General features: G+C 34.5%; 4 protein-coding genes across 4 annotated transcripts in view; 1 reads left to right on the forward strand and 3 right to left on the reverse strand.

Annotated features, from left to right (window-relative positions):
• Positions 1-22,223: 22,223 nt before the first annotated feature.
• On the reverse strand, positions 22,224-23,207 carry LOC25479505 (carboxylesterase 1). The gene has a single exon (XM_013588110.2). The coding sequence runs from the start codon at positions 23,205-23,207 to the stop codon at positions 22,224-22,226; it is 984 nt and encodes a 327-aa protein (XP_013443564.2).
• A 17,993-nt stretch (positions 23,208-41,200) lies between these two features.
• On the reverse strand, positions 41,201-41,689 carry LOC25479502 (S-protein homolog 5). The gene has a single exon (XM_013588107.1). The coding sequence runs from the start codon at positions 41,687-41,689 to the stop codon at positions 41,201-41,203; it is 489 nt and encodes a 162-aa protein (XP_013443561.1).
• Positions 41,690-62,791: 21,102 nt separating this feature from the next.
• Positions 62,792-65,777, forward strand: LOC25479500 (receptor-like serine/threonine-protein kinase At4g25390). Its single transcript, XM_013588105.3, has one exon. It carries the CDS (start codon positions 63,378-63,380, stop codon positions 65,439-65,441), a length of 2,064 nt encoding a protein of 687 aa, XP_013443559.1. The 5' UTR covers positions 62,792-63,377; the 3' UTR covers positions 65,442-65,777.
• A 3,560-nt stretch (positions 65,778-69,337) lies between these two features.
• Positions 69,338-72,089, reverse strand: part of LOC25479499 (transcription factor bHLH118) — a 3,458-nt gene continuing 706 nt past the window's right edge. The window contains exons 2-3 of the mRNA XM_024774814.2: positions 71,285-71,614; positions 69,338-69,624 (exon numbers count right to left, since the gene is read on the reverse strand). Of these exons, the coding sequence (XP_024630582.1) occupies positions 69,544-69,624; positions 71,285-71,614 (411 nt within the window). The 3' untranslated portion in view covers positions 69,338-69,543. The remainder of the gene's footprint in view (positions 69,625-71,284; positions 71,615-72,089) is intronic.

The raw sequence follows: 72,089 nt of genomic DNA on the forward strand, positions 1-72,089 counted from the left end.
ATCATTATTTTGTAGCTTGGCAAAGGGGCCATAGAATGTATTTAGGCAATTTTTGTAATATGGACTATGGACACTATGACGCACCGACACGCACACACTCACCTTAGATGTATGCATAGGATTGTATGGTTAAATAAGCGTTTAGGTTTTAAACACTTAGAGAAAATCCATCCTTTTTCCAAAAAAAAAACAATTGAACTTCACTTCAAAAATTTTCATAATAAATATGAAGTCAACACTTCATTTTTTTTCTTTCTTTTTTCTTAAGAAAAATTCAATTCATCTTAACCATTTAGACTTTCTTTCTAATCACTAATCAAACCTCACTTTTTTTGCTAAATCTAACGCTCATGAAGCCTCCCAATCTCCTTCTTCAAAACTTTTTTTCAAAACTTAAAATCAAACAATTAAAATAAAAAACAAGTTTTTTTAGCAAGAACTACGAACGGTTTTGATCCCTTAAAAGGGTACGTAGGCAATGAGTCAAAACCCATCCAAGCCGAAATGAAATCAAATTCTACTTCTTCTCACCCCCATTCTTAACTAAATAAACCTCCCATTTTCAAAAGTAAGTAAAAATAAGCGTAGAAATCAACTTAGGAAAACGGCTCCTATAGAGGACTATAGTTACTCCGGGTGCCTAACACCTTCCCGTAGTAAAACCGACCCCCGAATTCGGAAACTCAAGGGTTTTTCTCCTTTTACCCTTCCCAAGAAAAAAGAGAGATATCAACGGTCGAAAGGTACAAGTCCAATTAATGGCTTGGCACACAAAAACCATGATAACAATGATTAAGATGTTTTGTTGATAGAGTCCATGCATTAGCATACATTGAGCTTTGTCCTCACCACGATTTGAGCTTTGTCCTCACCACGATTGGAGCTTTGTCCTCCCCACGATGCTTAAAGTATATTAATACTATGATGACGATTGGTACCACATGCATATAAGAGGTCTAAGTTGCATTGTCGCATTTGTCGAGTCTAAAGATGTTATGTTATTGATGATGATTGAATGCTGTGATTACTTGATAATTGTTATCAAAGATGCAATGATGATTAAGACTGTTTATGATGTTAATTATGATTTCGAATTATATTGATTAATATTATTGTGTTATGAAATCTCACCCCTTCTGCTTGAAAATGTTGCTCTTCGTATGAGTAACTTGCAGGTGATCGTGCTTAGTGTGCAGTTTGCTATCGTGAGTGGCCTTGCCTCACTGAGTCGTCTAGGTCGCTCTGATACGTAACGGGATGGGGTGTTATGATATGCATGCTTCATTCTCTTACGTGAACAATTATGTTATTTTATGATATTGAATTAACTCATTTCAAATATTTTGATGGGGCCTACGTGCCAAAATGATTTATGGTTTTCGAATTAAATTCCGCTGCAACGTTTGAAATATTTGTTAAAGTTAAATCGTTATTTAACTGTTTTGCGATTATGTTTGAATGTGATATCCCGTTATTTGATGTTTACTCGGATAAATGTTTAGAAATTTTTATATTGGGAAAACGGGGTGTTACAAAAAACATCCAAAAGCGATTGTTACTGATGGAGATAAATCAATGAGGAAAGCTATTAGAGTTGTATTTCCAAATTCAAGGCATCGCCTTTGTTCATGGCATCTACATCAAAATGCTTGTGTGCATGTAAAAGACCCCAAATTCTTAGAATAGTTCAACAAACTCATATATTCTAATTACACACCTGAACAATTTGAGTCTGAGTGGAAGAGGGTTGTTGACAGTTATGGTGTACCAAAGAATAAGTGGGTGATTAAAACATATAAATTGAAGTGAATGTGGGCAAGTTCATACATGCGAGACCATTTTGTGTGTGGAGTTAGAACAACATCGATATGTGAAGGTGTGAATTCATTTATCAGGAAGTATGTTCAAAACAAAAATAGCCTTGTTGATTTTCTGCATAATTTTGAAAGAGCTGTCAAAGACTACAGACATAATGAATTATTGGCTGATTTCAAACCATTTTATTATAAACCTATGTTGACAACTTCCTTGCCTGGATTTGAGCGTGAAGCTTCAGAAATATTCACTTTTAAAAAGTTCCTATAAGTCAAAAAGGCGATAAAGGATGTTGCTGCAGAATCTGTCACTCACCATGCTGAGGTTGGAAATAGTGTAATTTTTAGGGTTAACGTTTACCGCAAAGATGCAGTTTTTTGGGTTCATTTTGACAAGGAGCATAATAAATTTATATGTGATTGTAGACGATTTGAACGCGAAAGACTTCCATGTTCCCACATTATTTCTGTCATGAAGTATGAGAACATGGATGCTTTCCTAGAAAGTCTAATTTGCAAAAGATGGTCCAAAACAGCAAAGAAGGATCACATCTCATCATTTGCCTCCAAAGAAGGTCATAATAAGGAAAAAATGATCATGTTTCGTCGATGGGCACTTATCGCTGCATTCAATAGGCTTTGTGAGGCGTCTTGTAACAATGGCATTGATTACGAGGAAGCTTTGGAAGGGATTAATAGTTTGTGTGACAAGATAAATGTACGTCGTGAGGGAAATGTCAATGGCAAGAATAAGGTCAATAAATTTGTTGTTGGAGATCCAGATAATGCTAAACCCAAAGGAGCCCCTAAAATGAAAAAATCATACATAAATAGGAGACACGTGAAAGAAAGACGTTGTTCTCGTTGTAAAAGGCATGGTCACACAATCCGAAGGTGTCCAATACTTGCTGGAATTGATGTCACATTTGTAGATGAGGAGGAGGAGGAGAAGGATAAAGAAAAAGATGAGAAGGAGAAAGAGGATTATAAGTGTAACGCCCTAGTCGTTGTTTTATTTATTTTTGATTTATTTAGAGTCTTTTATATGATTTTAAATAATATTTGTGGAGTATGTGGTGTGTATTATTTTATTATATAGTTTATTTTAATATTAATTAGAATAAGTGGGAAATAATTATTATTTTGGAGGTTGGGGAGTTAATTAGGAATTAATAGAATTAAGGGGAGTTTAATGAAATAAAGGGGAGTGAATATTTTGGGAGTTAGAAAAGAAATAGTCAGAAAGCAGTGTACGTGCAAAATAGAGCTTTTGGGAGAAAAGGGAGAGAAGAGCAAGTGGAGCCAAGTGAACCTAAATTGCTGTGCATTTTTCCTTCTGAATTAAGGTAAGGGTGAGGTTTGCTTCAGTAGTATAGTTATTGAATTCTGATTTTGGGTTTAACAAGTTTTGGTAGGAATTGGGGATTTTAGGTTTATGATGAATTATTGAGTTTTGAGTGTAGAGATTGCTATTTTGATGTTAGAAATAGGTTCTGGTTGTATACAGCGCTTAGTTTCATATTGTAAACTAATTTGGGGAGTGAAAGTGAGAAAATTGGATTTTTGGGGAAAAACCTGCATTCTGCCCGTGCTGACATTCATCGCTCGCCCCGACGAATAGCTAGTCTCGCCTCGCAAGTGAACAACTTCATGGCTCGCCTCGCGAGCAGAACCACTCGCCACGACGAGCAAGTGCCTGAGAGATCATAATTTTTGAATTGTTGTTATAAGCTGTAATTTGGATAGTTTTGAGTGCCTAAATGATTTTACAGAGGACTGGGACAATTTTTAGATTAAAAAGATGAATAGAGAGCTTAAAAGTGAAGATTTAGTGAGAAAAATGTCAAAACTCCCGAGAGCACCTTTTTCTTGTTCACCTTGAGTTCGCCACGGCGAGTAACCCGTTTTCTTGTGTTCACCATAGCAAGTAGAAGTACTCGCGAGGCGAGTTGCCCAATATTTGTCTTGTTTGTTCTGTTTTGATGAATGTTGAATGAACTTGAATGTATGAGCATGATATGATTAATTGTGTATTTTTCTGGGATTGTTGGATTACTTATGATGATCTGTTGATGACTGTGATGTATGTTTACATTAATTAATGGGAACTTCTACGGTACACTCACAAAGTGAGGTGTACCGGTACTCCTGCTTCATAATTTTATAAATTAACGATAACTTTTTATGTAATAAATAGCTATTTATCAAAATTTATATTTTATAGAACATCATCTCATAAGAAAAAACATCATTTCATTGTTTATAAGAATTATAGTATTTTTTTTTACATATTATCATAAAAAAATAATGAATTTTGTCGATTATGAGTAATAAAAATTCAAAAAAATAATAATTTTATTTTGTTGACATTTTTGATGAATAAGATTTAGTTATTATAATTATAAATGATAAAAAATAACATTTTTCTTCAAAAAACAACTTATTTAAGTATTAATTTAAATGATGGGTGTACCGGTACACTCAAATATATTGGGTATACCATAGAATTTGCCTTAGTTAAATCATACATGTTGTTTAAATTGCGGAGTTGTAAGTCATATATATATATATATATATATATATATATATATATATATATATATATATATATATATATGCATTGTAAGTTGTATGTAGATATACACAAGTGGAGTCCGTTGCATAAGCATATAAAGCGGAAGGGCTCTTGCCCTGGAACGCCTTGTCGTTCAAAGCGGGAGGACTCATGTCCTGGAACACTTATTGTTCAAAGCGGTGAGGGCTTATGCCCTGATGAATGCTTTAACCATTCAATATCTGGTGAGGGCTTCTGCCCTGTAAATTGATACCACATGCATGTGCATTGTCGAGGAGTCTTAGTGGTGTTGTCGAGTAGTTGCATGAGTCGTGTTATTGGTTGTGATTACCATCATTGTTGATGTTGTTGTTTATGAAGTATATGTTCATATTGAATAACTATTATTATATTAGGGTGTTAGATTCAATTGATGAATTTTATATCTATATTTATTGTTGTGAATCTCACCCCTTCTGCTTGAAAATGTTGTCCTTCCTATGGGTAACTTGCAGGTGATCCTGAGTAGTAGGTGGTGGCTCAATGTCTAGGGCTCTGATATGTACGGGATGGGATTTATTTGCTTATTTTCATTCCTATGTATCAATTTTGGAACATGCTGATGTAGCCCTTGTATTTGATTATGGATTTATTTTGATGAGGTTTTTATGCCAAGAATGTTTAGTGGAGAATCAAACATTTGATGTTGTTGTTTTTAATGAAAATATTCCGCTGCAAAGTTTTGATGAAACTGTTAAAGTTGTTGTTTATTAAATAGTTTATATTCTATTTAAGAAATTTTGAAAAGTAGTGTGATATGCCCGTTTAGGATATACTCTGATGTATTTATTTAATATTTAATTGCTTTGGGATAACGGGGTGTTACAAGAAGGAATATGAGGAGGACGATTCCATGTTGTGATGAATTTGCTGTTGATGTTGATACTTTATTTCTTTTATGTCCAGGTGTCTATAAGCCACGACATGAATGATGAAACCCATTCTATGTAGTACCAAATGGTAGACATGATGTTGATAATATCTTTGGTATTAAACGTAAGAGAGATGGTGACAAAGCCGATTTTTCAACACAAGACTCTGCGGCGAATACCAGAACAACAAATATAGACATTAGAAAGACTGATGCTTCTGTGACTCCAAATATTACAGTTAACATTGAAAACGTAATTACTTATTTGTATTACATTGCTAAATATCGTTTTGATTTGAAATTTTATAATATGTTATCTTAATTAATTTAATTATTATGTTTTGATTGTTGTAGAATGGTATGCCACATGGATTTGCAAGATGGAACCATGGTGTCGGGTATGTTGGTAACTCTTTTCCTGTGTACGGTGGGATTGCAAATGTGGGTGGATTATCTTCTTCACATATCCCTCCGGCAGACATCCTTCCATCACATTATAACAACATTCCTTTGTATCCTGGAACAAATAGTGTATGTTATACCAATTTTTTAAAATTTATTGATTGTGTTTATTTTGTTGTATTTTTATTTTCTTCTAACTGTTTCATTTATGTACGACAGTTTATGAGCGTGTTGAAGGACATGGAGAGTTTAGCAAAACATCAAAATAGATATCAAAATTAAGAAACATTCTCATATGTTGTTATTGTTTGTAAGTGCTCGTTTGGAATTTGTGCTTTCTGAGTTTGAATTAATGATTGTGTTGTAAGTGCTTATTTAATATTTCCTAGTTTGTTATTCGACAGGTCGAAGTAAAATTGGAGTGGTTCTTTACTTTCGCATGAATTGATAGTTGATTTGCATTAGGGAGTTAAATTGGTAATTGGCAAACCAACTATGGTGGCGTTCTAGCATATCTTTATCAAATTGTGATTTAGCATGATTCAGATTTCTTGCTTTAAAGTTTAGATTGGATTGCATTTAGTTTTTTGTAAGTTAGAAGCTGAAAACTTGTCAACTAACAAGTGATGTGTTAGTGATGACGATAAAGCTGTGTACTTTGCAGTGGTTTAGACTTAGTTTACATTTTGGATTTGTCATGTTTTCAATACTAAAACATTCTTACTGACAAGTGCTTCAGGCTTAAAGAAGTTTCGTTGATTCATATTTTTTGCATCTGCTTACTTAATATATGTTTTTTTACTAATCATATATGTTTTTTTGTTACATTTTTCTTCTATACTAGTATTTAGACCCGTGCGATGCACGGGAAGTTAAATATGACATTGATTAATAAATAAGGTAATCGTAAATGAAACAATAATAGTTGTACGTGAGCATGAATTAACGTGTCCAAAATAAAACCAATAAAAACTTGAAGTAATTTAGAATTCTCGTTATCACATCGGATAGACAAATAAAAATAACCAAATGCAACTACTAATATAAGTTTGTCTTGAGTAATAATATACAAATTTGTGGATAGTAAAGACGTGTCAATTCTCAACAATTGAATCGGTAAAACTCATTTTCTTACACACGCGTGTGCGTCCACACACACACACACACAGATATATATATATATATATATATATATATATATATATATATATATATATATATAGATCGAAAGAAAGGCATTATTTTAAATAAAAGTGCTTTGAAAAACATAGCTAGATGCGCGCAACAATAAACAAATAGAAAATATATACGAATATGTATATGTGTAAATTATCTATCTTAAATTCTGAAAGACTTCTTTATAGACAACATTATTAGTTTTGTTGGAGACACGTCCTTCGTCATCGCAAATCAGCATCTTCAGCCCATCATCACGTGAAGTAACGCGTGAAAGAGCAACATATAACTGTCCGTGTGAAAATATGGGTTTTGGAAGATATATTCCAACATTTTTAAGAGATTGTCCTTGACTCTTATTGATAGTCATCGTAAATGAGACCATAATAGGAAACTGTTTACGTTGAAATTTGAGAGGAAGTTTTGTATCAGATGGAGATGGATACAAACTCAATCTTGGGATATATACATTTTGTCGAATACTGTTTCGTGATATTATCTTTGCCTCAAGTACGAATTTCCTCATTTGCGTAATTATAAGGCGCGTACCATTGCATAATCTTAACGGTTGATCAATATTTCTCAATAACATAATTGGAACTCCAACCTTGAGATTTAACTCATGGTTTGGCAAACCTGAAGATTTGACGGTGTTCAAAAATTCTAGAGTGAGAATCTGATCAAGACCATTAATATTTTCATCATGTGTAGACGGACTATCAGCACTTAAGTATGTTTTTTCTCACCAGGAATCATCTATAAAATGTAATTGTTCAGTGAATTATCATTGGTAGGTGCTAAAATTGCCCTATCTTGAAAAAATGAAATATCACTCATATTCTCCAAAAGTGATGGATATGTGCTATTAACAATTGAAGAAATTGGGTCACCTGAGTTCTTGATCAACATGCCATCTGGTATTTCAATTTCAGCTTCCCCATCATTGTTGTCTTCAATATTTCCATCTCCAACATTTAAAATCCAGTCAGAGAACTCTTTGAGTTCATTGACATCAGAACATGAAGATCCAATTTGAAGCCTCATGTTTTTGGTCAATTTTAAGACTCGACAATGTTTCCAAAGGCGCGATGAATTAATGCTAGCATCGACAACATCACAAAAGTAGTTGACCCACTATCATCCATAACATGAATGTGCACCATAAACCTAAAATGAAAAGTGAATATACATGAAAGATTCAATAACCTTATAAGGAATCACTAACCAAAAAAATCAGTGACCAAAAGAATAAAAGTGGTGATGATGCAACTTGTCGTTTATATAAAATTGTCGTTTATATAATCATGCACATAGTAAGTTATTACAAACAAAAACAAATTGAAATTAGATTTGCTAATTATATAAGTAACCGAATAGAAAGAATAATTGAGTTTAGCTTAAAAAAATGAGTGAAACATAAGAAAATTTAATATGGAAAACGTTAACTTTTTGTAGCTTCGACTAATGTATCACATTTTTCACAAAAGTATTTTGTACAAACAGGTTCAACCTTCTTGAAACATTTATCACATGAAACGTAGCACCACTTCTTATTGGTGTCAATGTCAATAATTTTAGCCAAGATAGCACATGCACCCACCTGCATAGTTATTAAATTTATTTAAAGAATAATAATTAGAAAATTAAAACACAAAGATATGGATTAAGAATTATTTAACAACATAGTATAATAGTATAAGTCAAAGAAAATTAGCATAAAGTTGTAGACCTGTTTACCTTGTGTAATATCTGAAATTGTCATGTTTTTTATTTGGAGTAGATCATTTGACAAAGAAAGTGAAGATTGTGTTGTCATCTGGGTGACCCCTTGGGTCAAAGATGCATTGCCAGTTTCCATTCTATCGTAAAATATAAGAAAATCATACTTAACAAAAAAAAATTTCAATAATTATCAATATATAATATATGTGCAATAACGATAGGTTAGTGCATACCCTTTCTTGTAGGTGCAACATTCTTCAATGTTGGGATTTATAAGCAACTTGGTTTAATCAAAAAAATACGACGTACGATTAATTTGAAGTAAGATGATTTAATCGAAGGATGAAGGATGAAGTATGACTTATAAATACTATTTGATGTTACTTATATAGAGAGTTGAGAGATGATTAGTTTGGCATAAAGTGGCACATATGTAGACAGAGTTAGTTACCAAAGACAAACGTTAGATGAGGTTTTTTCTTTTCTTTGGTGGCACAAATTTAATGAGAATTTTTTTTAGCAAAAGTTTGTTTAGAAAAACATAGTTAACAAAAACTAAAAAAAATATGGGGATCGGTGTTTATATTGCCAAATAAATAGAGAAAATAGCACTACCAAAAAAATAGAAAACAAACTATGATGTCCATAAAAAAAAAGATTATGAAAGGAAAAAAAATAAACTAAGATTATGGAAGAAAAAAAAAAAACGTATTTAGTGGTTTATGACACAAATTTAGCAAATGTTTGTTCAATTGCTTAAATATATGTTAAATAATAATAATAATGAGATGTCAATAATAAATTTAGCAAAAGTTTGTTCAATTGCTTAAATATATATTAAATAATAATAATAATAATGAGATGTCAATATTAAAATGACAAAATTAACCTCAAATTTTGGCTCCAAAAAACTGTTTAAGACAACTTAAGACCTTTTATAAATAAGATAGAGAGTTGAGAGATGATTAGTTTGGCATAAAGTGGCACATATGTAGACAGAGTTAGTTACCAAAGACAAACGTTAGATGAGGTTTTTTCTTTTCTTTGGTGGCACAAATTTAATGAGAATTTTTTTTAGCAAAAGTTTGTTTAGAAAGACATAGTTAACAAAAACTAAAAAAAATATGGGGATCGGTGTTTATATTGCCAAATAAATAGAGAAAATAGCACTACCAAAAAAATAGAAAACAAACTATGATGTCCATAAAAAAAAAAAGATTATGAAAGGAAAAAAAATAAACTAAGATTATGGAAGGAAAAAAAAACGTATTTAGTAGTTTATGACACAAATTTAGCAAATGTTTGTTCAATTGCTTAAATATATGTTAAATAATAATAATAATGAGATGTCAATATTAAATTTAGCAAAAGTTTGTTCAATTGCTTAAATATATATTAAATAATAATAATAATAATGAGATGTCAATATTAAAATGACAAAATTAACCTCAAATTTTGGCTCCAAAAAACTGTTTAAGACAACTTAAGACCTTTTATAAATAAGATAGAGAGTTGAGAGATGATTAGTTTGGCATAAAGTGGCACATATGTAGACAGAGTTAGTTACCAGAGATAAACGTTAGATGAGGTTTTCTCTTTTCTTTGGTGGCACAAATTTAATGAGAATTTTTTTTAGCAAAAGTTTATTTAGAAAAACATAGTTAACAAAAACTAAAAAAAATATGGGGATGGGTGTTTATATTGCCAAATAAATAGAGAAAATAGCACTACCAAAAAAATAGAAAATAAACTATGATGTCCATAAAAAAAAAGATTATGAAAGGAAAAAAAATAAACTAAGATTATGGAAGAAAAAAAAACGTATTTAGTAGTTTATGACACAAATTTAGCAAATGTTTGTTCAATTGCTTAAATATATGTTAAATAATAATAATAATAATAATAATGAGATGTCAATATTAAATTTAGCAAAAGTTTGTTCAATTGCTTAAATATATATTAAATAATAATAATAATAATGAGATGTCAATATTAAAATAACAAAATTAACCTCAAATTTTGGCTCCAAAAAACTGTTTAAGACAACTTAAGACCTTTTATAAATAAGATATGTTAAATAATAATAATAATAATAATAATAATGAGATGTCAATATTAAATTTAGCAAAAGTTTGTTCAATTGCTTAAATATATATTAAATAATAATAATAATAATGAGATGTCAATATTAAAATGACAAAATTAACCTCAAATTTTGGCTCCAAAAAGCTGTTCAAGACAACTTAAGATCTTTTATAAATAAGATAAGATATGTTAAATAATAATAATAATAATAATAATAATAATAATAATGAGATGTCAATATTAAATTTAGCAAAAGTTTGTTCAATTGCTTAAATATATATTAAATAATAATAATAATAATGAGATGTCAATATTAAAATGACAAAATTAACCTCAAATTTTGGCTCCAAAAAGCTGTTTAAGACAACTTAAGACCTTTTATAAATAAGATTTAAATATATAACTCGGTTTGCTTGTATCTAAGTGTAACGCCCTAGTCGTTATTTTATTATTTTTAGAATTAGTTAGAGTCTTTTGTGTGTTTTTAATTAATATATGTGATATATGTGGTGTGTAGTATTTATTTATATAATTTATTTAATATAAATAGAATAATATGAATAATGGAATTAATTAAGAGTTTGGGGAATAATTAGAAATTAATAGTAATAAGGGAGGTTTTAATGAAAAAGGAGAAGTTATAGTTTTAGGGAGTTAAGGAAAGAAAAGTCAGAAAACAGTTTAACGTGAAAACAAGTGGAGAAGAGAAAAGCTAAGGCAAGGAGAGAAGACCAAGAGAGAAGAACTTAGGAACTGATTTTGCTGTGCTATTTGTCTTTGCAATTCTAAGGTAAGGGTGGGATTATCTTTCAATAGTCATAATATGTATTTTCTGAAAATTAATCAATTAAACTGTTCTTAAGGTAAAATTGGGAAAATAAGGGTTAATGATGATTTTGAAAGAAAAGGTGTAAGAATCAGGTTTATAATGTTGTATTTGAATGATTAGTATGATTTCTTAATCCATGTTGTTGATATTGATCGTAATTGAAATGAAAATAGAATATGATGGATGAATTTTGGAAGTTCTGTATGAATGCTTGATTGGGCTGAATTGATGTTGTTGATGTTTAGTTGCTGTTCCTTTTGATGTCTGATTGTATATAGGACTTGTAAACATTTCTGGAAAACGTTTTGGGTGATCAGGGGATTAAAACTGGGTTTTTGGAGTGAGGAGAAGTCTGAAAATCGTAACTTTTACCCTGTCCAGATGAGTGGTCGCTTAAGCGAAGCACCCGTCGCTTAAGCGAACATTCATGTAGCTGCCCAGGAATTAGATTTTACCCGTTCGCTTAAGCGAACAGTGAGCGAGCTGGTAAGCGAAAATTAAGTTTGATTCTGCCAAGAATTCGCTTAAGCGAGCCGTGAGCGACCCGTAAGCGAACTGAACCCAGACCTACTGTAAGATGGTCGCTTAAGCGAGCTAGTCGTCGCTTAAGCGAACTGAGTGTTAGTCAGCCTTTTTCTGAACCTTGCTTCGTGCACTAAGGGATCCTTTTGAGTACTTCTAGGTGTTCCTTCTAGCTTGTATAACCTTTGTATAGACATAAAATCCTACTTAATTTATGATGATATTTAGTTGGTTAACTTTTATGAATTTTGAAGATGTTGGAATACTTGATCAAGTGAATGAAACATGTTGCATTAAGGGGTGGTGAGTCATATGAGTACATATGCATTTGTCGTTGAGTTGTATGCAGATATACACAAGTGGAGTCAGTTGCATAAGCATAAAAATGATGTTATGATGAGGACTTCGGTCCTGGAACGCTTTGTCGTTCAAAAACGATGGAACACTATGTTGTTCAAAACGATGTTATGATGAGGACTCATGTCCTGATAAAAGAATGCTTTAACCATTCTATAAAGAAGAGGGCTTCGGCTCTGTTATGGTACCACATGCATAGTTGCAATTGTTGAGGAGTCTTAGTAGAGTTGTCATGTCCTGCATGAGTCTTAGAGATGAAGTCGGGTTGTCGCAGGAGTCATTGTTTACTATTTCTATTACTGTTGGATGATGAAGTTGCTAATGATGCTATACTATAATTGCTGAATGATTATGATGATAGGGTGTTAGATTCATTTATGTTATTATATATTATTATTATTGTTTGAGAATCTCACCCCTTCTGCTTGAAAATGTTGCCCTTCCTATGGGTAACTTGCAGGTGATCCTGAGTAGTAGGTGGTGGCTCACAGTGTCTAGGGCTCTGATACGTGGGATAGGATTTTATTGCTTGAATTCTTTCTTATGTATCATTTTTGAAATATTGCTGATGTAGCCCTTTGTGATTGAATTTTATGTTGAAATGGCTTTCATGCCAAGAATAATTATTGTAGACTTATTGATGTTACAAATATTCCGCTGCAAGTTTAATGACAATTTTATTAATGACGTTTGATTAAATAGATTTTTTATATACACTCTATTTAGAAGATTTTTAAATGAAGAAATGTGGCATGCCCGTTGTGATTACTCTGATGATTGATGTATTATTATTATTTTAATTGATTTTGGGAAACGGGGTGTTACACTAAGCATCATTCTGAGGTTGGTTAATGCATGCATTTTTGGGAGAAAAAATATTATAAATTTCTCGCTGAACTAGGCAAAATCTTATCAATTTTTATAAAAGGAAAGGAAAGTGACCTAAACTTGTCAATAAAAAATATATTGAGTATTTCATTTGTCCATTTAAATGGTCCTCTTCAAAAGGATTGTTTATCTCTTACTTTATGATTGAATCTTGCTTCACATTAAGAACTCTTCAAAAGGATTGTTATTGAATGCATTTGTTTTCCTTTAGAAACGAGTTCCCTAGTCCTAGATCAAAGACCCCTAGATAAAATACTTTGTTTTTATTTCTTGGTGATAGCTTTTGAGTTGTGCAAACTTAATATATGTGCTTGTCGAAGAAAAAAGATGAATGAAGGTGTTAATTAAAAATAGCAAGAGTGTATCTTTGGTTCCACTTTTATTCCGAGTATAGAATTGATTTTGACATGTTTCATTATTCTCGAGTAGAATTGAGTTAGTAAATATAACTATCTGTAAATTTGTTTCAATAATGGATTCCAGAACATCGGATAAGTATAGCAGCAATCAGTTCAGGGATTTGAGTTCTATTCCCGTTGATGTCATATATTTCTATTTTTATAAAAAAAAATTAAAAAATAGGATAAAAAATTACAAAGAAACAAACACAAAAGGATTCAAACCACTAGCAAGGGAGAGAAACAGTTCAGTGGTAAGCCAGTCAAGCTATTTAAGAATTTTTGTTTAGATTTGTGGATGTATGAAACAATTAGTTGCAAGCAAGTAGGAGGGCATATGTGTCTTTACAACTTCCTAGTATATAATGCTATACTCCCTTATTATTCTTTCATTCCTCCGTTTCCTACACTTAACCAAAGGCTTAGGCTTTATTTGGGAGTTTAGAGGGGAAAGAAATGAAAGGCTTTGAAGGGTGCAACATATGAGGAAAAATAGAGAAATCTTTCAAAAAATTTAAAAGAGTAGTTTTTTAGAGAATGATAAATTAATGCATATGATTACTTTATTTTTAATTTTAAAAATATTATAACAACATAGATTAAATTTGAAGAATTCTTATTAACCCTCCAAAACCCCGCAAAACCCTCCTCCAATACAATTTTTTAGTTCCTCCAAATAAGGAGGGTTTTGTATTATGAAGAAAAGTTAACCCCCAAAGCTCTCCTCTCCCATTTTCCTCTATTTCTTCCACTTGCTTATTCTTTTTTATCCCAAGCTTTCCCCTCCCTTCCCCTCCAAACTCGCAAACAAAGCGTTAATAGCAGCTTTAGCCCCCTAACTTCCTCAAAGTTGCGATTTTGGCCCCCTAAGAAAAAAAAACTACAAAACCACCCCCTAAGTTTTACATATGTGGCAGTTTTGGCCCCCAAGACCAATTTTGACTCGGTCTATACTGACGTGGCACCCTAAATGAGGTGTCATGTGTTATTTTATTTTATTTTACCAAAACTTGGTCTTGGGGGGCATAAACTGCTAGAATTGCAAAACTTAAGGGGCGGTTTTGTAGTTTTTTTTTCTTAGGGGGCCAAAATCGCAACTTCGTAAAAGTTAGGAGACGAAAACTGCTATGAAGCTTTAACAAAAGCAATGATTAATGTATTTTTTTTTTTTTGAAGAAGCCAAAATATGATTAATGTATGTTAAAGTAGACTTGCCCCAAGTGAAGTGTAGTGCTAGATGTGTTTTTAGCTTAATTTACATGTTTTAGAAAACTAATTTTTGATGAATTGGTGGTTAATATTCATTTGGTATGTTCGGAGGAGAAAAGAGCCTATTTGTATGCCCAAAAATGATTTATGCTTTCTAAGATAAACAAAAACCCCTCCAAACACATTCTTGCCACCAATTAAGTCCCTTAAAGGTGAATTAAGTTATAAACATGTTAATGATCATCACAACTTCACAAGCAGAAGAGTGGAATATATATATATATATATATATATATATATATATATATATATATATATGGGTTTTGCTAGAAGACACATTTTATGAAGGTGTCTTTTAGCAAGTTATTCTATGAGCATTTGCTAAAAGACACCAACTAATTTTTATGAAGGTGTCTTTTAGCAAAGTTATAACTAAAAAGTGGAAATCACACCTTGAGGTGTGTGTTGCTAAAAGACACCCTCATGGGTGGCTTATAGCAAAACCCTATATATATATATATATATATATATATTCGACTTAGTTAGTCGAAATGTGAGTTCCTAGTTCATTCTCATTTCAATTAAGTCATGCATTACTGTCAAATTGATTTCATTCGACAGGGTTAGTCGTTTGGGATCATTTTAGTTGTCGGATGAGTGTCCTGTCATTTTCACTAGGTTTCTAAAGGTCTAGTTTATCATATACACATATACTGAAGTTTCTAATTATCAAAATTCGAGTTCTTAGTACATTCTCATTCCAATTAGGTCATGTCTAACATACAAATTGATTTCATTTCATTTGATATTGTTGGCAGTTTGGGAACATTTTTGTTGTTGGAGGAGTGTCCTTTTATTTTAACTATGTTTCTGTATGGATAGTTTGTCGAATTGACATATACTAAAGATTCCGATCGTTGGAATTCAAGTTCCTGGTTCACTCTTATTTCAATCATGTCATATCTAACGGCCGAATTCATTTCAGTCGATACAGTTAGTAGTTTGGGACCGTTTTAGTCGACGGAGGAGTGTCCTTTCATTATGATAACTAGAACATATTTATCATATCTCCTTTTTCTTTACACTCTATATGGTCTTAAATATAAGCAACCCAAATGATCATTTTGACTAGCTTTCTAGAGGATTAGTTTATTGGAGTAACATATACCAAAGATCCCGATCGTTCGAAATTCGAGGTCCTTATCCATTCTCATTCTAATTAGGTCATATATAACGGTCGATTGGGACAGTTTTTGCGGACGAAGTAAATGTTCTTTCATTTTGACTTGGTTTCTAGAAGGCTAGTATGTCGTATTGACATATACCGACGATTTTGATCGTCCAAGTTCAAGTTCCTTGTTCATTATCATTCTAATTAGGTCATATCCAACGGTGAAATTTTTCTGAAGGACCGTTTTGTCGACGGAGGAGTGCCCTTTCATTTGGATATTTTTTTTACATTAAGTTAAACTAATAAGAGACCTGTGTTTTCGCACGGGTCACGTAACATTTGTGGTAATTATATAAAAAATAATTAGATTGTTAATATCGAGTGTTGTTTCATTTTTATGTATGTATATGTGATAGTTTATATGATAAAATTTTAAAAACTCGTGACCACTTTTAAATTATCATCATTAATAGTGTTTTTATTAAACATTTTTTATTTTATATACAAAATATCGTTAAATATTTACGACACATTCGTTGCAGATTTTATATGCTTATATCTCAAAAATCAAATTTTATATATACTGATATAATATTTATTTTTTTTTAAGAATGTTTTATGAAAAAGTTTTGATATGCTTAAATTTTAAAAACTAATAATTATTTTATAAATATCAACATTAATATGATGTTTTTCTTTGCCGTTGGATTAATCCAACCGCTTAAAAATGTACTTGAGAGGGCAACACTATAGAAAACGTAGGAGTGGATAGATACAAATCCTAAATACACACGTTCCCACTACTGATTCCATTTTCTACTATTTTTCTGTTGAAGCCAAATTCATTTAAGCACACGTTCCCCACTCCTGATTCAATATACTCAGTTCTCCAAAACCTCTTATATCATTTACTCCATCTCTCTAGTAAGACACCATAGTCTATACCTTCATATCAGTCAATAGCATGGTTGATATTAAAATTGAAAACGAAAACAAACGATGATGAAAATGGTTCTACCTCGGTAACATCTCCATTGTGAAAAAAAAAATGACGTTAAGGAACCTGTGAAGACCTATGTCTTTATGGCCAAATTACAAATATTAAAATATGTAAATGGTCAAATTACACTCTTCTTCGTTTAATTCCATTCTTCTCTTTGGTTGAAACTTCAGAGGCAACCACTGTATAAAATGGAAGAATGGAATTAAACGAAGAAGAGTGTAATTTGGCCATTTACATATTTTAATATTTGTAATTTGGCCATAAAGACATAGGTCTTCACAGGTTCCTTAACGTCATTTTTTTTTTTTCACAATGGAGATTTTACCGAGGTAGAACCATTTTCATCATCGTTTGTTTTCGTTTTCAATTTTAATATCAACCATGCTATTGACTGATATGAAGGTATAGACTATGGTGTCTTACTAGAGAGATGGAGTAAATGATATAAGAGGTTTTGGAGAACTGAGTATATTGAATCAAGAGTGGGGAACGTGTGCTTAAATGAATTTGGCTTCAACAGAAAAATAGTAGAAAATGGAATCAGTAGTGGGAACTTTGTTTCAGGTAATTAGTTCTACCAATATTTCTTTACTCGTTGCTTATATGTTTGTGAAACTAATGTTTAAATATAATCAGATCTTTTTACCAATATATGATCATCTACACTGGTTCCTTTTGGTTATTGACTTTGTGAAAAAAGAATTAGTATATCTTGACTCGTACCAAAGTTCGTCGGTGCTTCACGGCAGAATATCAAGTATCAAAATATTGGTAAAAAATTAATTAAACTATATTTTTATCTTACATATTCATCAATGTAGAAAATCATTAACAAATTTTAAGTGTTGTTTCAGTCATTATTTATGGAGGAGTTGTTGATGGATCCATCTTTCCATGGCACTGATTCAAACTATGACTTTAAAATAACAAAGTTTAAAATTGTTACCCTAAAAGGTTTGGGACGTCAACGGGAGGGATCGTAATAAGTTACCACTGTGTATTCTTTAATTAGAATTTTGTTTACATATTATCTCTCTTAATGATTAAATTTTGTTTTAAGAATGATTGTGTGGTTTGGGTAATTAATTCTAATGCTATTCTCCAAACATGGTGGTAGCTCTTTAGAAGCCCGTTTCTTTTATATAACAGAAGCTTATTTTTCTAAGTACCTTTGAGATGGTTACATTTCATGCCCTTGTTCACATAATTTTGATTGTTTTCTTGCTTGCCAATTATTCTCATGGCCGTACAGTTCTTGCTTGCCAAATCATTGGCTTGGTTTGTAGTATATTATGCGGAAAATAAACAATGAGAAAAAGAATGTAAGTCTATTTTTGTTAGTTACATGAGAGAAATAAGAAAAGAAAAACAAGCAAAATTCATAAAAACTAGAAACTAGGTCCTTTAGAAGGACACCCCTAGAGTATCAACACCTGCTGAGCTAATTGGACACTTCAATTATGATATTATTCTTGATATAGTGTGTAATTATTTGAGTATGATATTTAACTAAACTTATATCTTGGCCAAACATTGAATTAGTCTAGTATGCAGTATAAATTAGAAGCTTTTGCTAGTGAGCAGGTTAACTTATGCTGGACTACCGCAATTTTAACAAATTTAAACTTCAACAATATTTCAAACATGATACAAATGAACGTTTGTAATTTATACACCATATATATTTGTGAAATTCATCCATGTGACATAATTGTTTCAAACACATGTTGCTGATTTACTTTTTATGATAGTATTGTTGATTGATTTAAATCCAACAAAGCCAGAATGGGAGCATAACCATGGACTTTTATGATAAGATTAGAATCATGTATTAGCAATTTAAATAACTTCAAATATCTATTTATATTTTTGTTCATTACATCGAAAGCATTCTGCTAAAGAAAACCATTAAAACTTTACTAATACTCTTCTCCTGAACAAGCCGTACCGGTCGGAGGATTGAAACAAAACAGAGCATGCAGCTACAAATAGAGACCATATTGCCATACAAGGCTCAGGAGCACCCATTATAACAACTTCAGGCACTTACTATAACTCACCTAACTCATAACAGCTAGCACTACAAAAGCATAGACTAAAAAACAGAAAAAATTGGAACAGTAAGGGATCCCTCTCCCAAAACCAAGAAGTTGTTGAGCACAGAAACCGCAGCAAACCAAACTCATCACATCAGCAAACCAGACTCTGCACAGCAGTAGACCAAACACAAAATAGTCGCCCCTTGGTCCAACTCCAAACAACCTCCGCTCCACCACACCAAAAATGTTACCTTAGAAGGCATTCCCTTGGATTTTACTACTGATAAATAAACCAACCAACCATAATGCTTCCTAAAATGTGATATGATATGTGACTCATTTATTTACTTTAGACATATTTTTATGTGGAGACACTATTTAGAACGCCTCTACATGTAACACCAGGTCCAGAACTGGGATCAAGTAATTCAAAAGGCAAAACACTAGCACCACAAGTTCCTATCACAATTCCTACTATCAATCACCTTCTCAATCTTTCCAATTTCTGCAGAGAATTCATAAAACGCTTCAACAATCTCAGCATCACCACTCCAAATCGAAGGTTGTTGCCTCTAGGATTCTAGGCAACAACAGCCATATATTTTGTAGCTTGCAATAATCTAGGATTCTAGGCAATGCATTCAGAAAATTCTTTTGTGGATTAGATATAAAACTTTCATATTCAGGATCGCTTTATTCTGGTATTAATCTTCTCATCACAGGGGACAATGTACCCTCCACAAGGGTATTGTCCAAAACTAAGTGCAGCGCATGTTGCAGGGATATGCATTCCAAATTAAGATTGTTAGGACCGAGACAAGATTGTCATTGTCGTTCCATTTCGGCCACCATGATTCAAAATAACCAAGCCGGTAACTCTATCATTGATTATTAGGCTTGGATTTAGGTAGTAATAGTTCACATAGATGCATACCCAATTTTATATTGTTGACCAAATTAGAAGACCATCTTGTGCATAAGGGTAATCTTTCATTATTAGCTTTAGGCGATTTAGTTATGTTGGGTCAGGTACTGGCATTCCCCTGAAATGTTAAAGAGTGAAAATCTTAGTTAGATTTATATGTAATTTCTTTACACCAAGTAAAGCAAACATCAATTGCATGTTAAGAAAAATGCAGGGCCTCTTTTCATTAGAAGTTAACAAGATCCTAAGAGCATCTCTTTCCCATTCACACCATCCTAAGCTAAAGCTAGGTGTGTATTTGGTTCTACGGTGACAAAAATTGATTTTGTAAAATTGATTATAGTTAAAATTGAGTTGAATGTAAAATGGCTTATATTTGGATAAATTCACATAGTGAGTTGAAAAATAAATATAACTGTAAAAATCATGTCTGGAGCAAACACTACAAATCTTAGCTTCAAATTAAAATTAATTCTAGAGTGAAAATTCATAATTCTGAAATGCATTTGAACATGTAAAAAACAATTATACACTTATAGAATCAATTTTGACTCATTCAAAAGTGAAATAAAACATATAAATGCAGCTGATACAATCACATACCACAATCGCAGACCTTTATTTTAAACTTTGGAGTTGAGGTCTTAAATTAATTATTGAACCATGTTTAGTTATGCATAGAACTAATAACATTTTAGAATACATGTTATAGAGTTACAATATTTAGTACAAATTATAGGGATTCTATGTCAAAAGAATTAGTTGTTTTTTAAAGAAGAACTTCACAACCATTTAGTTGCTCATAAGAAATATTTCAAACGAGATAAGTCTGCCTCTAAAATTAGTTTCCATTTTAAATTGGTACCATACGTTGTTAGATTTTTTCAAAAACATTTAATTATCGTAATGATGTCAGATTTCCGTCCAAATGCCTCTATAAAATAGGCGCTATATGTCAATTATATGACTGAAGGATATATAGCTTGTACGTGAAACACTAAAACATTTTCAATAAGCTCCAACACAGTTACAACTTGTAGTAAAAGATTTTGATCCAGATGATGGACATTGAGAAAAGATTTATGGTTTATCCAGAAAAAGGTTTTGATCTAAACAAGAATAAGATCTTGCTATTGCTATTGCTATTAATATCCCTATTGTATAGCCTCTAAAAGGAATTAAAAAGTCAATCATGTTCTGCTAGAACTCCAACTAAAAAAATTACTTAATAAAACAACTAATGGGGCAGATTTCAATCAACTTCTCCATTTATAACACAAAACAAAGTAGCACAAAGCATGAGGAGTGAATAAAAAAAATGCAGAAGGATTATAACATATTTGTATCAGACCTAGCATGATTCATAAACCCCAAATCAAACAATCACAGCCAGTGAATAATTCAATATTCATTAAAACATAGAGAACCCTAAACCCCCAAATCAAACAAAACAATTTGAACCATTTAAATAGCAATTAAAACAAGAAAACTTACTTACTTGCAAATCCGCGAGGAATAAGTTGAATGAGAGGGATGAAAGGCTTACTTACTTGCAAATCCGCGAGGGTTTCGTGACAGAGATGAGTTTCTTACGGCATTTTCCCCAAAGATGAGAGAGAAGAAACGGTATGAGTGGAGAGTAAATACGATGGATGAATTTGATGTTGATGAATCAATTTTTTTCCAAATTACGAATGGATTGAAGGAAGTAATAGTTAGGTTGAAAAATTGAAAGATGAAAACGCAGAAGCAGAATGTAGTCTGGACAAATTTTTTGAGAAGATAAAGCTTAATTAATGCTTGGGTAAATCTGTAAAATAACAAAAGTATATGGTTACAATTTATATAACTAAATAATAAGTATTTCAAGGTGACAACTAGGGTACCCATGGAAGAATGGTGGGTAATTTATCCCAACCAATACACATTAGCCACATAAACACATTTTTAAGTGGGGTATCCATGAACTATCTTGACCCCACCAACAAATTGCTCATTTTCATTGGTTGGTGAGTAATTTACCCACCATTCTTCAAAGGTAATCTAAAAAAAACCGTATTTCAAATACAATGAGTATACGTGGCTGCTTTTTATTATTGTTAAGTTACAAGGGGTAAATTGCCCATGTGTTTGGAAAGGTAGGCTAGGCCTCACCAACAAAGTAACATATATTACGAACTTTAGCTTTGAATGTTGTTTCAACATTGATTAATGAAATATCCTATTTGTTCAAATAGTGGTCCATCTTTGCTTGGCTCCAATAGTTCCATCCCATGAAAACCTTCCCCAAAGTATTCCACAACATCAACCCCTTTGCTTCTCAACATCTTCACAAACTCAGCCTGACGATCAATCAAGGGATCTCCATAACAACCTGTCAAAAGAATTTTCCATCTCAACCGTTTGATTTCATTAAAACACTCATCATCTCCTTCATCCATAACCGTCGGATTACAAAACTTATGGTCCCTACCTACACCCTCAGGCAATGCAAACTCCCACATTAGATCATTCGCCTTAAGAGGCAATCCACGATCATTTTCGAGTCTCAATTCCGAATTTGTCCTTTGGGAGCCACCAAAAAATGGTTGGTGCAATATCAACCCTTTGATCTTTAGTTCGTCAAAATCAAACTCATCAACTGTTGCAGCACAACGTAAACCTGCTTGGTACGCGATGTTCCCTCCCGCACTAGATCCCATAAGGTAACAATTTGACATATCACAACATTCATGCACCCATTTCTCATTTGTTGTCCTCAACCAATGTAACGCCTCAATTGCATCCTCATAGGCGGCAGGAAGACGCGATTCTGGTGCGAGACGATAGTTGATGGACGCAACCACGACGCCGATTTTTTCCGCTAATTTGAAGCAAAAGTTATGGTTGTCCGTTGAAGAAGCACTAAAATATATAAAACCACCTCCATGGTAGTAAAAAATTAAAGGGAGTTTTTTAGGATTGTCAAGTGCTATGCGAGGTAGAAACAAACGTATCCAAGTGTTGATGATAGGGTTAAGGGGGACATCTTTGGTGAGAACAATGTTGTTTGGGTCTTGTGTAGGTTCAATGTTAGGTATTTTCATGAGCCTTGTGACACTCCCATCATGATTAATGATAATAGGTTCAATGGTGGAATTTGAGTCTAATGGTAAAGCGTCTATTGATTCGTTCTTAGACATGATCGTTTTTGAGATTTGGTTCAAGATTAATGCTTACAATGCATATTGCCACCAAGTTATTATATAATAAATTAATTAATTTTATTTATTAATATAATATATTAATTAATTTTGGTTAATAACCGTTGTTTTTTTTTTTAAGGGAACCGTTTTTTTTTCTTTTTTCTTTAAATGTGACTGTTATATTTATTTGAAGGGAACTGTTCTCTTTTTTTTTTCGTTAAATGTGACTGTTATATTTATTTTACTTTATTCCCTCAAAAAAATATTTATTTTACTTTATGAAATGTGACTGTTATATTATATGATATTATACAGCTAAAATATAACACTAATTCTGCAAAAAGAAAATATAACATTAATTCTGCTCAAAATAGTTAGGACTTCGGACTAATTAATAAATTAGTCCTTACTTTTTTTGTCAAAAAAGAAACCTTTTTTTTTTTTTTTGAACGGCTAATATTGTTAATGAAACCAATCCTTTCAAGAAGAGTTTTTTTTTTTTGAGGGACTTTCAAGAAGAGTTAGATGGAGCAGTTATTTAAACTTAGGACCAATTAGAGCTGTCAAAACGGGCTGCTCATCACTACTAAAAGAACAAAAATTAGTGAGGGAAATTTTGTGAGAGAAAACGTGAAATCCCTCTCTAATTCCGTCACTAAATTTTGCGATCATTGATAGTGATTTTCGCAAGTGTACGAAATCGTGCAAGTAGTAAAATTAAAACGGTAAGACCGAGTTTCGAACTCGAGGATCGCGTTATATTGTCGATATTTATAACTTAATTGAACAAAAAGGTACCGAATTTGTTTGATTGCAATAATGAAAATTAAGCAAAGTAAATTGGTTTGAACTTTATAATAATAAAATTGTCAAAGATGAGTTTCACTAGATGACTATCTTAAGCTATCGACTTGAATATGACAATTGAATCCACTTATCAAATCATTACCGAATTCTCTAATTTATTCTTGCCCTAATTCCTTAGTGACAAAATCATTAATTTTAAAATAATCCCTAATTCCTTAGTGAATCTAAGATCAGAATTAAGCATGATTGAACAAGAGTTCTTAATTGGTTTCAAGGGTTTGCATCTATTCCTAGATTACAAAGGCAAGAATCTCTTATCTCAAACGTTTATAAATTCAACTTCCGTTTCACAATATAAACCGTAAATCAATTTAAAGGCGGCCAAGCAATAAAAGCATTAAGAACAGAGATAAGAAAAATGATTCAATAAACTTCTTCAATAATCAAATTAAAGTCATAGAACAAAAGTTGTCATCTAGATAATCTCATCCCTAACAATTGAGAATTTAGCTACTCATGATGTTTGTCAAAAGTTAAAAGAGAATTGAGAATTACACATAAAATTGCAGTTGAATGATGATCAAAGCCAATTAATCACCCTCCAATTGGTCTCCCAAGCTGCAGCCGTAACCCTTGTGAATCGTAATCCTCTTTTTCTCCTCTCAGTTCCAACTTCGTAACCCCCTTTTATTCTTCTTTTACTTAGCTTTTATACACGCCCTCTATGATATAAGCTCCTCCACGTCTTCCAAATTTTTAGGCTTTCTTTACTCTCATTCACTGGACCTTTCCTTTGCCGCATTAGTTGTAGTGAAAGTAGGACCTTGTGCATTGAGTTTCTTCTTTGTGGCAAATGCATCAAATTTCGGCAAGTAATGAACAAATGTGGTGTAAGGAGACCACGTGAGTAGAAAGATAGGAAGGCCAATTACACATCATATATGCTGACCAATGCAAAACACAATTGACATCAACAAAAAGCTAGTAGAGAAAATGGTTTTGCACTTGCTGGAAATTTGTCTTGTGTTGAACATTGGTCATCGTTCTTTTATGCTTCACAACATTGATTCTGTGCTTGAATTAACCACTCATGACTTCTCGAAACTAAGTTCACTTTATCAACTCAACCTAAGAAAATAAATAAAGAACAAAAACTCCAAGAGTTTGTTAGGTTAGAGAGAATTAGAACAAGAATGACTAACACAACTGGATATTTTCAAAATCCTCTTTTTTGCTCGGTTTGACTATAAAAGCACTCTGAATTGATTCAACTTAACTGAAAACTACTTAAAATTGACTGTAAAAATATTAACTAATGAGACATTATCAATCATGGAATTTGTGAAGAATTTCATTTTTTCCGTCACTAATTTCCCTCGCTAATTTTGTTTTTTCTAGTAGTGCATATAGGAAAGCAATTCCCATCCGACCCCATGACCAGCTGCTTGTAACTGACACACAGGAGGAGCAAGACGAGCCAGCTGAAGTTAGGCTGGTATGCATTAAGGCATTTCTGTTTCTCTTTCTTGGCTGGACTATTTTTTTCGGGAAGAACAGCAAAAACATTAATCTTCTTTGGTTGCTTGCTCTGCAAGATATGGATGAGTTGGACAGCTGGTTATGGGGTCGGATGGGACTTGCTTTCCTATATGAGCAGCTATCTCTTACCTCCGACTCATCTGTGGCCTCCTGTGGTGGTTACATGACATTCTTGTGCTTGTATAAATATTTGTTTCTTTGTGTTTGTAGGGATGGACTTTGGCGCACTTCTCGAACATCATTCCGAGGATTGATGATGATGCCTACGTCCCTGCTGTTTCCCCGCTTGTGAGTCAATGGAAACCTCCAAGGGGCTTTTCTAATCCTGGACACTACAGAGCTGCCATCAATTCGTTGGACCATTCAAATGTCACCTGGAGGCCGTACGAGAGACGACGACACATGACGCCCTTTCAGGACATATGCTAGTTGTAACGCCCTAGTCGTTATTTTATTATTTTTAGAATTATTTAGAGTCTTTTATGTATTTTTATAAAATATGTGTGACTTATTTGGTGTGTTATTTTATTTATATGATTTAATTTAATATATGAGAATATTATGTGAAATAAGGTTATTTTGGAGGGTGGGGTTTTGATTAGTAATTAATAGAATTTAGGGGAGGTTTAATGTAATAGGAGAAGTTACACTTTAGGGGATTAAGAAAAGAAAAGTCAGAAAAACAGTTTTCACGTAAAAACAAGTTGGAGAGGAGAAAAGCTAAGGCAAGGAGAGAAGACCAAGAGAGAAGAACTAGGGAACCGATTGCTCTGTTTTCTTTGTCTTTGCAATTCTAAGGTAAGGGTGGGATTATCTTTCAATGATTATAATATATAATTTCTGAAAATTAATCTAATTGAATAGTTCTTGAAGATAAAATTGAGAATTAGGGTATGAGGCTGATTTTGAAAGAAAGGTGTAAGAATTATGTTTAACATGTTGTAATTTGATGTTATGTATGATTTCTTAATCTGTAATGCTACTATATTCTGAATTGGATTGAGATTAGGACTAGTTGAATGAATTGAGGAAATTGTGTATGATTGTTGGAATGAGTTGAATTGATGTTGTTAATGCATGTTTTGTGTTTCTTTCGATGCCTAGTTGTGTATAGGACCTGTAAACAATCGCTGGAAAACGTTTTGGGTGATCAGGGGATTAAAATTGGGTTTTTGGAGTGGAGAGAGATCTGAAATCGTAAGTTTTTACCCTGTACTGTTGAGTGGTCGCTTAAGCGAACATCCCGTCGCTTAAGCGAGCGATCAAAAATCGCTGCCCAGAATTGTCTTTAGCCGTTCGCTTAAGCGAACCGTGAGCGAGCCGTAAGCGTAGAATGCCTTTAGATACGACATTGTGTTCGCTTGAGCGAACTGCGAGCGAACCGTGAGCGAGCGAGGACTTCAACCTTATGTGAGTCGGTCGCTTAAGCGAGCTGCCCGTCGCTTAAGCGAACTGGGCCTTAGTCAGCCTTTTTCTGAACCTTGCTTTGTGCACTAGGGGTCCCTTTTGAGTAGTTCTAAGTGTTCCTTTAGCTTGTATAACTCTTGTATAGGCATCAAATCTTACTTATAATACGATGTTAATTGATTGGTTAATTTTATGAATTTTGGAGATGTTGTAGTTACATGAATCAAGTGATGAACATGTTGCATTAAAGGGGTGGTGAGTCATATAAGTACATATGCATTTGTTGAGTTGTATGTAGATATACACACGTGGAGTCAGTTGCATAAACATAAAAACGGTGAGGACCTCGGTCCTGGAACGCCTTGTCGTTCAAAGCGGTGGAACACTATGTTGTTCAAAGCGGTGTTAATGGGAGGACTCATGTCCTGATAAAAAGAATGCTTTAACCATTCTATAACGGTGAGGGCTTCGGCCCTGATATGGTACCACATGCATAGTTGCATTTGTTGAGGAGTCTTAGAGGAGTTGTCATGTCCCGCATGAGTCTTAGGAGTGGAGTCGGGTGGTTGCATGAATCGTTATTTGCTGGCTTAATTACCATTGGATGTTGATGTTGCTAATGATGTTGTACTTATTTAATGGATGAATTGTTATGTTGATAGGGTGTTAGATTCATTGATGTTATTATATATTAATATTATTGTTTGAGAATCTCACCCCTTCTGCTTGGAAATGTTGCCCTTCCTATGGGTAACTTGCAGGTGATCCTGAGTAGTAGGTGGTGGCTCACTGTGTCTAGGGCTCTGATACGTGGGATGGGATTTTATTTCTTGAATTCTTCCTATGTATCAATTTTGAAATATTGTTGTTGTAGCCCTATGGATGATTTGGTTTCTTTCGATGAGGCGTTTGTGCCAAGAACAATTGTTGGAGTTTATTTAAGTTGAAAAATATTCCGTTGCAAGTTTAACGTTGTTTTTATGATGAATGTTTAATTAAATAGATTTTTATATATTCTATTTAAGAAATTTGATGATATAGTGTGACATGCCCGTTGGGGTTTTACTCTGATTGTTGAAATATGATTATTTAATTGATTTTGGGAAACGGGGTGTTACAATTGGTATCAGAGCAGGTTGGTCCGTCCGACCGAGTAGTAGAGTCGTGTTGAGCCACCTAGGATAGAATGTTAACTCTAAAGTTGTCTTTGTTGTTTTCTGATTGTTACCTCTTATGTAGAACTTTGAAATGGCTGGTCGTAATGATGCTGCTATCGCTGTTGCTCAAGCTGTAGGACAGCAACCTGTTGCTGCTAACGGTGAAGTGAGGATGCTGGAGACCTTCTTGAGGAACCATCCACCAGCATTCAAGGGAAGGTATGACCCCGATGGAGCCCAGACATGGCTAAAGGAGGTAGAGAGAATTTTCAGAGTCATGCAGTGCTCTGAGGTGCAAAAGGTGCGGTTCGGGACGCACATGCTGGCTGAGGAGGCAGATGATTGGTGGGTAGGCCTTTTACCTGTGTTGGAGCAAGACGGAGCGGTGGTGACATGGACTGTATTCAGGAGGGAATTCCTGAATAGATATTTTTCGGAAGATGTCCGAGGAAAGAAGGAAATAGAATTTCTGGAGTTGAAACAGGGTGACATGTCGGTCACAGAGTATGCAGCCAAGTTCACGGAACTTGCAAAGTTTTATCCTCACTACACTGCGAAGACAGCTGAGTTCTCCAAATGTATCAAGTTTGAAAATGGCTTGAGAGCTGATATCAAGAGAGCCATTGGGTATCAGAAGATCAGAATTTTCTCTGAATTGGTGAGTAGCTGTAGGATTTATGAGGAGGATACAAAGGCTCATTATAAGGTGATGAGCGAGAAGAGGAATAAGGGTCAGAGTAGTCGCCCGAAGCCCTACAGTGCTCCTGCTAACAAAGGAAAACAAAGACTGAATGATGAGAGGCAGCCTAAGGGAAGAGATACTCCTGTTGATGTTGTCTGTTACAAGTGTGGTGCGAAGGGCCACAAGAGTAATGTTTGCACCAGAGATGAAAAGAAATGTTTCAAATGCGGTCAGAAAGGTCATGCGTTGGATGAATGCAAGCGTGGAGATATCGTTTGTTATAACTGTGGTGAAGAGGGCCACATTAGTTCACAGTGAACGCAACCTAAGAAGGTCAGAACTGGAGGAAAAGTATTTGCTTTGACTGGTACGCATACTACCAATGAGGATCGACTTATCAGAGGTACTTGTTTCTTTAATAGTACTCCTTTAATTGCTATTATAGACACTGGTGCTACGCATTGTTTCATTGCTTTAGAATGTGCATATAAGTTGGGCCTAATTGTATCTGATATGAAAGGGGAAATGGTTGTTGAAACTCCAGCCAAGGGTTCAGTAACTACTTCTCTAGTGTGTTTAAGGTGTCCGTTGTCTATGTTTGGTAGAGATTTTTGAGGTCGACTTAGTGTGTCTACCGTTGTTGGGAATGGATGTTATTTTCGGGATGAATTGGTTAGAGTATAACCGAGTTTGTATAAATTGTTTTAACAAGACGGTGCACTTTTCTTCTGCGGAAGAAGAGAGTGGAGCAGAGTTTCTAACTACTAAACAGTTGAAGCAGTTGGAACGAGATGGAATTCTTATGTTTTCTTTGATGGCATCTTTGTCGTTAGAGAATCAAGCTGTAATTGACAGGCTACCAGTCGTGAATGAATTCCCCGAAGTTTTTCCAGATGAGATTCCTAATGTGCCACCAGAGAGGGAAGTTGAGTTCTCGATTGATCTTGTTCCGGGAACGAAACCGGTGTCGATGGCACCGTATCGCATGTCAGCTTCTGAATTAGCCGAGTTGAAGAAACAGTTGGAGGACTTGCTTGATAAGAAGTTTGTGAGACCTAGTGTTTCGCCGTGGGGAGCACCCGTGTTATTGGTGAAGAAGAAAGATGGAAGTATGAGGTTGTGCATTGACTATCGTCAGTTGAACAAAGTTACAATAAAGAATAGGTATCCACTCCCGCGGATTGATGACTTGATGGACCAGTTGGTAGGTGCTAAAGTTTTTAGTAAGATTGACTTGAGGTCGGGTTACCATCAAATTAAAGTGAAGGATGAGGATATGCAGAAGACGGCCTTTAGGACACGATGTGGTCATTACGAATACAAAGTGATGCCTTTCGGTGTTACTAACGCGCCTGGTGTGTTCATGGAGTATATGAACCAGATTTTCCATGCTTTTCTGGATAAATTCGTGGTGGTGTTTATAGATGATATTTTGATTTATTCTAAAACTGAAGAGGAACACGCCGAACACCTGAAGATTGTGTTGCAGATTTTGAAGGAGAGAAAGTTGTATGCCAAGTTGTCGAAGTGCGAGTTCTGGTTAAGTGAAGTGAGTTTCCTAGGCCATGTTATTTCTGGTAATGGTATCGCGGTTGATCCTTCGAAAGTTGATGCAGTATCTCAGTGGGAAACTCCGAAGTCGGTGACAGAAATCAGAAGTTTCTTGGGTTTGGCTGGTTATTACCGTAGGTTCATAGAAGGATTTTCAAAGTTGGCACTTCCATTGACTCAGTTGACTTGTAAAGGGAAATCTTTCGTATGGGATGCCCAGTGTGAGAGTAGTTTCAATGAATTGAAGCAAAGATTGACAACTGCTCCTATTCTAATTTTGCCGAAGCCGGAAGAACCTTTTGTAGTTTATTGTGATGCTTCCAAGTTTGTCTTGGGTGGTGTGTTGATGCAAGATGGCAAGGTAGTAGCTTATGCTTCTAGGCAGCTGAGGGTTCATGAAAAGAATTATCCTACGCATGATTTGGAGTTGGCTGCAGTGGTATTTGTTTTGAAGATTTGGAGACACTATCTGTATGGTTCAAGATTTGAAGTGTTTAGTGACCACAAAAGTTTGAAATATCTGTTTGACCAAAAAGAATTGAACATGAGGCAGAGGAGATGGCTTGAGTTATTAAAAGATTATGATTTTGGCTTGAATTACCATCCGGGTAAAGCTAATGTAGTTGCGGATGCGTTGAGTAGGAAGACATTGCACATGTCGGCCATGATGGTAAAGGAATTTGAATTGCTCGAACAGTTTAGAGACTTGAGTCTCGTGTGTGAATTGTCATCGCAAAGTGTGCAGTTGGGTATGCTGAAGATCAATAGTGATTTCTTGAATATTATCAGAGAAGCACAACAAGTTGATGTCAAGTTTGTGGATTTAATGGTTGATAGTAATCAAACTGAAGATAGTGATTTCAAAGTTGATGAGCAATGTGTATTGAGATTTAGAGGCAGAATTTGTGTTCCTGACAATGAAGAATTGAAGAAGTTGATTTTAGAAGAAAGTCATAAGAGCAACTTGAGTATTCATCTAGGAGCTACGAAAATGTATCATGACTTGAAGAAGTTGTTTTGGTGGTCTGGTTTGAAGAAGGATGTCGCTCGGTTTGTGTATGCGTGTTTGACTTGTCAGAAGTCTAAGGTTGAACATCAGAGGCCTGCAGGATTGTTGACACCGTTAGACGTACCGGAGTGGAAATGGGATAGCATTTCTATGGATTTTGTGACAAGTTTACCTAATACTCCGAGAGGGCATGATTCTATATGGGTTGTGGTTGACAGGTTGACGAAGTCGGCGCACTTCATTCCGATTAATATAAGTTACCCAGTAGCTCAGTTGGCGGAGATTTACATTCATAATATTGTGAAGTTGCATGGTATTCCGTCGAGTATAGTGTCAGATAGAGACCCAAGGTTTACTTCAAGATTTTGGAGAAGTTTACAAGACGCGTTGGGTTCGAAATTGAAATTGAGTTCGGCTTATCATCCGCAGACAGATGGTCAGTCGGAGAGGACAATCCAATCTTTAGAGGATTTGCTAAGAGTATGTGTACTTGAGCAGGGTGGAGCATGGGATAGTCATCTACCATTGATAGAATTCACGTACAACAACAGTTACCATTCGAGTATTGGTATGGCACCGTTCGAAGCTTTGTATGGTCGGAAGTGCAGGACTCCTTTATGCTGGTTTGAGTCGGGAGAAAGTGTTGTGTTGGGACCGGATTTGGTTCATGAGACTACGGAAAAAGTCAGGATGATCAGAGAGAAGATGAACGCCCTAGTCGTTATTTTATTATTTTTAGAATTATTTAGAGTTTTTTATGTATTTTTATAAAATATGTGTGACTTATTTGGTGTGTTATTTTATTTATATGATTTAATTTAATATATGAGAATATTATGTGAAATAAGGTTATTTTGGAGGGTGGGGTTTTGATTAGTAATTAATAGAATTTAGGGGAGGTTTAATGTAATAGGAGAAGTTACACTTTAGGGGATTAAGAAAAGAAAAGTCAGAAAAACAGTTTTCACGTAAAACCAAGTTGGAGAGGAGAAAAGCTAAGGCAAGGAGAGAAGACCAAGAGAGAAGAACTAGGGAACCGATTGCTCTGTTTTCTTTGTCTTTGCAATTCTAAGGTAAGGGTGGGATTATCTTTCAATGATTATAATATATAATTTCTGAAAATTAATCTAATTGAATAGTTCTTGAAGATAAAATTGAGAATTAGGGTATGAGGCTGATTTTGAAAGAAAGGTGTAAGAATTATGTTTAACATGTTGTAATTTGATGTTATGTATGATTTCTTAATCTGTAATGCTACTATATTCTGAATTGGATTGAGATTAGGACTAGTTGAATGAATTGAGGAAATTGTGTATGATTGTTGGAATGAGTTGAATTGATGTTGTTAATGCATGTTTTGTGTTTCTTTCGATGCCTAGTTGTGTATAGGACCTGTAAACAATCGCTGGAAAACGTTTTGGGTGATCAGGGGATTAAAATTGGGTTTTTGGAGTGGAGAGAGATCTGAAATCGTAAGTTTTTACCCTGTACTGTTGAGTGGTCGCTTAAGCGAACATCCCGTCGCTTAAGCGAGCGATCAAAAATCGCTGCCCAGAATTGTCTTTAGCCGTTCGCTTAAGCGAACCGTGAGCGAGCCGTAAGCGTAGAATGCCTTTAGATACGACATTGTGTTCGCTTGAGCGAACTGCGAGCGAACCGTGAGCGAGCGAGGACTTCAACCTTATGTGAGTCGGTCGCTTAAGCGAGCTGCCCGTCAATTAAGCGAACTGGGCCTTAGTCAGCCTTTTTCTGAACCTTGCTTTGTGCACTAGGGGTCCCTTTTGAGTAGTTCTAAGTGTTCCTTTAGCTTGTATAACTCTTGTATAGGCATCAAATCTTACTTATAATACGATGTTAATTGATTGGTTAATTTTATGAATTTTGGAGATGTTGTAGTTACATGAATCAAGTGATGAACATGTTGCATTAAAGGGGTGGTGAGTCATATAAGTACATATGCATTTGTTGAGTTGTATGTAGATATACACACGTGGAGTCAGTTGCATAAACATAAAAACGGTGAGGACCTCGGTCCTGGAACGCCTTGTCGTTCAAAGCGGTGGAACACTATGTTGTTCAAAGCGGTGTTAATGGGAGGACTCATGTCCTGATAAAAAGAATGCTTTAACCATTCTATAACGGTGAGGGCTTCGGCCCTGATATGGTACCACATGCATAGTTGCATTTGTTGAGGAGTCTTAGAGGAGTTGTCATGTCCCGCATGAGTCTTAGGAGTGGAGTCGGGTGGTTGCATGAATCGTTATTTGCTGGCTTAATTACCATTGGATGTTGATGTTGCTAATGATGTTGTACTTATTTAATGGATGAATTGTTATGTTGATAGGGTGTTAGATTCATTGATGTTATTATATATTAATATTATTGTTTGAGAATCTCACCCCTTCTGCTTGGAAATGTTGCCCTTCCTATGGGTAACTTGCAGGTGATCCTGAGTAGTAGGTGGTGGCTCACTGTGTCTAGGGCTCTGATACGTGGGATGGGATTTTATTTCTTGAATTCTTCCTATGTATCAATTTTGAAATATTGTTGTTGTAGCCCTATGGATGATTTGGTTTCTTTCGATGAGGCGTTTGTGCCAAGAACAATTGTTGGAGTTTATTTAAGTTGAAAAATATTCCGTTGCAAGTTTAACGTTGTTTTTATGATGAATGTTTAATTAAATAGATTTTTATATATTCTATTTAAGAAATTTGATGATGTAGGGTGACATGCTCGTTGGGGTTTTACTCTGATTGTTGAAATATGATTATTTAATTGATTTTGGGAAACGGGGTGTTACAATTGGTATCAGAGCAGGTTGGTCCGTCCGACCGAGTAGTAGAGTCGTGTTGAGCCACCTAGGATAGAATGTTAACTCTAATGTTGTCTTTGTTGTTTTCTGATTCTTACCTCTTATGTAGAACTTTGAAATGGCTGGTCGTAATGATGCTGCTATCGCTGCTGCACTTGAGGCTGTTGCTCAAGATGGTCCGTCACTTGCCAGAGCGGGTTCTTAGGTAGTACGGGTATGTCCAGACTATTCTCAGGGCTCCCACAGACATTGAACTTATTGAGGCGGATGACGTGGCCCAGGTATTCACGGAGTTTGCTCTACATGTCCTCAACCATCAGGATTGGGGTCATCCGGTTCCGGATAACCAGTCGTGGACTCATACTAGGGGGTACATGAGATGGTTCATTAGTGTATCACATCCTATTGTGAACCCCCCTGCGGCCATTCCTGACTATGCAAGTGCTGCCCCTCCTCATCATGGCCCTCTTTATGAGGAGGTTATTGTTGAGCAGCAGTGGGCAAGATATCCTCCAGACCCATACCTGATCATCAGCAACATCAGAACTAGAGTGGACGGTGCAATGGGATATCATTCTGTGTTTCAGAATCCAGAGGAGGTTATGCGCTTGATGCAGGGCATATGGTCTGAGTGGAGCATGCTGGAGCAGGTGCTGGCTCCGTGCAGGAGGAGTAGGAGTCCACGGGATGGACCAATATGACTTGTGTAGCTATTATGACTTGTATAGCTTTTTTTGTTTGACATTTTGTTGGATTTGGTTGTAATCCTAGTACGCTTGCGCTTTTTAGCATTTTTCGTTATTTTATTCCGTTATTTTATTCCGTTGTTTTATTCCGTTATTTTTCTTAATATAAATATAAGTTGCTTGATTGAATGTATTATTGAATGAATGATGAAAAGTCTATTCTTGAATGAATGTATGAAAGAAGGATTAAAAAATTAGGGAAAATAGAGGTTTCTGCCTCTTCTGGTTTCATGCACAGATTGTGCGTGAGTTAACTCACACATGTGCTAATGGCTGCGCAAGTATGTGCTAATGGCTGCGCAAGTTAACTCACGTAGTGTTTTACACTTGCGCTAGTTAAGTTGTGTAGCGTTAGTTAACTAACACATACATTTACACTTGCGTTAGTTAACTAACGCATGGGTATTTTGGGCACGCCTGCAGGGCCTGAGCAAAATGTGCAGGGTGAAGAGCAGAATTCATTTTTTAATTAAAAGCTATAAGTAACCAGGCTGGCCCGAAAGCCCATAGCCCGCAAAGTGACGGGCTTGGGCAAACATTTTTGAGCCCGTTTATCTTTCGGGACTTTTTGGCCTGGCCCGCCAAAGCCCGAGTCCGTCATGAACCGGTCCAACACGGGCCGGGTAGCCCGTTTTGACAGCTCTAGGACCAATATAAACTTATCTTTGATTGTTGGCTAATATAACGCAGTTACATTGCGATATTTAATATTCTAAATTTTGTTGAGGTTTATCTAATTTCGAGATTATTATTTGGGAGTGAACACAACATGGAGCAAATATAATGCATAACTAGATTGATGACTCGTGTGCCGCACGTGTCTTATGAGCTAAAATCATTTCAAAATTTACCATTCACTTTCTTTAATTTTGCATTTTTTTGAAAAAATTTACCATTCTTTTTTAATGTGTGAAATAATCAAATACAAAAAAAATCTTGTGAGACTTGACCGATCATATTTGTTGTAAGAGCATTAATATATGGATAGGTGCTTCAATTACCCTTATTCTAGCATTTACATGGGTACCATGAACAATTGTTCCCTTCATCAAAGATAAATTTGTATTACTATCAAGGGGTATGTTTGAAGAGAAAAAAATCAAAACACATATTACGTTTAAAAAAATCGGGACTTATATTTAAGTATGAAATTTATAATAAAAAAAGCTTATAATTAGAGACAGATGGAGAAAACATAAGCTAAATCACATTAGCATTTAGTTCTATTGGTTTAATGTGTTTACTGTTTAGCTATCTTTATGTTTTTTTTACAACGTTGTCTAATTATAATGAAATGCAAAAAAAGTTATATGTCAGAATTCTAGCTTCAATGTGATCATTTAATTCATGATTTGAGTTATCATGATACTGCCATGTATATACCATATTGATGTAGTAAATGTAGTTGAATATTATCACATAAATAATGCATTTTAAGTGGGTTTCCTCCAAGAAAATAAAAAGGATTTCAAATGGGTTATTTATTTGTGCAATCAAAGTGATTGATATTACTATACTCAAACTTAAAAACATCAAAATCTCTAATATCACGTTTGATCTAGCTTGTTCAACTTAAAGCTCTTTTGTAAGGCTTTTACTTCATTAAAACTCGGTCTTCTTTTCATCTCCAACATTAAGCTACCATGTTCATTGCGTTATTATCTTGCTCCAAGCCATTTTACATTAGCGGAAACTATCACCTTAATATTGTGCTTCATTACTCCGATTCACACCTACATTGGTAAGGAATAAAACCAATTGGAAATTTTGAATCAAACATGAAGCATAACTTAATTGTTAAACCAGATGGCTTGTAAAAGCAACACAAAGTTGGACTTAGTCATCCTTTCAAATTTAATTTTATTATCAATATGCAATCAGACGAAACCTAAACTGTCAAAAAGACTAAAACCTCCAACACAAACCTCGTTAGCTTCAATAAGGTCCTCAATCTACATCCCTTCTAGTGTTGACAAGATCATTGCTCAAAGGAACAAAATTATGTCCAGGTATACTACTAACACCATGTATCACACAAATTTCTGCATTTCGCATCCTAATAAAATATAGAAAAACATCCATCGGAAAATACATGCGATTCATTTGTTCTAAAAATATGAAAATCTAAAGACACAGTTTTAAGTTCTTACTTAGATTTGTAATCAGCAAATTCATGATAATCCCCGTTAATGATCAAATTTGTTCCAAAAAAGAAATTTTAAACTCCCATCATACCTTTCCAACAAAATGACACATGATCAGTGGTATGAAAACCTATTTTTTTTTATAAATAATAAACAATATAAACTAACTCAGATCAATCTATATCCAAGTATTTTCGTTGCTTGCAGTACTGCATTAAGATAGCTGGCATTGACATGTCATGGCCCTCCATATACGGCAAGAACTTATCACCAGAGACCTCCTTACGATAGCATGAATCTTGTCAGCCTTTATGAAAAACAAATGGGAATATTATTAGTCATTTTAAAACGCACAGAAGCAGATATAAACATAATTTTTTTAAAAACCTACAATCTAATTGTAAGCTGGCTGAAAGCCTTATTTTAAGGCTATTAGCAAGGAAACATAATAATATATTAATGCACTAAAAGGGAATGTTAATAATGCATAAGGTTATAGTTAAGCTGTTACAAAGACACTAAAAATAAGCACCATATTTTTAAATCGAGCAACTGTATTCACATTAACATCTGTATATGATTAGGCAAAGACCAATGAAAAATTTGCTTTGTATTTTCCATAAGTGTGTAAGAAAGATTCATTCACACTATCATTTGATTAGTTAAAACGTCAAAAGAGATCCATGGTGATTACAATAATTTTTAAACTGTATAACAATTAGTAGTTATGATGACTGCATACATTTAGATTTTAGATAATCAACTTCAAAATTTGGGGATAAATTAATCTCTCACCTCAGATATCCAAAATGGTTGTTACAACTTAGCTACAATCACAACAAAAGATATAAAGGATTCCCATTTGAATGAAGAAAAGTAATATTCAAAATGTTTTTCAGCATAGTTATAAAAACAGATTGAAAGAGAAATAACACCTTCCACAAAGTATAATGTTTTTGAACAGACTTAAGTAGTTGAATCATAATTTTCGCTGCTAGATATACCTGTCATGGCTGGATGAATTGGAGAGATTGATAATGGCAGCAAAGGCGGTGATGCCAACATCGGAAGAGGAAGTAGCAACAGTCACAACAAAGAAAAAGAGTCTCTAATTTCCCTTGTAACTTCCTTTCTCAGATATCTCTATCAATTCCTCCATATATTATCAAACACAAAATTACATATCAAACTCATAAATCCTAACCTCCGTTGATTTTTCCAAATTTTTTAATCTGAACCTTGAAAGACGAAATAATATCACCACTTTAATAAAAAAAATAATCAGATGCAGAATAAAATTGAAACATGTACAATAATAAATTAGGAGAAAGTGTAAACTAAATGAGAAGAAGGAATGTAAATATCACCTGTGAAAAAATTAAACCATGTCGGCGGAACCTTCACTGCTGCAATCATCCTTCTTCTCTGTTGTCCGCTGACCATCATCAGCGATTTTCTCTGCTATCCGCTGTTGTCGACAAATTTTGTAAATTTGAAATCTTTTTCTTTGTTTTTTCATCTGGATTTTCGTTTTTATAAGGAGGGAAGTGAAACATAACCGCGGCGATGGTTTTAGCGAAGAAAACAACACCAACATCATTAATTTATCTCCATCGGAGTTGACGGATTTAGCAACGGCGGTGATGAAAGTGTTTCCGACGCAGTGGTCAACGACAGTGGTTTAACTCCGGCGTGGAGGAAAGCAAATGGGTTTTGTAGAGGACGAAGAAATGAAGACGATGCTTTTACTTCTTTAGAGGATTGAAATGAAGGCAGAAGAAGAATGGTTTTTGTGTGTTTTTGAAGAAGAAAAGAGTTTGTGTGTGTTGTTGAGAGAGAGAGAGAGAGAGAGAGAGAGAGAGAGAGAGAGAGAGAGAGAGAGAGAGAGAGAGAGAGAGAGAGAGAGAGAGAGAGAGAGAGAGAGAGAGAGAGAGAGAGAGAGAGAGAGAGAGAGAGAGAGAGAGAGAGAGAGAGAGAGAGAGAGAGAGAGAGAGAGAGAGAGAGAGAGAGAGAGAGAGAGAGAGAGAGAGAGAGAGAGAGAGAGAGAGAGAGAGAGAGAGAGAGAGAGAGAGAGAGAGAGAGAGAGAGAGAGAGAGAGAGAGAGAGTGGTGATATGATTTAAGGGCTTGGTCAAATTTTTGCTTTGGAAAATATCATTGTTATTAATAACATATATTGGTAAATGCTAGTAGGTTTGTTTCAATAAAATAATTTGAAATTCAAATTCCCAATCACTTTAGAGCCAAATTTTTTTAGGGTTATATCACTTAGCATTTAATGCTGCAATTTTGAAACCAAATTTCTATGATTAAGTTGTTGCAACCTAATAAGTTTAAGGAGCAAAAGATATATGCAAAGTTCGGTATTCAAACCGCGGCCACCACACCAAAAAAGGACAATAAGTTAGAAATTGCAAGTTTGATGGATCGATGGAGGAGTTTACAGAGGATGGGGCTTAAATATTGGCTTATAGAATAAAGGACTGAAGGGTTGGATTTAATCTATAATCTAATTAATATGTTTTCTATTGGAGAATTTTCAACGTATATTATCATAAAAAATCATCAAAAGGCCTGTCTTTTTGTGCAAAAAATATTTTTTATTTAAAAAATCAAAATAGATGTACAGTAAAACTCATTTTTTAATAAATTCATATATTTTCGCTGTAAGAGTCATTTTTACTGTAAACTATTTTCTTATTTATTACGGAAATTTTACGGTATTTAATTTTTAAAATATGGACAAAGATAAAATTTGAAAGGGGATTTTGAAGATAAAAAAAAAAATGTTGGATAACTAAAACCTCTCGAGTGTTTCTCTTTAGACCAAAATATCTCTAAGCATATAAATACACATTTCGCATTTATATGTCGGATATATACTTTTTTGAAAAACGTACATCCGGTAAATAACTATCAGATGTGTATTTATGATGCCTAAAAGATATGATTGTTGTTGACACTTTACATAAGGTTGAAACACACCTGTAAAATACGCAAATACCCCTTCGGTAGTTAATTGCCGTCGGTTTTTATCATTGGTAGTTAACTACTGAAATTTCTTTAGCAGTTAAATGCCGCCGGTTTCATCGATAGTTAACTGTCAATGCGTCCTTTATACATAAACATAAGCATCAGTTTCATATCAGTTTAAAAAAAAAATCAAAACTTCTCCAATTCCTTCAAATCGATTTTGAACGAAAATCAACTCATTATCTCTACAAAAACACAAGTAGTATTAATCATTTGTAATCATAATGTTAGTTTGTGTATGTTTTTTTTTTGTTTGTAAATTTTGGTAGTTTGCATATGGTTAGGGTTTACGTATGAATTGGCATTTTGATAATTGCATGTGTAGTTTATGAATTGATAAATGAATGTAGTTGATGTAATTGATGTTTAAGAAGAATGTGGTTTTGAATGGTGTCAAATTAACACAATAAGAATATGTTTGATATTTTACACATAAAGTGATTGACAAAATGCTCAAATGAAAATTGCATTGATTATTTACTTAGTTTTTGTAGTTATAGATAATTGTAGTTGATGAGAATCATGTTTAGATTATGTTTAAGTTCAATGTGGTTTTGAGTGGTGCAGACCACCAGTCAGAAGAAACTGATGTAGTCCGGATTATATAATTCGGAGTGTACGTGGTTTCCGGATTAAATAATCCGAAAAAATTCGATAATGGTAAAACAAAGGGAAACTTGGCACTTTCTGTAGGGTGAGGGTTGGTTCGGATTTTATAATCCGGAAAACTTCAGGATTGGATTCTTTTGTGTGGCCCACATTACACCGACAATTTATGTGGTCCACAACGTTGAGGGACCTCTATAAATAAGTGCTATCCTATTTTCAGCATCATAAGGGAAATATGTTTTTTGACCCCTTATCTTTACAAAAAGTTGTGATTATGGCCCCTTTTTTGGGGCACGTGGCGTCTTCTCAGCAATTTTCAGATGAAGGGGGCCAAAATTGCCATTTTTTTTAATAGGGGGTCAAAGTCGCAACATTTTAAAACATAGGGGGCGAAAAGTGCACTTTAGCCAAGATTCTATTATTACTATCAACACTTAAAAGAAAGACAAGAGATTTAGTTGAAAAAATGTAACCTTAAATTGATATGAAAATTTTTTAAAAAGCTAGTGGGTGGGCAGGTTTCCATTCGGCTACCCCATTACTCCTTGCAATCTTGGAAGTGTTGTATGCGTTCGGCTTGATACTTCTCCAAGGAAAACATCTCTTCTTTTTCTTCTTGCTCAAACAACCTCCACCTATATTTATTTCCCAATCACAATTGTTGCGGCCGTCTCGGTCTTCATCATATACGTTAAGATAATGACGGCGATGGTCACTAGGCCATGTAAAGCTGCAGAAGAATAACGTAGTTTTAAAAATAATCACAGATGGTTTAAATGAAAATGTGTAACTTCCTCCGTATTGGACATTGTGAACTTTAAGATCGTTATCTCTAGATTGGCAACGTAATATGAAAAATGGTGCCGGTAATTGATTGATAATTGTAACTGTTACTCTAACAGCTATAGTCTCTGTGGCCTCAAATGCAAGTAATATAATCAGCAATATTGAGAATTTTAAGGCAACTGAACTTGAAGCTGCCATTGTTGTATGCACAATGCTTTCAAGGTTTAGATCCTCTTAATTTATAGAGCACTAAACGACTCAACCTTGCACGTTTCCAATTATAAAAAACATTCTCAATTTTTTTCATCTTATTTAACTGTATATATCTTTCATTACTCTTTCACAACCTCTCTTTCATATTAATGAACATTTAAGGACATCGGAACATAAAAATAATTAATTTTTAATAATATTGTGAAATGATAATTATAAGTAGACAGATATATTTGCTGATAAACAATACAGCCGCATACCAAGCAGCGGCATTCGGAAAATATTGGCATTCTATTTGGCAGTGTGTTAGCTCATCAAATATGCCGGAGTCCCCTACTACACTCGGTTCAAACTGATCGAGCTGTGTGGAAATATGAGAAGCATGGGATCTATTCGGTTCGTAGTGCATATAGGAATATTATGGAAAGAAACTTAAATGCACAACAGAACCGAATTAATGGTGACTGGAATCAGATTTGGCGTATAAAAATGCCTCCAAGAATCAAATTTTTTTTATGGAGAGCTACTCGAGGCTGCCTTCCAATACGGGTGCGTTTGCAAACTCGAGGAGTCACTTGTCCAGTGCATTGTCCTTTCTGTAACGAGCCTGAAGATAGCCTGCATGCATTGTTTCTTTGTAACACCATCAGCTCTTGTTGGCAGCTTAGTTGCCTGAGGAGTAATATTTCACCTGTCATACAAAACCAGGCTGATATATCTGCCATTATCCTTGAAATTCTACAACGCTTAGACCACAACCAGCGCCCAATTTTCAGCACCCTTATGTGGAGTATTTGGAAAAACTGAAATAACAAAGTGTGGAATGACAAGTCAGAAGCGTGTCAAGCTATCTGGGACAAAGCTAAAGCACTGCTCGCGAGCTGGACTAATGCTCAAGAGGTTAAACATTGAATGTCCAGAACACAAGCTACAAAACAGATTGAAAAATGGACTAAACCATCTCCAGGCAGGTACAAATGCAATGTTGACACATCCTTCTCCAAACCTCTTGACAGGGTAGGTATTGGAATTTGTATCAGGGATGAAGAAGGGGCTTTTGTACTAAAAATGCATCGAAGTAATAAAATAAGTTCGTGTCCACGAGGACTGTGTTGATCTCAATTTAGCAATAAAGTAAATATTAAGGATGTATAAATTATTTTGTTTGTAAATTTGATTTGATTGCATAAAATTAAATAACATAAAATAAAGATTCGGTTAGAAAATATAGATTTGATTAGAAAATATGAAGAGAGATGAGATCAGGTCTTTCGAATCATCTATGTTCCCCTAATTGGTATACTGCACCTATTCTTATGAGTGATTTTCTAGTTCCACGACAGTTAACAAAATAGTCATAATCAATCCCTTGACTTAGGACCCTCTTCACAAACTACAACCCCTAATTCCTTAGGTGGTCTAATAATCTTTGAAGGTTTAATCATGTTAACCTAATATCACTAACAAACGATTATTCATTCCTAGACTAACCATGTTTATTAGAACAATTCAATTGGACTATTTTGAAAATTTTAAAGGGCACGTAAAAAGTGTCGAGGGTGGAAAAAAAATCTAAACAAGCTCTCATACTAGCCCAAAGTAATCTCAAAAATGGTTTAAACTAAAAAAAAAAGAAAAAAAAATTTGGAACGGTTCAATTTTCATAAATATTTATTTCATTTTAGCTTCTTTAAATGTGTTTGAATCTTTTAATTTGTTTTTCCAATAGTTCTCACATTGAAACAAAACTATCACATAAGAGAGTGTCACATTCATTTAAGGGTATATTAAGTTTTTAGTCTCAATTGGTATCTCCAATTTTATTTTTAGTTTCTTTTTAACAAATCAAAATGGAATATAATATTAAACCAAAAGTGATTCGCTCCGCACAAGGCTTGCCGAAAGTGAAGCACTTACCACAGTACAATGTCACATTTTGCGTCTAACAAAGAGGAACAGGAGAGCTACATCTATACAAAATTACATTTTGTGACAGTCATGATGATAACAAAAAATAAAAGATGGTTGATTTGTTTTCAGCCAGAGAAATGAATTCAACTTCACTTTATCAACAAGAGCAAAAGGATTGGAGTCCACATTTTTTAAGATGCAGTTATTTTGTTATGAAAAAATCATAATTTTTTGTCCCTATCAAATTTGTCGTCGTCTTTAGCTTTAAGTGAAGCCAACGAAGGGTGATGTGGTACTCCACAAATTAATGAATCAAATATAGTAATTTTTTGTTGAAATGTGTGTATTTAATTTAATTTTTGAATTTGTAATAAATTGAATAAACAAAACTTTAGAAAATATTTTTGTCAAAAAAAAAATTTTAGAAAATATTTATACTTTTGGTTCTTTAACATGCATCACCCTTTTATATATTATAATTTTGCATTTCCAAAAATAGTGATAAAATTTGAAATACATAAAATATGTTTTCTGTTTCGTGGTTGTTGGGGTTTGAACCCCGAACCTTGTAAATATTATAGATGTACTAACAGCTCACGAGAACATACATAAAATACCTTTAATGCATGATTAAAAATCCCAATTTCTTCTCTCTTATCTTCTTGTCAAGCGACCCATTCTTCTTGTTATCCCATCCATCTAAACCATCACCTTCCTCGCCTTCTTCTTCTTTTCATCAAACCTGATCTCCAATTTCATCCATATTCTCTTCTACTCTAGCTTAAATTACTCCTGATTCCATCCTCAAACCCAATCGCGACATATCTCCGCAATTTATTCCATCGATTTGATTCATAGATGTTGCACATTATTGGTGGATTTGTAAGCATAATTGGCGGATTCTATGCCTGATAATCCATTACTAAAGAATTTAAATCTGCCACCAATGTAAAAATAAATGACATTAATATTCCCCAATATTACTAGGTGATTGAAATTTGTCATTAATGCCTTAATGGTTCATTTTACATGTATTATTTGAACATTCTTTTGTTTGACAACCAAATGGACAACTATACACCCTCTGGTCATTAATATAAGCAAAAATCTACTTTTTAGATACATTCAATTAATGATGTATCTGACATATAATAAAAACCACATACATCATTAATTGAATGTATCTAAAAAGTAAATTTTTGCTTATATTAGTGACCAGACGGTGTATTTTACAAAGAAAAGTATGATTTGGCACGAAAACCAAAGTAATAGAGAGAAAGTAAAAATATAATATAAGTATGAGATGAAAAGTTGTCACAAAAGTTGTTATAAAATCATTGTTCAATAATCATTTCTCTTTGGAGAATGCTAACCATTGCCCTTAGGGCATTAGTTAAAGTACTAAAATAAGTAAGTTTGCATCGAAAAGTGGTGTAATTATTGCTCAGAAAAAAGTAAAAACTTGTATTTTCAAGACAAATTTTTTATTAGTAGAATCTTTAACCCTTTCTCTTTTTATATTGGAGTCATATATACAATAATGGAAATCGTTTTATTTATTTTTTGGCACGCAATAATTAGTGATGGATTTTTCTGTCAATAATGCTAAATATCATTTCTAAGAAAATTTACACCATGACTAGACAAGGAGTAATTTCGGAGGGTTTTGAGTAAGGATCCTCTCCATTTATCAAAATAAATGGAGTATACAATTTGGAGAAACATATAGTCATTCATTTATATGATATCATAAACTAACCAAAAAATCAATGTACTCCTCATTTAGGCTCATTTAGGCATTTTATCAAACACTTTGGGTGCAAAGTATAAAACATATAGTCATTGTGTTAGGTGAACTTCTACACATCCACATTGAACTTAAACATAATCTAAACAACATTCACATCAACTACATTCATCTATAAAATCATAAACTAATCAAAATTTAAATTGCTACATCAACCCTAACCACATTTAATCTACCAAAATTAACAAAATTAAACCTACACAAACTAACATTATCATTTAAAATTATTAATACTACTTACTTGTTAGTTTTGTGGAAATGATTTGTTTGATTTTCGTCAAAGTGGAATTGGAGGAAATTTGGAAAGGTTTTGGTGCTTCTAACTTATGAAGTTAACTACAGTTGTAAGTCTGTTGAACTTTAGATCGCAACGGAAGCTAACTGTCGCTGGATGATAAGTGGCGATAGTTAACTAACGATGTTAAGTGATCGGCGACAACTAACTAACGTTAGGATTAAACTTGTCATTTAATGGTGTTTCTTAACAGTCTTCGAAGTGGGAAAGACAATTTTTTTTCTCTATCATTAAACAAAAGCCCATTTCTCTAAATCATGATAAAAAAAAGTTTGGGCTTAAATTTGTTTAAGGTGGGCTGACAATGTATATGCTGTGCTAATCCCTTTAAGCTTTGAACATTATTAAATAGACCTTTCAACATTGCTCATTTACCATGTCGTAACGATCGATGGATATTTTTTCTTCACTAAAAAACAGAGCAATTCAAGAGAAACTTAGAGCAATTACCTTGATCTGCATTTGTAATCTGATTTGAATAAGTGGTTCTTCTGTAAATTTCTTATTTATCGCAAAACAACGCCAAAATACATTTTTTTAAGGAACGCCAAAATACCTTATGCTCTTAGAAATCAATAAGAAAATGATTTTGTTTACTTTAAAGGGATAAGAAAATGAATTGTAAATTTCATGACTCATAAGGTCCCTATTTCACGCCAAAATGATTTTTTTGCATGTAAACTTAAACAAGTGTAACTTTTGATTAGGTGAAAATCTTTCTTTTTAGTTAAGGTAAAGTCTTTTTTTTTTTAGTAAGTGAGCTCAATTAATGTGAACATCGCATAATGCATATGATGATTGGAGTTTGATCCACAAACACATAATTTATTTATTTTAAGATGATGAATTTATAACTAATGGATTATTTAAAAAAAAATATATTCTTGTCGTCACTGACTCCAAAAAGCGAGTGTAGTAAGGAATATTAAGTTTGTCTTTAATCACAATTGATTTTCAATGACTAAAACTTTGTAATATTTTACTCTTCAACATTTTCCTTTTTTAAAGTATATTTTAACCTAAATTGACAACAAATGGCAATTAACGCGTCTCAATCAATATCACACAGCAAATTGTCAATAAACAGATTTACAAAGTCAAATATCTACCTAAAGAAAACAATGAATAATATTTTGTCTTATATTAAACAAAGGTAATTACCTCTTCTTCAAGCAGATTACAAAGTCTAAGTGGCCCTAGTGGATATTGACCTTATGAGTCATGATAGGTGAAATAAAACAACAGGGTTGGTCTAAAGTGTGAAGAAACATACAAAGGAAAATTACCTAATCCCACTTGCCATGCCAAACCCTCAAATCCTTTGGACCCGTCTTGCCTGCAATAAAATTCAGTGTATTTTTTTGTGGTGGTCGGGATTTTAACCCCAAACCTTACATATTTTTATGCATTGTCCATATCAACTGAGCTAAGCTCACGATGATAAAATTCAATGCATTTGAGACCATAATAATCGTTCGATAAAATTAGACTATTTAGATTTAATTAACTTTGATATTTTTAATTATAAAATATGCAATTTTTTTGGAATCCAAATTCAAATCCCATTCACATTTTTTTGAAAGATGCTTAATATTAAAATTGATTAAAACCTTCAATAGATCTTTATTAATATTATGGTAGACATGTGAGTACAAAACTAGTAGGTTTTTTTCTTAAAAAAAAGTAAGTTTTATATCGACTCGTTTACTTTATTTTTAGAATGACAAAAAAATTCTACAAACAGGGCTCAACTCGGGGCATCAAGTCTCGACAATGTCTTTAACTCTGATAACGGAGCCTGTCAAAAGGTCACACCTAACTTTAAAGAGCACCCGAGATTGGCCAAAAAATATGTAGAACAGTTGCTCACTCTAAGCACATGATGGAAAGAAATGTTATGAATATTCTCCTTTAAACCAAAAAATTTCATCAATAAAGAAGCGTATATGTGACTGCTCCGAATGTTGAAGAAGACGAAGGTCTACTAAAGAATTTGTCTCGCAAATAACTTTTTGAATAGAGTTGTTGATTACCAACGTCAAACCATGGTAAATCCCAAATACCTCAACAAAAAGTGCATCTCTCTACCCCTTATTAGAAGAGAAGTCTACTATCCAATCTCCTTTGTTGTCAAGAAGTAAACCGCTAGAAACAATGTCGCCGGAAGTACCACAACTTCCATCAATATTCAACTTAACACATCCATCTTGAGGAGGGGTCCACTTAACAATGTGACAATTAGTGTGGTGCTCAGAAGAGTGAATATTAACAGAAGTTAGGTTGGTACACATAATGTCTATAAAATGAAAGACATTTCTGGTTTTCCATTGCTTATCGTCAAGAGTATGATTATTTCTAAAGCGTCAGAACCACAAAATAGCTATTGCAAACATGTTACCAAAATGTCCTTTAGACATAGTTTGTAACCATGTTTTCAAGGCTGTGAAGCTGAAGAAATATGAAGGATTAAAACTACATATTTGATGTCAAACTTCCTTCGATGAAACATAATCTCTAAGGCAGCGAAGCACATCTTCATCATGGGTTCCACATCTTTGACATATAGGGGAAGTTACCAAGTTGCACTGATATCGAAACTTGTTAATTAGTTGGGATCACATTATGCATGCAAAGCCAAATAAAATGTTGCACCTTAGTTGGAGCTGACAATTTTCAAATGTAATCCCAACTTTCATTATCATTCCACTCTCTACAACGAGATAAAAGCCAACTATATGGCGTAGAGGAAGAAATCCTTCCAGTTTGAGCAGCTCCTCAGACCCATCTACCCTAAATATTATCATCAAAGGTCAAAGGATGGGGGACCGACCAGCTATCGTGTTGAGCTCGTTTGAAACCATTGTTATTAGTTTATTTCAATCCCATGATCCAATTAAAGTAACATTCTTAAGCTGTAATTGAGTATCTGAAATGTTGACAAAATCAACCAAGCTAGTAACAAAGCGCTCCTAGCCCCATCCAGTTATCATACCTGAATTGAGTATTTAATGTTCCAAATGTCATCACCTTTAATGTACTCTTGAGAGAAAACCCTCACCCAAAGTTTCTGAGGATTATAAAGAAACTTCCAAACTAACTTCCAAAGAAGAGAAATATTAGATAGCCTAGCTTCCCTAATAGCGAGGCCTCCAAATTTCTTAAGGCAAGTAACAATAGACCACTTGACTCTATTCCAATTCCTATTACGACCTGTGTCATCCCAAATGAAGCTCTTGGTGACTCTATCAATCTTATCATAAATATTTGTAGGTAAATAATGCAACTGCATAGTATAAATAGGCATGGACATAGTAACCGATTTGGCTAGACAAACTTGCCTCGTTTTATTAAGGAGATTACCTTTCCAAGTTGATAACCTTCTATGCAAATTAGATTGATCATAAAAAATATCGAAATCAGATATGAACCAAGTTCCCAATATTGGAAGAATCATAGGCTGTGTTTGGATGGATGGTTTATAAGGGGAAGGGAGGGGAGGGTTTACTTTTCTTTTTTAAATTACGGACATTATAAAATGATTTTTAAAAAATTGAATTAACGACATGATAAATGATGATATAATAATTCAAAAATACTTCATTTATTTTAATAAAAAAAACATTTTATATTGTTCGTAATTGAGTTCAAGTTACACATAAGACAAAATAATTAACGACTAGATTTTAAGGACTAGTTTTGTGACTTAGCCACCAAGATAAGTAAGGTTTCGCGTTCTCTCTATAAAGAATACAATTCAAAGGGAAAATCATACAATATCGGATCACAAAAGGATCAGATTACAAAAATTCTAAGATCATATTCAATCCCTAGTGTATAAATTTCTTAGGTATACCTTTAGATTAGATTCATTTTCCAAGTGAGATCAGATTGATCACTCATAAATCAAATTGATCATTGTGATATGATAATCAGAATAACCCTATATCTTAGTTAAAAAAACACCACTAATCTTCTTTAGCGCTGTAAGGAAGGATTGTGTGAGTATAAAGTCTGAAGAGACTGTATAAGATTTGAAAGGTCAGATGGACCATAAGAATGAAAAGGTGCAGAAGTTTAGAGGATATATATCTCAAGCATCATATTAGATAATCTCACATATTATGGGGACTGGACAAGCCCATATTGATGAACTATGATAACTTATTTCCGTCATCTTCTCCATCTCTGATCTCCTTTAATTTTTATGGTTTATAAGCATATCACATACTTACTTTTATACATATTTTAGGATCATCTATTTGATTCACTTTTCAATGAAGAGCTAGTCAAAAATTTTAAAGTGTCAAAATTTAAACTCTCATTTTCTTGTGACCGGTATTTCTCATTCATATATCTCTTTAGTTTATCCAAAATAAATAAATTATAAAGTAATAATTAAAATAAGGAAAAACAGCTTTCAACGTGATTGCTATTCTTTGCCCCCACGAGTATAGGTCCTTTTGAGTTAACCAGCTTAGATATGGTAAAAAATTCCATCTCCGCCAAACCCGGTTGCCCCCATCCTGAATTTTACGGGGAAGAGTCAATTTAATTGGGTGTTGGTGTAGGGGAAATCTGAATTTTTAGTGCGGTGGTCGGGGGATGCTTACACCCGTCCTGCACACGTTTTTTGAAATTTAATTACTTTAGTAAATTTTATAATCTTATTTCCATAATCACCAACCTATTTTAATATTACTCTTTAGAAACATATTTATTATATATGAGAAATTGTAGGTTTTTCTAATCTGTCCTTGGTGAGATCTGTTTGTCCGATTGGTTAGCCTTAATCTAATCGCTTGTTTGATTGTACCAGTCTCCTCTACCAAATTTCTGCTCCCTGAGATCTCGTTAAGGGATTCTGTTTCTAGGTCAAAGATGTTTGATCTTATTTTGATCCTGTTTAATTCCAATTTTTTCTTGATCTGGCTTTCAAGGCAAGATTCGGTAACCGATTCATGGGATTTGTTGCCCCTTTCGTCAATCTCTACAACAAAACCAATTTCATAGTCATTGACCGCCATCTGTTTGTATCTCGGCCTTTATGGCTTTCAATTAATTCTGTTAATCATGAGGATACCAACGTTATTGTCAAAGATCTCCCCTCTGTAGCTTATATTTGTATCAGTTTCTATAAGTTTACCTCGAAACCGCCTGTGCTTACTCACTGCTCTCTACTCATTATTCAAACATCTATGAGTTACAACCCTCTCTTATTCATCTATATCACGTTCCTTATCTACATCCCAACAACCCAAATGGAAAATCTCAATCTCAATGGTGATAGCAGCGCTACAGCAAAATGGCCAAACCTCACTCAAGCTGAATTGCTGGATCTCTGTTTGGTCGGTCGAGTGATGGTGAACAAACCCATCCACTTAGCAACGCTCGAGGCGAGGCTAGGTCCCATTTGGGAACCAAAATATCAAATGGCTCTGATTCTGATGGATGGCAACAAGTTTATGGTTCAGCTTTATTCCAAGGCGGACCTCACCAGAATCCTTGACAGGAGCCCGTGGTTACTCGACAACAACATGTTAATTCTGAAAAAAGTTGCTATTGGGGAAGATCCTCTGGCATTGGCCATGGATACCACCGAAATCTGGGCACAAATCCATCAACTGCCGTTTGGGTTCATGGACGAAAGGGTAGGCGCGCTTGTTGTAAGTCACATTGGGAAGATGATTAAGTTTGACGATGAAAACAATTACTGGTCGTGGCGTAAGTATATGAGGGTCCGAGTTCAAATTGTTGTGGAGGCTCCGTTACAACAAGAGTTGATCATTGAACGGGAGGAAGGCGAAAGCATCAAACTTGTCTTCAAGTTTGAGAAACTAGGTAAATTCTGTTTTGTTTTTGGTGTCATAGGTCACTCAGAAATTTTTTGCAGTGACAAATTTGAATCAAGTTCGGAAAGTAATTCGAAGAAGTGGGGTGCTTATTTACGAGCTGAAAACAATTCGGTTGGGGGAGGAAGCAAAGAAGCTAACAAATGGATTGTCGGTGCTGGAGCAAGATTTTCGACAGCCGGAATGATGATGGCGCTGCAGCTAATAGCATTCATAGTCATTCAAGAGCAATTATTGGAGTCGGCGTTTCAAATCACAAAGTCTATGGGCGCATAAAGGTAGGCATAAATGCAAAATCAAGATCTTTAACTTTCTTTAAATATACTGAATGTGAAAGATCCGATGGTACCGGTTTAGTGCGTTGGTGGACGGAGATTGATCCGATGGAAGATACTGCGGTTGGGATCAAACCACGGGAAGTCAGAGCTAGCACAACTTTATTTGCTCCGAATCTAACAAAGTCAGATCAGGTGAACAAGGTACTAGCGGAAGGGATGATAGAGAATGATGAATTTCTATATGCTAACGGAGGGGGTGCAGAAGCACTATGGAAGTTAATTGATCTTGAAGCCCATCAAAGAGAAAGCCCGCAACTTTCTAGGGTGGGTGTGAAAGGAGCGCGTGTAGGGAAGGAGGAAAGGAGGAAGATTGTGGCCGACAGCTGGGTCCCACGTGGGAACAGCCAGCAGACAAATCAGGGACAGCAGAACCAAGTTGTCATTTTCGATGCTAGCAAACAGCAAGTGGTCCGACCTACTAGTCAAACTGTCCAGCCTCTATTGCAGCAATCATCAGCAATTAAGAAGATGTCTGCGCAAGTCTACAGGCAATTATTTTCAAAGGAGACAACACCAATTAATGTCTCCTTTAAAACCAACAATTCTGATTTTCAGGTCCAGAGAGTGGACAAAGTCCAACACTTAATGACTGCAGGACAATCATCAACAGTGGTCCCTACCTTCAAAGCCACTGAGTACCGTGCAAAATTTGCTGCCACAAAAGATATGGCTAGCCAATCAAGCCGAGCCCAAGCCGCCAGGAAAGACAAGGGAGTGGCTACTGTCCAGAGCCATGGGAAGCCGAGAAAGCCAACCATTGTACGTAACCCAGTGCAGCCAGATTCTTTCATGGCTTCTACTCGTGGAGCTAATAGAGCAGGCGGACCTCAAGAAGATGTTGGGCCTAAAAAAAGGTCTAGGACAGAAACTGCTGAAGAAGGAGATAATGGGAAAGAGGGGAAAAAAGAAATGTCTGTTATTAATAATCCAGTGTATGAGAAAAATGTAACGGCAGGACCTGCTCAGCAGGCCTGCCGAGACCAATGAGTATTATAGCTTGGAATTGCCGAGGTCTGGGAAACCTGCCAGTAATTCCTAAAATCAAATTCCTTGTTCGATACTATAAACCGGACATTCTTTTTCTTTGTGAAACCATGGTTGAAATCAATAAAATAGAGGAATTCTGTTATCTTTTGGGTTATGATTTTTGTTTCGCACCTGCTAGAAATAATAGAGGCGGAGACATTGCCTTGTTCTGGCATAACACGGTCAATTGTAGTATTGTTAATTATTCAGCTAATCACATAAGTGCTAAGATTGAAGAAGTTAGTCGTAGGGCATGGATTTTTACAGGCTTTTATGGCTACCCAGAAATTGCTAGAAGGAGAGACTCTTGGAATTTCATTCAGAGCCTTGCTAGGCAAATCACTTTACCGTGGTGTCTAATGGGAGACTTTAATGACATTCTACATTCCGAGGAGAAAAAAGGTAGGGCCACCAGACCAAATTGGCTTATCAGGGGCTTTCGTCAAGCCATACAAAACGCTGGCCTTATTGATGTTCATATGGAAGGCTATCCATTCACTTGGTTTAAAAGTTTGGGTACGTCGCGTGCTGTGGAAGAAAAGCTTGATCGGGCTCTAGCAACTACTTCTTGGATGCAACTCTTTCCGAATGCAAAATTAGAAAACCTTGTTGCTCCATCATCAGACCATTTCCCTATCTTGCTTGATAGAACTCTGATAGCTCGAAGTCATAGAGTTGAAAGATCATTCAAATTTGAAAATGCTTGGAGGATTGAGGAAGGAGTAAATGAGATTGTTCAAAATAGTTGGATTGGAAGTTCAGATACGAATGTCAGCAACAAACTTTCAAGATGTGCAGAAGATCTAAAGCGATGGAGTAAAAACCATTGTAACAAACTTCAAAAAAAACATTGAAAAATGTCGAAAACATATCAGTAGATGTCGCACCATCCATGGTATCCAAGATGAGGTTCATGTTGATAATCTGAGGCAAAAACTCAACCAACTACTAGTTCAAGAGGACATGTATTGGAGACAGAGAGCCAAAACTCATTGGTATCGTGACGGAGACCTAAATACAAAGTTTTTTCACGCCGCAACAACTTCTAGGAAAAAAGTCAACAAATTACTTTCTCTTGAGAATAATGAAGGAATTCGCATCACCGATGAGGTCGGAATGTGTTCTGTTGCAAAGAACTACTTCGAAGAATTATTTGAAGGTCATGAAAGTGTTCGCTCTCCTGTTGTTAACATGCTGAATCAAGTAATTGATTTTGAAGACAATGTCCAATTAACAGCTCCTTTTTGCAGAGAAGAGTTTAAAGAAGCAATGTTCTCTATGCAACCTGATAAATGCCCTGACCCTGATGGTTTCAATCCAGGGTTCTATCAACACTTATGGTCTGTCTGCAGTAATGATATCTTTAATGAGTGTTGTCAGTGGATGAATGAAGGACAATTTCCTCCATCTCTGAACTCCACAAACATAGCTTTGATACCAAAAGGTGCAGAACAAAAATCCATGAAGGACTGGAGACCTATAGCCTTGTGTAACCTTCTTTACAAGCTTTTGTCAAAGGTCCTGGCTAATCGTTTGAAGAAAACCTTACACAAATGCATTGCTGACTCACAGTCTGCTTTTGTTCCTGGAAGATCCATCCTGGATAATGCTTTAGTGGCTATTGAAGTTGTTCATTATATGAAGACCAAGACGAAAGGTAAAGAAAAAAGCGTGGCGCTGAAGCTGGATATTAGCAAAGCATATGATGGAATTGATTGGGCGTACCTCAAAGATGTTATGAGTAAAATGGGTTTCTCAGAGAAATGGATCCAGTGGATCATGATGTGTGTGGAAACAGTTGATTACTCGGTCATCTTAAATAAAGAAAAGGTTGGTCCTATCATCCCATGTCGCGGGCTACGACAGGGTGACCCGTTATCACCATATCTGTTCATCCTTTGAGCTGAAGGACTTTCGGCACTAATTAGAAACGCTGAAAACAGAGGGGATCTTCAAGGCGTCCGTGTTTGCTGTGGTGCCCCGAGATTATCTCATTTATTGTTCGCTGATGACTGTTTCTTGTTTTTCCAAGCGGATGTGCATCAAGCGCACATAATGAAACAGATTTTGAACAAGTATGAGGAAGCATCAGGTCAAGCTATCAGTCTCCCCAAGTCCAAAAATTTTTATAGTAGGAATGTGGAAGACCCAATAAAACAATCCATTACTAATATTTTGGGGGTTAGAGCGGTCTTAGGGACTGGTAAATATCTTGGTTTACCTTCCATGGTCGGACGTAGCAAAAAAGCAACTTTCAGTTTCATCAAGGATAGAGTATGGCAAAAAATTAGCAGTTGGAGTAGTAAATGTCTGTCCAAAGCAGGCCGAGAGGTCATGATCAAATCCGTGCTTCAGGCTATACCTTCTTATATTATGAGCATCTTCAGACTTCCCAACACTCTCTTGGATGAAATAGAGAAGATGATGAATTCTTTTTGGTGGGGCCATGGTGGCTCAAGTAATAGAGGCTTGAATTGGCTTTCTTGGGAGAAACTTTCGGTTCACAAAAATGATGGAGGTATGGGTTTTAAGGATTTGGCAGCCTTTAATGTGGTGATGCTTGGTAAACAAGGGTGGCAACTACAAACTAAACCGGATATTCTTGTCTCAAAAATCTTCAAAGCTAGGTATTACCCAAATAGTAATTATCTAGATGCTAAGCTGGGACATAACCCTAGTTTTGTTTGGCGAAGTATTCTCAGCGCTAAAGTGGTGGTTAGACCAGGAGCTCGTTGGAAAATTGGTACGAGATTCGATATTCCCATCATTAGCGAGCCATATATTGGCTCAGGGTCCAGTATTCCACCCGTTGGTGATGACATGTTGGCCCTTCAACCTTATTCAGTTGGTAATCTAATCGACCAAGAGCGCAAAGTCTGGAATGAATCACTGGTCCGTCAACTTTTTGCAGTTGAAACGGTCCAAAACATCTTGAATACTCCTCTGCACCATCAGGTCGAGAGGGACAAACTGATTTGGAAGGCGGAGAAAAATGGCCATTATTCTGTGAGAAGTGCTTATCGTATCTGCATAGAAGAAGTAATCAACAATGACCATCTGCGCAAACCGGGGTATTGGAGTGGTATCTGGAGATTAAAAGTGTCCCCCAAAGTCAAGAACTTGGTATGGAGAATCTGTAGAGACTGTTTTCCAACTCGTGTGAAATTACGAAGCAAAGGTGTTAACTGCCCCTCAGAATGTGTCAGGTGTGAGGACCCCCATGAAGATAGTTACCATTTGCTGTTTCATTGCCCAATAACAGTTAATATATGGCAGACTGCAAATCTTTGGCACTTGATTGCGCCATCTGTTCATCAATTTGATAATGCTCCTGATATTATTTTCAATTTATTACAAAGTTTATCTGCCGCTCAAAATGAGAATATTGTTACCATAATATGGAGTTTATGGAAAGCCAGGAACATGAAGCTTTGGCAACAAGTGTCAGACTCGACTTTCACCATTCTGGAAAGAGCAAAACATCTTCTGGAAGGCTGGCGAAGTGCTAATCGCAATAAACCTCTTTTAAGGCACGACAATTCAGTTTCCACTTTGAATGCTCCTCAGCATAATCGGGACACGAATGTTCGTTGGAGGAAGCCGAGTATTGGCAGATATAAATGCAATGTTGATGCATCCTTTCCAAACAACTCCAACAAAGTAGGTTTTGGGATGTGCATCCGAGATTCTGATGGGAATCATGTCCGGTCTAAAACCATGTTTTTCTCTCCAGGCTGCTCTATTGATGTAGGGGAGGCCCTGGGTCTACACTACGCAATTCGGTGGATACAAGAACTTCAACCTACAAATGTTGATTTTGAAGTTGACTCTAAAAGAGTAGCTGATTATTTGAACAAAGGTTGCGGAGATGCTACCGAATTTGGCTCTATTATGGACAGTAGTATTTACTTTTCTAATACTTACTTAACAAACTCTCATGTCGAGTTTATTAGGAGGCAAACGAATGAGGTTGCACATACACTAGCTAGGGCATCCACATCTAGTACTAGCTTCCAGATCTTTGATGATATTCCTGCATGTATTACTGATTTGATTTTTAATGAAATGATATAATTCACTTTCTCTCAAAAAAAATTAAAATAAGGAAAATATAGTCTGCCAAAAACATAGTACACAATAAAACCGACAAAATATCTATTAATCAATTAACTAAATCCTTTGAATGGATATGGAACCCCTTACAAAAGTACAATATTTTTTTTATAATGTAAAATTAAATTGGACGAGACACATTCATAAGTAAAATTTTTAAGAGAAATGATATTTTACAAATAAATAAATAAATATGTTGGTTGACTTTATCTTAAAAAGTTTGTAATAATTAGTCTTTTTCTTTGTCTTGCAATAGAAGAAAAGTGGTAATGAAACTTTATGAAAAAGCAGGTATAATGAAATATAGGCAATGATCTTCTATTGGCATAATGAACACATGCAAAGTATTAGTATTAATCATAACACACAAGAATATGGAGTTGCAATATATTTTACAGATATATGGAGTGTCAGAGTCGATTGAGTAACAGTAACATATGTATTCCAGGCTGTGATTCAATGGGAGGATTGCACATAAGCAGAAGCAAAGTAGAAAACAAGGAAGACAATAAATAATTTAAGAGAAAAATTAATAAATAAATAAATAAGGGGTCCTGCTAACCGGTGCCCCCGGAGTACCGGTTAAACATACCATAAAAGGAAATTATTTTCATAAAAGGAAACTGCTTTTGACTTTATTATAAATTAATTACACAATTTCAATGAATTAATTTCCTTTTTCATATCTTTAACCAATGTCCCGGAGACACCGATTCGCATTTCCCATAAATAAGTTATAGTAAATGAGGACAACCCACAAGATAAGATGTAAAGGAAGTTTTGGACTAGGTGGCATTTAGCATATAAAGTCCAAGTTTTTAGGTACCATTCAAAAGTGAGTTTTTTACCATTAATATATTATTAAAAAATTCGATGGCTTAGACTGAAGAAGGACTACTTATATAGTGGGTTTCTTGTTATATTTTTGGTATTTGCACAAGGAGTGTCCTACAATCATGTAATTCCATTTATGCAATTAGGATAAAACAATCATTATGTATATAAAAAATTAAAAAACTAAATAGTATATCATAATACCAAAAACCATAATCATTTATTTTTACTAAGAATCAGATCTGGTATTATAGTATATCTTCATTTTCCACCTCAACTACAAGAAGAAGAAAAAAAACAAATATCACCAACACCAGAACCAGATCGGTGTTGCTTCTGAAGGCAACTAGATCAACAACATCTACAAACCAACAATTAGTGGTATAATTTTTTTTCTTAAAAAAAGAAATGAAAACTATAAGAATTCAAAAGAATGGTGAATTGGAGATCTAGATTTACAGAGTCAATGTAAGAGATTATGATATATAGTCTTGAAGAGACTTGGTGGTTGTGAGTATCATTTTCAGCTGCCATTCTTCTTTGATTGCAGTGAGCGGTAGGAGGGAGGGAAGGGTAGGTGGCGAAGATAGAGAGAGAGGTGGGTGGAGGAGAGAGAAGTTGAAAAATTATTATTGGGCCATTGCATAATATTTAACATTTTGGGGTAAAGTGTGTATTAAATATATTACCGGATAACTTGCTATAGCGAGTAAAAACAATCTTTTGTATGATACACAAAAACATGGACTTGTGTATACTAAATGCCACCTTTGGACTAAGGATGTAGGAAACATTAGTGTTTGATGTACAAATAGGTTAGTTATACCATGATTAGACATTGTTTATAGAATATAAGCATCAAAAGTAAGTAATGGCGGCCGCTATTTGGGGTGTCGAAGCCCTTCCAGACTTTGATATATCGCTGAAGAGTTGGGAATTTGGTTAACGATTCAATTTGTTATAGGTATTAGGACTGAAAATGAGTCGAAACCTAACTCAGCTCGACTTGAGTCGATAAAATTTGATTTGAGACAAATATTGTTTCCAACTCAACTCGAATCGATTAAAATTCACGAACAATTTAGTTCGACTCGTCAGCTCAAATTACTTGTAACTTGGACAGAAAAAAGTTGTATTAGGGGCAGGCCGGACCCTGGCATGTGCAAGGAGTTCAATGGAACCGGGCCTCCCTAAGGTATGAGTCTAAAAAAAAAAGAATTTTGCTCTCCCCCCGAGCACAAAACACTCGCGCCCTGCAGCCATGCCTAAATTACTCTTGCGTTAGTTAAGTCACGCAGCGTGACTTAACTAACACACGTTGTATTTTATGCGTGACTTAAGTCACGCCGCGTGAGTTAACTCACGATGAGTTATTATTGTACTCCAATGCATTTCCTGCAAAAAAAAGCAACCCAAGTATAAAGAAGTTGGTCACTTTGGTGGCAACCAAAACCATTTTCTCTACCCTTATTATATCAACACGTGCAATCCAAGATAGTGTGGGTTTTAACAGGTGGTGTTGAAAAGTAGCAGATTATGAGATTTGTGAATGATATCAACTAAAACATGCATGAAACTCCAAAAATCAGAAGGCACGTGTAAAAGGCAAAAACTTTCTACAAGTGACAACCTACATTAATATAGTTTTGACTTTTAATGCCTTATAACAATCTCCTACAATGCTAACGTAAAACATTACCAAAGGATCCTTAAAAAAACATTATCCAAGGATGAGTCTTCAGGCTTTAACATAATTATAATCCAACAAAACATACACAATTATACTCCAAAAGATATGTGTTAGGTGGTACAAAAGACTAATGTGAGTTAACAACGCTGGGTTTATAACCAGCGTGAGTTAACTAACGCAAGAGTAATTTAGGCATGGCTGCAGGGCGCGAGTGTTTTGTGCTGGGGGAGAGCCAAATTAAAAAAAAAAAATTATAGCCCAGTAGTAGTATACGGTCCGGCCCGTTTAGCCCGATTAATTATAGAGCTTGGGCCTTAAATATTGAGCCCGAATTTTAATAGGGCTTTTTAGCCCGGCCCTAAAAAGCCTGCTACCCGTTAGGGCTAGCCCGCATAACAAAAAAAAAAATCCTATAAATTATATATATTTTTCATATAATTCTTTATTTAGTTGATTATCAAAGTAATAAATAAAAGTGAAAATTCAATGAATTAACACAAATATACATGTAATATAAATTTATATTTACTCGTTTTGTGATTTATAATTTTAAAGATCGAATATATAATTATCTATAACCATAACGTATCTAATTTATTTAAAATTGCTTTCCTCGCCGTTTTAGTTTACGACGTTTGTACGAAATGTTTACAATTTATTTTTGTTCTAGGCATTATTTAAACATATTAAAAATATTATTTATAAAAAAAAAATTTATAGGAGTATTTTATAGTACATTTTAAAAATATATATATATAATTTTTAATACGGGCCGGCCCGTTAAGCCCGCGGCCCATGTAGGGCCGGGCTCAGGTAGTATATTTCAAGCCCGTTTTTCAACCGGGCTTTTTGGCCCGGCCCTAAACGAGTCTGGCCGCCTGATTTGACAGCTCTAGTACTAAGTACTACCCCATTAAAAAAAATAATATTCTCTTTCTCTCTGATACCATGTGTTCCATCAACATCACTCCATCAGACTTTCCTTTTCTTCTTCCCTGATTTGATTTCCCTTTCCTCTTTTGTTATATTGTTTTAGGCCTATTAGAATCGGGTCCTCTTGCTTTTGGTGTTAGGTGGGTGGTTTTTTGGGAGGGTGGTTTGAAGTTCCTCATGTATAAGGTAGTGATTTTCACCTTTGGGTATATCGCATATATACAACACCTTAAATTTATCTTTTAACAAATTTAAATAGAACATTGTTCTTTTAAAAAATATACATTTTTTTTATTACGGGCCTCTTTTCCCTTACAGATCCGAGCTTCCGGATTCGTAGGAACGGCCCTGATTAGGGACAAGTGCCCTACTTCCTAATTTGTTTGTTTGATAATAGTTGTATTATCTTACCTTTTTCCAAGCAAAACTTAAATGTTCCCACTAAATAATATTTCAAAAAGAATAATGGTAGAAACTAAAAAATATGTTTGTATACCTTTAGATCGAAGAACATCCACTATTTGATTTCATTGTTGTAACTGATTTGGTTGTTTAATGAAATTAATTTTTATGTCAAAATTAAATAAAAAAAGAATCCGATGTAATATTCCTCTGAAATTGTTTATTTTGTCACATAAAACTTCGATATCAAACGTTTTTTTTAGGTTAAACATGCTAAACAACTTACTCCCTCCATTCCAAATTAGCTGAACCAATTTTTCATTTCACATATATTAAGACAATGTATAAATGAAGAAGAGAGAAAAATGGTTTTAAGTATTCTTGTTAAGCATGGGTACATTCTCTGTTATCATAAATGCAAAATGGAATATATTGAATTGGAAGTTGTGAAAGTAATATTAATTAGAGTTATAAAAGAAAAAAATAATTAATATTGTATTGAAAAGTGAAATGACTCAGTTATTTTGATTTTTTTTTTGTTTTACAAATGACTCGGTTATTATGGGACGGAGGGAGTACTTACTATTTATTGTTTTTAAAAAAAATGACTTGCTATTTATGATTTCTCTTACCTTATATATTATGATCACAACTTATAAGTTAGTATCCTTAAAAAAAAAAAAAAAACTTATAAGTTAGTAGGTGCCAGCCAAATGGAGCCGCAAATGTCTTGACAAAAATTATATACATCCTTGGTTTAAAATAAATAAATAATATATCTACATCCTAAGTTAGTTGCGGTATATTCTATGATATCATATTTGTATTTTGAAGACTATAAGCAAATAGTTAGGATTGAGTCAAAAAAGAAAAGACACACTAAGAAATGGAGTAAAGAAAGTGAGCTAAAGAAAATTGGTGTATTTATCTTTGAATAAACAATCAATTTCATACTTAAATTGTCCTTCTTTTCCAAATTTGTCTCTAAACTATTAAAACATACTAAAAGATCTCTAAATAATTGTCCATCTAACTAAATAATCACTCCATTAATTGGATGTCTGCTAGTAGGTTGGAAACAAGCTAAGTCGATCTATATTTTGCAAGATCTAAGTTTAATCTACTAAAAAATTTGAGGCTTAAGTTTGGTATACAATTTGTCATAAATCTACTTTTTAGATTGAGTATGTTAATCAAAATAAACTTCTAAATAAAGTCTATGTAAGTCCTCTTTAAATTAAAGCATAAAAACTAGAGATACATTAATATAATACCTAAATGATCATAAACATAATAACTTAACCTATAATGTCCAAAAATGAACTTTTTTTTAGATGTATGAAATGATGTTAGACATCAGAAACTTATACATACAAATATAAGAGCCGGAGTTCAACCCCCGATTACAATATTCATATTAACAATTTCGACATTTTTATATTAATTAAGAGTTCTATTCATCTATAAATGAACTCATCTAATATTTTTGGTGTCTATTGGATATTCTCTATATACCTGCATAGATAAGTCTCAAAACAAACCAATATTCCTTGCTATTAGGTATGAAAGTACTCTTAGGTATGAACTTTGCTAATTACTTTTGATTAACTTGACCCTCTTCAAATTATTATATATCAATAAATTAAATAAAAGCACTTGTTGTGACCACTGGCAGGCATACCAATCCAAACAAACTAACAACCTCAACAAAAGTCCATTAAGATACGGTTTACCCAAATTTCACACACACAACACACTAATTTTTATTTTATTTTAAGTAAAGTAACACACACCATTGACTTTTTTTTGGTAGTGAAAGATAACAAACAAGTAGAAGAAAATATATAAAAGCAATAAATAAAAAATTGCTCAACTCCCAACTTCCACTTCTCTTTCCTTCCTCCACTCTCTCTCTCATCTCATCTAGTTCTCCAAATTCATAAAACTCTCATAAAACATAAACATCACAACACAATCACCTAACTAATTCATCAATCAATAATCGTCACCTTACCACAAATTATACCATCTCTCAAAATTCTCATAACCTTTTATTAGAAACCGACTAATCTAAAAGATCAAATTCAATATCAACCAACAAGCCCAAAAATCGATCATCACCTTACTCTAAATTATACCATCTCTCAAAATTATGATAACCTTTTCTTTACCGACCGACTAAACTAAAAGATCAATTCAACATCAACTAATCAGTCTAAAAAGCAACTGATCTTTTTTTGGTAGTGTCCAGAATGAATTTGAATCCTGACATTATCTCTATCAATCAAGTTAAACTCACAAGAATAAAAGAACCGTTCATCTAAACATCAACCCAAAATACCATCTCGCTTTCATGTGGCAGACCCAATTGAAATTCAACTATAATCACAAACACAAAACCATACAATAACCATTTATTTCAAAATTCAACTAAAACAAAACCTTTCTATATTTCTCACATCTTCATTTTCCACCATGCTTCACCGTAAACTCTTTCAATCTCAACCGTCCACTTCATCTTCACCACAACCACCACACCACCACCGTCACCACCACCACATCCTAATCCCTCTCCTCGCCGCAACCACCGTCCTCCTCACCCTCCTCCTCCTCTTCACCTTCCTCCACCGCCGCCGAAAAAAATACACCTCCCCACTCACCTTCACCGACGACCCACCTCACCGTTTCTCCTACTCCCATCTCCGCCGCGCCACAAACTCCTTCTCCACTCCCCTCGGCCACGGCGGCTTCGGCACCGTATTTTCCGGAACACTATCCTCCCAACCCATAGCTGTTAAACTCATGGATACTGACACTGAGATTAGTCCTCAGATTAATCGGTCTTTGGATCGGATACCGAGTTTTTATAAAAACAAACACAAAAAACTTATAGACACTTCATTTCACCAAGGTGAACGTGAATTTCACAACGAACTCTTCTTCGCTTCAAAGCTTCGTTCTCTTTACACAATTCCACCGTTAGGGTTTTCATCTGACCCAAAACGACGTCGTTTTTTACTTGTTTATCCTCTAATGCAAAACGGTAATCTTCAAGACGCGCTTTTGAAGCGAAAGTGTGTTGAGCTTTTGAATTGGAAGAAGAGATTTGAAATTGTGATGGATATTGCTAAGGGACTTTGTTATCTTCATTGTTTTGATCCTCCTGTTATACATGGTGATGTGAAACCTAGTAATGTTTTGTTGGATTGTGATTTTAATGCTAAGATTGGTGATTTCGGATTGGCGAGGTTGAAATCGGAGCCGGTTAGGGTTGAGATTGAGGTTTTGGGTGTTGAGAGTGATGATGAGGTGAAGAAAGGGAATGGGAATGATGAATTGGAGGTTGTGATTGATGATTGTGGGTCGATGGAGAGTGGTCATACCGGTTTTTTTGAAGAGGGTGGTCATTTGGGAACTCCGGTGGCTTCGCCGGAAAGTGTTGAGATGAGAATGAATATGGCGATGGCTATGGCGGCGTCTCCGGGGTTTGATAAGGTTAGTGAGAAGAGTGAGAAGGGGAAAGGGTTGACGAGTAATTCGGTTAGGGATTGGTGGTGGAAACAGGATAATGAGGTTGCGGGTTTGACGCAGGTTGGTGAAGGTAAGAAGGTGAAGGATTATGTGATGGATTGGATTGGAAGGGAAGTGAAAAGTGAGAAGAGTGAATTAGAGGGTGGTAAGATTGGGAATGAGAAGAAAAAGGAGAAGAAGAGGAAGCAGAAATTGGAATGGTGGGAATCGATGGACGAGGAAATTGTTGGTGGGATGATGAGGAAAGAGAAGAGAAAGTCGGTGAGGGAATGGTGGAAGGAGGAGCATTGTGAAGAGGTTGCAAAGGAGAAAAAGAAGAATAAGAAAAAGAAAAAAGGTGTAGAAAATGGTGATGATGGTATTAGCAATGGTGATAATTGGTGGATGAGTGATGATGCATTATACGGGGACAGAAAGAAGGGAAAGAGAAGAAGCGGGAATAATCGCAGTGGTAATATCGATTGGTGGTTAGATGGATTCAGTGGTGACCTATGGAGAGCACGCAGGAATAGTTTTGATTCAGCTAGTGGAGATATTCCAAAGAGTGGTGGTGTGAGTAGTACACCAAGTATGAGAGGAACCGTTTGTTATGTTGCTCCCGAGTATGGCTATGGCGAAGATGTCACTGAAAAGTGTGACGTTTACAGCTTTGGGATCTTGTTGCTTGTTATCATATCTGGGAGACGCCCACTTCAAGTGACCGGTTCACCGATATCAGAGTTTCAAAGGGCTAATCTTCTTTCATGGGCACGCCATTGTGCGAGAAACGGGAAACTCATTGAGCTGGTTGATGATTCTATTCAGTCATTGGATAAGGACCAAGCTCTGATCTGCATCAAGGTGGCTTTGCATTGTTTGCTTAAATCACCTACTCGGCGTCCTTCAATGAAGGAGGTTGTCGGGATGCTTAGTGGCGAACTGGAACCACCTCAGTTGCCTATTGAGTACTCGCCTTCAACGCCTTCTCGCTTCCCTTTCAAATCTAGGAAGAAAGGCCAAGGCCGGTAAGTTGGTTACTATCACATAACCCATTTTAATCGGTAATTAGACGAATATACTGGCAGTGATAGTTTTCAAGCGACAGATTATTGTATACTAGGAATTTAAAAGATAGGTCACTTTGCCTCGTGTTGATACCATTACAGCATACGGTTTGGAGTTTGATTAGTGTACATTAACTTACTTCATATATATATATTTTTTCATACTGACTTGTAATATAGACATGCCTTGATTGATTTTATGTCTGGAAATTATAAATTATGGCAAGGACTGAAGCCATTATTGTAGTTCACACTCTCTTTTAGAAATGAATAATATATCATCATACCTTTTATTTACTCAGGAATTTACTTATTTGTTATGCACCATTATTCTTTACAGCTTTTGTAAATTTTGTCAAGGCTTTACATTTTACATTGATTATTTTTCTGCACTGTTATTCACACATGTTGTAACAGAACATTGAAATTTTAAATTATTGAGTTACACATAAGAAGAATCTACTTTATGGTTAAATGGTGTCAACTCAATGGTAAAAGTTTGATCGTGTGACCTCAAAGGATGGAGTTCAAATTTCATTTTGAGATGGTTGTAAAATGAAAATTAGTGTCACTTCAATTATAGAATCTTCCTATTGTTATAGTGAGAATGCACCAATTTTAGATACTACGGTGTTCCTTTTTAAGGAAATTGGTTTGCTATCCGAACAGCTATTCTGTCGACCGTTGGCAGTGATCCATGTTGCAGACACAAATCTTAAGAAAGTGCTAATGTGTTTACACATGGCAGAGAAAAAACAGTTTTCTTATTAGCTATGAAACACGGACACAGACACGGACACCGGACACGACACGGACACTGACACGCCGACACAGATAATAATTTGAGAAAATGACATAATACAATGTAATTATAAGTGTCGTGTTGGTGTCGTGTCGGACACTGACGCGTGTTCGACACCAGGACACGCCTAATTCGAGGAGTGTCCGTGCTTCATTGCTTATTAGTCATAGATAGATTTTTAAGGATAGAATACTAATCACAAGTATGTATTTAATACAGTTATATTGATGTTTATCATTACAGTCACAGTTGCATTTTGGCAACAACTTTGACAGTAGTGTGACTTTCAGGCATGTCTCAATATAATGGCATTCATGTATAGTCATTAAGATGTTTTCAAAAAAATGTATAGTCATTAAGATCAAATTAGACAAATTAATTTGGTTCAACTATGCTAATAAGATCAGAAATATATAGTTCCTAATTCTAGTCATGGAAAATTTTCAGAATTTTAGCCTACAGTGAATTTTAATTTTGAGAGGTGTAGCATTAGTGTCCTTAACTTAACTGTCAATAGTATACTCGTCCAAATGGCTTATTTTTGTGTCAAAACTTGTACTTTGGATCACTTGAATTGTTCTACACTATCTCTTCCCTTTTCCATTTTCTGTTGTGATAATATTGTTTATCTGTTTTAATTTTTGACAAACTACATCAAATCGAAATTGTAATTGATAATGCACTTTCCGAGTCAGTGCTGAACACCCCGGTCGATTCAACAAATTCTGCACAAATATTCCTGATACAACCTTGGCTTATAAACCCATGCTTTCTTGCGAAAACAGTGTGGCAGGGTTAATTTGGGTTCGCAAGAGCCATGCGAATCTCAAACTCTCTTCTGCTTTCTTCCCTTTGGCCTTTTAGCTTTAGCTTGGCTCGATTAAGCTTCTTCATGTGTTTGGCTCGCCTCATTATGTCACCATTTATGGAGTAGGCCTTGGATATGGGTTGGGTCCAAAATAACTTCTCAATAACTATCATATTGATTGGAGTTGGGTTTATCGTAAAATTAGTGTATGATTGGATTGACAGTGAGTTTAGCAGAATTATAGTGCAACACCGTGATTTTGGGAAAATCCATACACTAGAGCACGGTGTGACACCATGATTTTGGGAAAATCTTAATTCGGAGTTTAATAAAATCACGGTCTTCTTGTAACTTTGCGAAACTTACAACGAATTCAAACATGTTTGCCATGTATACTTATTAGTACATTTTAGGCCATTGCATCTGAACTCAGAGATGCTGTGTTCCTGAAAAAAGGATCTATTAAAGTAATGGCATTTTACGAACTGGTGCAATTAACAAAAGATGACAAGAAATTAGCCATCAGAATTAATTGTTTGCATGAATCTGTACCAACTCCATCTTCATAGACATTTTTTTAATTAACTTAAAGATCTAAGTGGTAACAAAAATAACTTAGGACCAATTTATTACATTTAAATAACTGAAAAACATCTAGTGTAATTTTCCTATATATTATGTTTCGTCATATATATTGCTAGTTTTAACAGTGGTGGAGTAGCTATTTTTGAATGAATTTGCTACTAAACAATTCATGCAAGACACATGTCTTTTTAGCCTTGTTGAGCTGTATTTGAATCGAAGAGACGTCAAATTCCATTGTTGTAATTAGACAGTGTTACACTATTATCCTCCTAAATTTAACTCAATTGATAGGGACAATCCATAATATATGCAAGGAACCCCGACCACCACAAAAAAAATGTTATTTCAACACTTGCCTTGCATGGCCCACCTTTTTTTTTTTACATGTTGCATAGCCCAATTTTTGCTCTTCTCACTTAAGGAATTGCTCATTCGCACCTGAATTTACACTATTACCCCCACCGAGAGTTTATTGCCGCTTGTTAGTAGCGAAAATTAATTGCCGTTGATCCAACTGCAGCTAACTACCACTGTCCCAACAACACTTAACTGCCGTTGGTTTCAGGTTTGCAGACAGAACAATTCTGCCAAGTTTAAGGACCTAAATCTTGCATTGTTTTTCATTTGCAAGCATTAACTACCATTACATTCATCCATTCAATCATAGAAAAATCAATTCATTCATTAAACCATTTCCAAAATCAATTCTATCTAAAAATATGCAAAATCAAAATCAATTCCAAAATAATGCAAAAATGGTAGAAAACTATGCGAATAACGCAAATGTCATTGAAGAGTCACATCCTCCAAAACTAATGTTTACATTATGTCCAATTTGGAAGAGTTTCTATCTTTTCAGAGGTTCAGTTTGGATTAGTTTATATCTTTTGAGAAAGAATTTAGAAATTTCCCACACCTAATTGTTATTGTGATTCATAAAAGAAGAGGACAAATCATAAAAGAAGATAAAGATGAGAATTGGTGTGTTCTATAATCCTTTTATTTATCATTGATAGAATTGTTGTAGCTACTTAGAGAAAGAACATAAAGATGAGAATTGCTAGAGATGAAAATTCAGTTATTATTGCGGATTACAGAAGCGTCACAAAATCCGTCATATACTGTTTATGACGGATTTTTCAGCTTTTTGCAACAGATTCCTACCATCACTAAAAGTGAGTTTTTTAGTAGTGAGTAAGGAGAAGTCAGATATTCCGGTTAAGTCGACACCCTCGACAAGCTCCAATCCTCTGCATAATGAAACATTTGATAATACACATACGTACATTTCAAAAAGAAAACGCAGAAAATAAATCCATTTTTGGTTACTTAAGAAGTAATAATTAATTGTAAAAAAAAATACTAATTAATGTTAGAAAAAGTTAGATTGATTATAAAAATTAGAGAAAATAAATAAATAGGAATCATATTTTTTGTGTCTATTTTTCAAAATTTCAAAGAAGAACAAAAACACATCATTTTTTTGGTCATTAAACAAAAACATATCTTTTTTTCTTTTTGAAGAATCTAAATTACCTCACCTAAATTAATATCGGGAAGAATCGAACTGAAATCTTGAAGAGGAACACACTCCAAGATCCCAAGCCAACATCACCGGAACAACCCAAGTAGGTTAAGAAGAAAAAAAAACTCATGTAAACATTGCTTATCAAAAGAAGAAATGAAAACTTTGATCTCCAAATTTTTTCTTAAACCTTTCACACATTTCTTCACATATAAGCAGAATAATATAAATCTAAGACAGGGAGAGGATTGACAATGTGAAACTTAATTGCAAACAAGCTCATGTAAACAATTTCCTGTCACAAGTTATAGGCTAGAATATTGTAATAGTTCATCTCCTCCACAAAGTCAATCACATGCCATTGTTGGAATTACCATGACAATTTTCTTTCTCAGCTCAAATTGATCTACAATGTTGGAATTGTTCACCTGTGCATGGTGAAAACAAAGATATATTAGAATAAATTTTATCCATGGTTTTAGATTGCATAACACACCCAAAATTACAGGACGTGTAAGTCTCAATTAAGGGATGAGTTAAATCATAGGAAAATATTATCCATGACTCATGACTTGTATTATCATTTATCCATGACTTAATGATAGAGAAACACCTTAATTTGGATAGCAATTACTTGATCTTTATGGAAGTTATAGAATAAAATTAGGTTTCAAGGGGCAATTCCAAAATATGATGCAATTTCAGCTCTATGTTGCCTATCCAGAAAATATGGATGGGCGGGGAGAACCCACCTTGCATGTCCGACATGTTATTTGACGGAGATTAGTAATAGTCACTACTAAAATGTGGCTTCATACCAATAACATAATAAAAAAATAAAAAAAAAAACTCTATGCCATAAAAAAAATATATATTAAAACTCCCATGAGGTTAGTTTTTGTTGTAATAAAACAGCCTCTCACGAGATTAGTTGAATTCTAATTGCATGTAGTCATCAATCTCGCAGATTCATGCAATCAATATATTGATGATCGTTTGATTGAGCTCAAACGATCTAGATTTCAAAATCAATATTTTAGATTCTAAAAAAAGAGAGAGAGAAAAAATAAATCAAAATTTGCATTAGTTTTTTTTTTTTTTTTTTTTTGTCGTCTGATCTCAATTGAATGATCCCAAATAAGTTGATTACATTGATGCTTAGAGTTGTTGACTACCTGCGATCTGAATTCAATTAGGAAGGACGAATGAAATTTGGGCTTTATAGTTGAGATTAGATTCCTAACCTTTTGGGATGTTTGCAAATCTAAGTCTATCATTGATGTAATATATGTTGGAGTAACCTTAACTGTCATTTAAAAAAACTTTTTGCCTATGAAAGAAATTCATAAACTCGTCCTTATGAGTTTAGCTCAGTTGGTAGGGATAATACATAATATATGCAAAGTCTAGGGTTCAAACCCCGACCACCACAAAAATAAAAATAAAAATAAAGTCACAAAGGTATATGTGGTGTCATCGCAACAGTAATTACAATTATATTTGTCTTCCTACCACGAAATATAAGTACTATATAACACACATGACACCGTTGTTGACAAAAATCACGATCAAAATTTTGCTTACTCTCTTCTATCAAAACCGATAGTCGATCAAAATTGTATGAAATCGCTACAAAATCACAGGTTTTTATTCAATTTTAAAGGATTCTGGACATTTTTCGATACAGATCAATTTTGTCCTCGGTTTCGATGGTTTCCATTTCGTTACCATCATCTTTGTCAAGCTCTTATTTCGCATAGTAATAAAGAGACAATGAAGGTGAAAATGGAAGTGATGCAAGTGATGATGATGATGATGATGATGATGATGATGATGATAGAGGAAATAATGAGATCGATGAAGATGAAGATGTTGATATGATGGGGATGATCCATATAATTGATGTGTGTGATTTGATGTAACATCTAGGTTTTAACTTTAAGTCATTTTGGTAGAATCCTTCGATTTCGATTGCAATTTTACGATTTTCGATTTTGCTATATATCCCTTTTTTATCTGGAGTAAAATCCCAATTTTGACAACTGCATGACACAACTAAAATTAAAACCATAAATTTCGCTATAATACCTCACACATGACACTTTGGAGTAATCTGCCATTGATTTCTGTTGTAACGCAGCTATCAACTTCAAATCCCTCTTTAGCCAAAAAATTTAGCAACTGTGAAAGTTTGAGCTTTTCCTCTCTTAAGCCACTTGTAAATTCAATTCTCAAAATACCATTATTCTGTTGAACATTTAAATTGCATGATGCATGGTTGCTCTCAATATTTTCCAGCTTAGAATTGGAGAGTTTTTTGAGTTCATCTCTCTTGGTACCAAGTTCATTGATATTATTTTGCATGTGTTTTATGTAATTCACTGCCTCGTTCATATGATCAGATATTGATCGCTTTCCCTGTAAAACCATGAAGCCATCACAATAAGCCTATTTAGTCTTCCATGAACATCTAAAGGGAAGTGTTATAAAACAATAATTATTATGAACGTCGATTGGTTTAATCGGTTAAAATAAAATAAAAAAAAACATAAAAATACCAAATGAACCGTATAAAATCAACCGAAAAACTGATCAATTTCCGGTTCAATCAGCCAATTAATTTGGTCGAAACTTTAAAAGGAGTAAACATTTTTTTAACAAAGAAATTTTATATACATGAAGAAAAACTGGATAAAAAAAATGATATAAAAAAGTAAAAAATTAAAATGGGAAAATATAGAAACAGTTGAACTATATTGAGATCAAATCAACTAGCAAACTGATCAGTTTACAGTTTAATTAATACATAGTATGATCCGATTTTTAAGGAAAAAAATATTTGTTAAGAAATAAATTATTTAAAAAGAATTGAATACAAAGTTAAGATTTTCAA

The sequence above is a fragment of the Medicago truncatula genome, chromosome 6 (assembly GCF_003473485.1).
Source record: "Medicago truncatula cultivar Jemalong A17 chromosome 6, MtrunA17r5.0-ANR, whole genome shotgun sequence".
NCBI classification, from domain to species: domain Eukaryota; kingdom Viridiplantae; phylum Streptophyta; class Magnoliopsida; order Fabales; family Fabaceae; genus Medicago; species Medicago truncatula.

What these genes read in the sequence shown, in the direction of transcription:
- LOC25479505 (XM_013588110.2), bottom strand. Translation starts at nt 23,207, where the DNA reads ATGTCTAAGAACGAATCAATAGACGCTTTACCATTAGACTCAAATTCC.
- LOC25479502 (XM_013588107.1), bottom strand. Translation starts at nt 41,689, where the DNA reads ATGGCAGCTTCAAGTTCAGTTGCCTTAAAATTCTCAATATTGCTGATT.
- LOC25479500 (XM_013588105.3), top strand. Translation starts at nt 63,378, where the DNA reads ATGCTTCACCGTAAACTCTTTCAATCTCAACCGTCCACTTCATCTTCA.